This window comes from Fistularia commersonii, chromosome 14 (genome assembly GCF_037954325.1).
Source record: "Fistularia commersonii isolate RoL2024-O1a breed Wild chromosome 14, RoL_Fcom_v1.0, whole genome shotgun sequence".
NCBI classification, from domain to species: Eukaryota; Metazoa; Chordata; class Actinopteri; order Syngnathiformes; family Fistulariidae; genus Fistularia; species Fistularia commersonii.
Genome location: NC_141297.1, coordinates 16,270,710 through 16,342,798, shown reverse-complemented (window position 1 = coordinate 16,342,798; position 72,089 = coordinate 16,270,710). Strand labels below are relative to the sequence as shown.

Sequence of the window (72,089 nt, the reverse complement as noted above, 5' to 3'; positions counted from 1 at the left end):
GGTGTGTGTCCAGGGCCATGACCTCATCCTGCTGGGCACCCACTAGGATACATGGCTCTTCATTGATGCCAAAGACGCACGAGAGCCATCGAGTGTTGAGGGTGTGAGGAGTCACCTAATCTGAGATGATACCATTAAAGGGGGAACGGCTGTCAATTTATGTTTGGTCCCACTCCGACAGACTGGCCATGGCGTCTTATTGTGTGGAGAATCTCATTAACTACCTTTTTCACCCCAATTTCATCGCTGTTGTGCCATCATGAAACTTTGTGGACATGTGGATCTATTTCAGCAGGAAAATGATTTTAACAGCAATGAAGAGGTTGTCAGAAAACTTACAAAAAGAGATGTCCTATAATACTAATGAATATACAAAATGCCCAAGAAGATGTGTTGAATTTAGAAGAATTCCCCAAAGTCAGAGAGCAAATTATTTGGAGTAGGAGAAAGAAAGGTAAATATTAGTGTCTGTTAACACAAAAATCTTGATAAAAAGCTAAAAACTGTAACAGAATTCACAAAAACATTCAACTAAACTTGTTTCAAATCTATGCAGATGAGCGAGTATGAAAAAGAAATGAGTTTATATTATAAAAAATGTGGGAAATACCAGAAATTTATGAACACATTAAAATATTAAATGTGGGTGTATTTATAAATATGTTTATATATATATGGAAGGCATGCCTCAAGAGATCATAACTGAAACTGCCTGTCTTGAGCTAAAATTGTCTTCTCTTCTCTGCAGGAGTGACTTAGTCCTCAAATGAGTTGTTCTAATACTCCACTACTCACATCCCAATATAATGTTAATTTCCCCAGATGAGACTGAGCTCAAGTACAAGAGCCTAGTTATTGTGAGTAGGACGTGTGCAGGCGCATGTGCATGTTTTTTATTTTGTCTTTGTTTGGTAATCTATCGGTAGTGTCGGATCAAATGTTCACAAATATCAGAGGTCCCAGCTTGTCGCCGTTTGCTGATCTGACAGCTGCGATCAGAGCGCACGTCGCATCACCGAGTCTGGAGAAAGACATCTCACAAAGTCGGATGGCTGTTTTGTCGTCGCTCCCAGGTGATTTTCCAGCTGCGCGTCTCGCCTAAGAGCTGCATGGCACGTTCCTCTCTGTATCCTGCTCCTCTTTTCTCTGTCATCCTCTCAACATTGTAACTGAAGATTAATGGAAGCACAAGCGTCGAGTGAATAGTAAATGGCTCAGATTATTCAGCACCGATGTGTAATTCCTGATATTTGTTCCAGTCTGCTGTTTGCGCCTTAAAGTGCATGTCCTTTGGGTTTTTACCTTCTTGCATGCTGCCGTATCTACATCTAGTCACTGGCATACCCTCCTATCGCCATCATTCTCGCACATGATCGCGGAATCAAAAGTTGTCAACATGATCAGCTTTACATTTTTCAAGATTAATTTTTCATCCATGTTTGCATGATCACTACTTTTCAGGTTTTTTGGAAAACACTTATCCAATCAGTGACATGCAGTGAGGTACATGGCTGGTGAGGCAATGACGTCATCACAGTCAGATTTACAAACATGAACCCTACAGAGTAGCTTATTCACAATTTTATTGGCAGCAGTCGACGTGTTTTGTTTAAAATATCATATCAGGATTCTTTGCATATACAAACTGTAGCATAGAAAAAAGCACATGTAAAAATTTCGTTTTAATCTCTTACCTTTACTTAGAAATTATGTCCATGCGCTGCTCCTTCTGAAGCATAGATAACTTGCTTGAAGAAGTCTTCCGTTTCTGTTTTAAAAGTCTCTCTGTCTCAATGGAAATCGCCGTCAGTGAAGACAGTCGTCCTTGATCGGTCCTGTTCCGAATGTATGTTTTGAGTCTTTTCTGTGCTGAGAATGAGCGCTTCGCCGATGCTGTCGTAGCCGGAACGGTGACCACCGGCCGGAGCAACTTTGTTGCCTCAGCAACAGTTTGAATGAGATCCTTCTGGGCCAAAAAGTTGAGAAGCTGCCCAGGAGATTTACATTCATTGCTCACCGTTTGCGAGCTATACAGCCTGATGAGATTGGCAAAAAAAAATAGCTGGATGGCTGCGCTTGACTTGCTAACTGGTTACTGTAGCTTGCTATTGCTAATTCTATTATTCTGTAGCCGAGTAGCAAGAAGGATCCCTGGGATCAGCGGTGCCCCCTACCATGAGGCACTGTCACTGCGTGCCTCACCTAATGTCTCTTCGCAGTCGTTTTATGATTACGAGAAACACGTTACAGTTGACGAAAAACATTAGACACATCAGCTAAACTATGGAAATTCAGTTCATATATAAATGTTTTTTTTAATATCCAACATCCAACATCCAAAGAGACAGCACTATGGTCTTAGTGCATGGTATGCCAGCACAGTTAGCACAATCATTGCGCAATCCATAGTGGGATCAGCTGGTTGCCGCGTCACTGCATGTCTCTTCTTCATATTTGAATGGTAAATGTGATTTTTTTTTTTTGTGATTTTGATAAAAAAATAACTAGAAATGGTGGAGCTATGTGGAAAATAACTTTATAGTGCAAATTACTGAATAAATATAACCATTTAATTTATTTTTTCATTTTGCATTTTTTTCTTTCCATGATGACAGGTGAGGTCCAGCCTCCCCTACCTCTACTGACTGCACGTCACTGAATCCAGCCAATCAGAGACTTAAAATCTAATGACAGACGGTCAATTCGCAACGCAAATACTCGGCTGTTTTTGGGAGACCATGATGCTTTGGGCCATTAATTTTTGATACTGCAGCTTTTTTTTAATAAAGTGGCACAACACATCACGACATCACGATAATAGCCGGAGACACATCATTTTCACACAGACACACAAACACATAGTGAGATGAGGGGAGTCAACAGTTCCAGGAAAAGAGTCCACAAACATAACACCTGTTTGTTTTTGCTTCGTGTCAAATGTAAAAATAGCATTTTCTAAAAAGAAGACAAAGAAAAACAAAGAAAAATGTAAATGATGAATTCCAACCCTGTAGATTCTGTTGTTGAATGACAATATTCAAGAACATTTAGATCTATGTTTGTTTTAATACATAAAATATATTGTCAATATATTGACTTCTCCACAAGAAGATGGATTTGAACATTGTACTTGGTAGTGAAAGACAGAATTTTTTTTATTGATGTTCCCAATAAAGCATAAAGCCAAGTCAAGGCAGGTTTACGCCAAGTTTAATAAAGCTCTTTTGTCCTATGGTTACTTATTATCCGTGGTAAACTTCATGATTTTAAGCAGTATTTATTCATTATCATTTATATTTTAATTATGGGAGAATAAAATAATCAGTCAATTATGAATATAGATTAGATTAGCACATATTAACATAACCAGATTATAATAAAAACATCAGTTATGTGTCTTTTATCACTTTTTAAAATTCAATTATATCAAAAAGTATCTTATAAGGCCTTACTATGATCTTATTTCCAATTAACTTAGAGCATGGACCTCCATTGAATGTCTTTAACACAGTTTAAAATGTGATTAAAAGGAACAAAACCCATTCTGACCCACCTACGAATACTGCATCTGGTGGACCCGTACCCTTGTTTTCACCCCCCCCCCCCCCACCCTTTTCTTGCTGATTGAAGTATCCTGTGCAACACAGTACAGGAATCAATAACTGAATTACACTCCACTTTCAGCTTCCTTTCCTGCCAGCCGGCCCCAAAACCAGCTGCCCGGGATAATAGGCCTGTATGCAGGGAGGGGGGGGTGAAGGGGTTGGGCAAAGCAGGGGGGACAAAGAGGCTTTAAGGTACTGTGACACTTGATCGCTGCGCATCATGCAGGAAGAGGTGCTTGTGAGTCACCACTGAGAAACCCTTTGGCCCCGGTGTGGTCATTTCTTTCAATTCCCCACCAAGGTGGCCACCGTGCCGCAGAGCCTGCGCAACGGCCATCTCGCCCACGTCAATGAAGTGTTGATTGCGTCGTAATGTCACTAGCTATCCGGTGGCACTTTGTCAAGGCAAACTCTTATCTTGACGCAAGCGTCACAGCAGCAGCCGATCCCAGTTCGGTGATACACTTCAACAAGTTCATCACCAATTACTGAAGACGGAAATTTACTCAACACGCGTTTTGACCCGAGAGTTGGCCGTGTGACTCGCCACCGCCTAAACCGGCACTGTTAATGTGATAGAGTTTAATGAGATCTCGTCCTGGTGGCTAAATGTGGAGCTGGAAAGCTGAGAGCAGGAGGAACACACCCCTGTACGACAGCGGGGGAAACAGTGGGGTTTTTACCAGAAACTGAGAGCGAGTTCAACATTCCAGAGTCCTGAAAGACGCCGACACTAGTTTCTTCTGGCAGACTGCTGATCTGTGTGACTGCTAGAGTTGCTGTGAAAAACACCGGCTACTATGGTTGCCTTGTTTGCTTGTCAATCATCTTCTCCTTCGGGTCACCTGCACTGTGAAGCTTCAGGTCAAATCCACTCTGATTTTCTGTGATGGCCTCCTCATGCAAGAGTTTTATTTTTCTCAATGGCTACCTTTACCTTTTGTGTGTATTTCCACCTTAAGAAAAAAAAAAACGTTTGAGTGAATTCGCTGAAGAGTGACTCATCACTTTGCATTTGTATGATTTTTCTTCACAATGGATATCAACCAAAATGATCATGACAAACCTTGTGGGGATCTTTAACAGGTTTTAGAGCAAATTATTCCTTTTGTTGTCCGGTCTAGTTCTAGAAGTAAACGTATCATCATATTCCCCAAAATAAAGGGCTTATTTTAACCGATTGGCAAGCAGATAATTTATTGCCCTAAAAACACTTCGATTGCTGGCAAAGAAATAAAGGAAACATGAAAAGCAAAGGCATATAGACTCAATTGTATTTTCTAAAGAGTGAAAGTACGCGAATCAGATATCACTGATATACAGATAAATCGATTTCCAATCACTCCAGTTTCAGCCCATTTGTTCTTGTCTCAATAGCAAATCATTCTAACGATGGACAGGTCATGTTGGTATTTCAAAGACAGATAATAAGATTAATTGCAAAATAATGTGTGAGAAATTTGCCAGATATTTCTGACAATGCAAGCAATTCCAGCAAATAAACAAATAAATAAATAAGCAGATAAATAAATAAATAGATAGATAGATAGATAGATAGATAGATAGATAGATAGATAGATACATACATACATACATACATACATACATACATACATACATACATACATAAATGTTTCCTGGCACAGAAACGATTGTGCAATTACATTTCTCACAAGCAGATTTCAAATTGTTAACAAGCTCAACGAATCAGAGCTATGTAGAATTGTTCAGCATGTATTTTTCTTTGTTCCATTGCATTGAGAATAAAAATCATTGAAAGCGTGATTACGAATATTCAAACTTCACAAAGAAATACCGACCAACAACTCAAGGGTAACTGAAATGGCCTTGTGTGATTATTTTTTTTGAACATTATGATTTGTGATTAATCACTATTTCCCACAGAGTATAGCCCAGCTGTATAGGAAATGTCTGAAAAATGCCTTTGGCATATTAGTAAAATGTCACTTTCAAACTTAAAATGAAATCTAAATGGAAATTACATTTTTTTTTTACAAGACCGTGCCAAAATAATCAGTTTCTCTTACTAACCTGTACTGTATATGTTTGAGTAAAATGAACATTTTTGTTTTATTCTATAAATTACAGATAACATAACTCCATAATGTTAAATACTCAAACATATATCTATAAAATATAGAAACATGAAGAAAAATGAAAAATGATAATTTTGAAGTGGTCTCTCACTTTTTTCGGGAGCTAGAAATTTAAGAAATCATATAAAGCGTCAGGGAATTTACACAAAGACAGCAAGAAGTAACACTGAATACAAACGATATAAAAAAACCAGGAAGCCTTGAGAAACTTTTCTCAATTTCAGTGAGTTCAAGTCACAAATATGATGGTCCCATTATTTTCTTTTTGTATGCATCAAACTTGTCTGCATTTAAGGCCGATGTGATAAACACGGGTGTTTAACAGATTATTGTGACACTCAAAGGGCCCTGCTGGCCCTGACTGTCCTTTGTCTTTCTGCTCAATCTCACACTTTCACTCACATTTAAATATCAGGAAATTAAAAAATGTGCTGAGACAAAGCATCATCTCAACAGAGAGACCCTGAATCCTTGGCCTAATGTCGCCAGGATCTCATCAGTCATTACTTTGTGTTGGTGTCGGTGCCATTTTTCTCCATTTGGCAGCAGCCCGGTTGTGTTTGTGCCTCACTCTTAGCGGGGGTGTGATGTCACATGGCGGCACCGCGCACTGCTGAGATGATGAGGCATCTGCTTCAGAGCCTGGTTTAACTGAGAAACATCCAAGACAAACCTGAACAAACTGGATCATAGTCAAGAGGAAAGCACCTTTAACTAGGAAAGGTTTCACAAGCTTGGATAGATTTAAATGATGAACCTTATGTTTCAGAGTAAGTTTTGAGATTTATGTAGTCTTTATAAGTATATATGGTATGAATAAACATGGATGACTCTTTCCAGAAAACGACAGTACAGCAAAAAGGAAGACACAACCAGCCCATAAAATTAGCAGAGAATTTTGAGTGCCGTATAACGGAGACAGATTAAATTTATAACTTAGCCAGTATGGAGATTAGTATTGTAAAAATGGGAAAAAAGCTAATTGGCAAAAGTAGATAAATAAATAAAAAGAAACAAGTAAATAAATAATCTCCAAAGAATGTTTTAGAAGGATTTAGCAAAACAACTCCTTTAAAAAGAACGAAAAACAGCAACAACAAAACCAAATTGCAAGGAAATTAGTGAGGAATTCTTAAAAAGCATAAGGCTACTGAAGATAATTCCATTTATGTGCCCTTATGTGTGCGCCCCTCCCCCATCCCTTCCCACAGTGGGAAAAAATACGGAAAAATTTAGGAATTATCGTGGTGGATATCTTCATCCCTCTCCAGTCACCAGCTGTTGCATGGAGGGTTTTGATCGTGCACACGCTTTTTTTTGTTTGGTCTCGTCACTCACGCCATTCAACTGTCCCTTCCCCCAACTCACTTATGAGATGTAAAGGCCCCTGCGCCTGACATTTCTGAAATGCACAAACTGCTGATGATGTTCTTGTGATCTCCCGAGCTACAGATGCAGAGGAATCGTCCATCAGCCCGCAGCGGCTCCTCACGCGGCTCGTTATTGAGCTGTTGTTGAATACATGCATTTGATATGAAGAGGCAAGTGCAATCCTGCCCCCCCTCCTCGCTCATCACACTTTCACTTTGCTTTTCACTCTGTTACCTGTAAACTGTGTGCCAAATATTATACAACCAATTACAGCTCAAGTAGGGCCATGTCCAGCGGTCACTTCGAATGGGCCTGCTTATTTCCAAACATTCGTCTTCAGAAAAATAAAAAACCTGATCGCTTGGTTAGGGTATCTCTACAAGGCTATTCAAAAATATTAATGGATAAACAAAACAGTGCTCCCTAATACTAGTCATCAGGTGGTGCATTGAGTGTAACTAATTTACTAATAGTTCAATTATTATTAAGGAAAGGCTAAAGCTAACACCTAATTATATTGGAGCTGGTTGACCGGCCTTTTTCCTACTTGATCAGACATTAAATGTACAAGCCCAAATTCCACAAGTCAAACAACAAAGAAATCCCACTCTGGAACAAAAGAATCAATATATATGTCAATACAAGAAAATGGGAAAATATGATTAAATACACTCAGAGATATATTATTTTATTTTATAAATGTACTTGTAAAATCTGATGCTTTGAGTTGATAGATAAGGTACCATGAACAATCCTGACACGAAATTTATTTCAGAGTTCTGGGTGTTTGATAGAGGCTGGTAATCCATGGATTTTCCTGTTTTTCACGTCAAAGGAATATATTTTTTTGCCTCATGATTGATTTGTTGTATGAGTAAATGATTGGGTTGCAGCATCTGCTTAGTCAAACCTCAGCTTTTGATCAGGTTTGCTATTGAGTGTAAGTCAGGTAGTTTGACGTCTGCCTGCAGCCTGAAACACAGGCTTCCATCTATCAGTGCAGATGACTGAGGAAGATGAGAGCAGGTGTTTGATGTTTTCATCTTTGGTCTGTGTGACAGATACAGAGTGCGAATACCGGCCTCCAGCACATGCGTCGATTTCTTTTTCCACTAATTCCTCTCAAACAGAGCCGTTTTCCTGTCTTTTCTCCCGTTCTCGTGATCTCGTACAAACACTGGTAAGCTTCTTGTGTTTGCTTTAGATACATGCACACACAAGATTGTGACAAGATGTCAATTTAGTGTGTTGGCAGTGCACTATAATTAGGTTTCTCATTTATTCTATCACATATCTGCATTTGCACTGTTCATCTGCATGTTGGAGACTGTTAACAAGTGCTTTGAGCGCAGTAATATGTATTTGTTGCTCCCAAGGATTTTCATGTTTGTGTGTAGATGCACGGTGGCACATGTGTAATATTGCGATTCCTCGGTTTGTCCATGCAACGTATATTTGTGTGTGTGTGTGTGTGTGTGTGTGTGTGAATGTTTATGTGTATGTGTATGTTATGTCCAAGCTTCCAGTGTGTGCTCCTTAGTGTGTGTTGTACAGTAGCGCATGTACATTGCCATCGGTGTTTGATAGTTGATGGTTCAGAGGAAGACGCAGTGGTGTTTCTCTCAGTCCTGCCACCCCTATTAACACTTCCATTAATGTTGGATCAGAGATGGGAAGTGTCGCCCTGCAGATGCTTTAGTTTTGATTAGCGTCTCTATTCCTCCTTCAGCTAGGAAAAAAGACACAACTCTCATCACACACTGGAAAAAAACTGGTTTTCACCAGCACGGTTTGCAGCAAGCAGAAGTGAGATGTTTTTCCGGAACAAACCTAACAGAGGTGGAAAAGGTCGTTAACCACGGTGTGACTTTGAACACAGGACATTGTCAAAATAATTTTGATGCAACTTTTCACTTGGTTTTATGATAATACTTCAGCTGTATCCATAAATCCCCTCGGCACTGTCATAGTTGTACACTGAGATTTATAAACGTATAATTTATCATTGATGGGAGCCACACACTGCTAAAAATGAAATGCGCAAAAGGCTAAATAAAATCCAGACAGGGTTTTACTAGTACCTTTACTGTTTTCAATACAGATACTTCCTTCAGGCCTCAAATAGAAAAATTCAGTGTGCTGGCATAACCTTGCTGGTACTGTTTACATATGCCCCTGTTAATTATAGATACAGACACCTCTGTTCAATGCCAAAAAGAAAAGTCTGCATTGTGGCAGAACCTCGCCTGGACTAAAAATTAAAATGCACTGTTTCAGCAGGTTCTTGCTAACACTGTCATTGTTATGCATAATTTAAAAATATGGTTAAAAAAAACTGATAACTGTAATAGTGAATATGGACTGGCCTGCACAGAAACACACTCCATGTGTCCTCGGATATGATTAAATTAGGACCTCAAGATTACCACTGACCTCTGACCTCTAATGTCAAAGCCAACATGTTACTCATACATTTTCATTGTTCAGCAGGCAAGGATGTCCAGTAGCAGAAATCACCCAAGATTTGGATCAGACACACTATTTCTCCCAGATACTTGCATTTGCAAAATACACCTACATTTCAGAGGATCGCTCTATACATGTAACTCTCTCACACAGTTCTGAAAATACACTACCACTCAACTTGGGGCCTAAGACTCCCACCACACTAACCCAGTGTTGGATTCCATAGGGTTTCATTTTTGGCCCGCTCTTGAAGAGTATACAACCTGTATACAACCAGTTTGTCAAATCATAATCATAGTCACCAAAACAAAGTTGAAAATAAGCACACAGTGATAATAGAAATCGTGCACTTATACCCATATCACTTACAGACTACCCGGATCGAGCTAAACAATGAAAGATGAAAAGCAAAGACTGGTGGAGTGTGTTTCGCTGAAATTGTCCACCAACACTGGAATGCTGATCCCCATTCAAGAAACAGGGACCATTCGAAGTGATATAAAATGTAGATTGGAGGTGCCTGGGTGTGTGAGGTGCCTTAGGCACGCGCAGGTTCAAAGATGTTGGGGGTTTCTGGTCTTGAGCAGGACCAAATTCCTTCAAACGGCACTTGGGATGTTTTTTGAATGGCGTCCAGCGTTGGTGGACTATCTCAGCAAAATACTGTAAATCCCGCCAGTCTTGGCTATTCAACGCAGCATTACATGTCAGGGTTTTTGAGAGTTAGAAAGTTAGAAACGTGTTTTTCTCGTTGGAAAGTCAGCCTGTCTGCGCTTCAGACTTGTCACAGGAATATGCCCCTGGAGTCTCTTGTCACTAAATCAACTTCACCTACCTTGAATCAAGATGGAGGGATTTTTCCTCTTTGTTTGAACTCTTTCTTTCAGAAGGCGCGTCATTTTTTTTCAATTTTGATGCTCCCCTCCCCCCCGCCATCGAAAACTTTTCTCTTTTTTTTTATCTTGGCCCAGACATCATGAAGACAGAGGGTTTCAAGAGGAAGTGGGAGGACAGAAGAGAAGAAAAGATTATGTGAGGAAAATGCCGGCAATGAAGAAAAAGCTGAAGGGCGTGGGGGTGGGAGAAGGGTAGAGGGGGTAGGAAAAAAACAAGTATATATCTCTCATTGGCATGCAGGCATTCCAGCCCCTTAAACTTTCAATCTCTGCAGTTGCGATCCCCGTGCACACACTTGACAGACGAGAGACAACCCGCGCTGAATACAAAGTGGCACCGCATGTTCACGTTATGGCCACATGTATGCGGGGGCGCGCACATGCACGCGCGCAAATCACTTGCCACTTACGTACAATCACACACTTACGCGCCCATACATCCTGATTCCATTACCGAGGCGCTTGTCGCTCACAAACACATATATTAACATTCATGCTCACACACACATCCCCTCTCTGATAATCACCTGAATGCACAAACATACATGCGTTCACACATAAACAGATGCAAATTCCCTGTCCAATCTCACAAAGGCCTATGGATATCATAAATATAAAGTAATCAAAGACGATGCAAAAAGCATGCATTCTTAAAGACATGTAGAAATGCACATATTTAAGCCCATCTTGCATTGAGGGGACTCACGCAGTGCTATTGACACGTCACTGAACTGGATGTTCAAACACGTCCGCACAAACACAACGCTAAATGATTTGTTTCCTCCCTCCTCTGATGCCTATGAATAATACACCGCTCTCAAGGGAACTTTTTGCTTGACATAAATAAGAATTTAGATGGAAAACTGCATTATTAATCTGCAGCTTCTGGCTCGGCTTTTCCCGTAAAGAATTTATACAGCTGGAAGTCTGGAGCCCCACTGGAGTCGAGGGCTCAGAGGTATATAGTAGGTTTCTGAGATCGCGGAGGAATACTTCACCTGGGGATTTCCACTGTAACGTATTGTTTGAAACTTTTATTTGAACCGCCTTTTACTCTCACGGCTCTGTAAGTTACTTTGAAATGTTTATATTAGTGTAGATAACAAGGATGCAAAGGGAAACGCTTGAAAGAGTTTGGAGTAGTTGGTTGACAATGGTTTACAATGAAAGATAGATAAATATTTTTAATGATGATCAGCGACAGTAACAAAAAGTGAAGTTGCCAATTTCAATACTGGTTTACACAAAAAAAAAAATTCTAAATTTCAACGGAAGCACACTTTGATGGCACGTTTCCTGTTGTCTATTTACAACTTGATTAAGTTGACTGTGTTTATACACTAATCTCCATTCAGAAAGACACGCTGAATTACAAACAGCTATGATAAAGAGAAAATAATAACAATTTGAAATTTGTGGCGGGCTTTGTGGCAGGCTATGTGTGCGTGCGTTTGTGTGCGTGTGTGTGTGTGTGTGTGTGTGTGTGTGTATGTATGTTTTCTTGTAAGAAATAGTAACTGAATGAAATAGGTCACAAGGTCGACTTGCGAGGGATAAAAGATGGTGAAAGCGCCATGGAGGGAAAGTATTCAAGTTAAATATGGTGGAGAGGACATTCTTCATGGAAAGACGATGAACTACCACAACCACAGATCAGGACAAAAGGTTAATTTCTAATGTGATTTCAACATTTCCCAATTCAAAGTTCTATTCCTTTCAATAATAACACAAGATCTAATCAGCCTTTTGAATTTTTTTTCTGCAAGATTTGCAATTTATTTTGGAAGAAAGACCTTTGCTGTCACATTTTGTTATACATAGAGTACAACACCACTGCATTTAACCCATCATGGCTGACCCATGAGCAAGAGTAGCCACTGAGCAGTGCCAGTGGTACAGAGTCTTGCTTAAGAACACTTCAAGAGGCTAGGATGAGCACGGAATCAAACCAGGAATATTCAGTTCCAAGGACGACCACTCTATCCCCATTAGCCATGGCTCCCTTTAAACAAAGGAATTGAATTTTACATATGTAATGAGGATGGCCTGGAAAAAAAACATATCTGAAACTAATATCAATGATTTAAAGTGTTTGTGGCCCCTTACTCGCACCGGTGCTGACATCTCATTTGATTTTATCTGCTATAAATCATGTTCTCTGTGTAAGAGACCAGAAAGGAGAAATGTTAATTTCATGTGACATTGTTTTATGATTAGTTTCCGTATAACCAAGCTGAAGTGATATGTCTTTGAAGGTCAAAACACAAGATTCTCACTAAACAATAGATCGTTATCGACGAGGACATCCCGTTTCAAATGCAAAATGGAAAAACACACAAAAAAGATTTTGATCCATGTGGGAAAATTAGGATAAAATATGATGAATTCCAAACACAGCAACTTTAAAAGACACAACAATATTTTACAAGAGCCGGCACTTTCAGAATACAGTACATTGCATAGAAATGATACACATACACACATGCACACAAGCAACATTTCAATAGATTTTACTATCTCAGATATGTCATCAATTGTTTGTGACATATCTAGATTTTATTTTACAACCCAAATCTCCCCAGGCGCTTTGTCGGTGTGTTATACATCCGCAAACGTGCAGTTGTGTGAATGTATGTTTCATGATGAAGGGACCTGTTTATTTTCCACATATTTTTATCTGCCATATTACGCGGATGCTTGTTGTGTGTCCATGTAATTTCCTCTAGTGGGACAATAAAGTCTATCCTGACCTTGACCTTTGACCCCGGATCAAGTTCGGTGAAACATTGTTTGTTTTTTTGCCTCATTTCTGCCCTGTGTGCTGCAGACCAACCCCCCCTGTGGGGGCTGGTCTGCAGCACGCAGTCATCCCCATAGCTCCAACTCTGACTCAGATGCTGACTCCTCCTGGAAACACTCCGCTCTTTGAGTTGCTCCTCTCCATGCCTCCTCCTTCTTCCTTTTGTTTCCCGCCCGTGATTTAGATGAAAATTGTCCTCTCCAGGTGAAGCACATTTCTGCATGGCCTTGGCCTCGGGGCCTCCATAAAGGACATGTCAGAGCGGCAAGCCATCTCTATTTATATGCCTCACGTGAGAGCTGCCCCGCTTTACGACTAACAATCCCATTCAACCATAAAACTATACAGCCTTCATGTGTGCAGAAACACATATGCGCTCAAACACAGCGCACAAGGAGACACACGAGGACATGTGACTCATCTGACAAACAATGGACAGGAGGAGCTCGCTGTGCCAACAAGATGGAAACAGAAAGAACAGAAAATCCACGTATCTTAATGTAGCGCATGTGTTGAGCACTTTGTGCTCTTCATGGTTTCCATCATTGTTTGGACGTACAAAGGCCTGCTTCCAGGAGTGGACGAAAACACGAAAACATCACATTAACTGGGTCTGTTTTTGTCATGTGACCAAGCTTGTTCCAATCATGAGATGATGCTCCTGCACAGAGAAACCTCACGCTGGACACAACCAGTGAAACAATGCTCGAGAAAACAGGTTTCTTCACATGAAAGCCCTGAGGCACTGCTCTTTCTCTGAAAAACGTGCATTTAAATCGCATTTTACATACAATTTGGTATTTAAAGGTGAGAAGAGCAATAACGGATCAATCTATCACATAAACATTGACAAAAAATATAATGAAAAAGTGTCAAAAAGAGAAAATGAGTTTTTTCAAGATATGTAACATTTTGAAAGGAACAGTTAGAGATTTTCTAGTGCATTTTGTTTTTCATGTCAATCTCAATAGACAAGAGTAGCTTTTGTTTTTTTCCAAATAAACCGGGATGGGATTGCATATCCTCTCATATCTTTTTGGATTTCCTTTCCTCATGGGTTCAATGCCATCTGTTTCTCAGTTATCCTAAATTGTCTTTTGACTTAATGTTTGAGATGAAGATCAGCCCCGTGTTGGATTTTAAACTACTCTTGATTTTTATTTTCAACTCAATAAAAAAAGGAGAAAAAAAAGGGATTTGCCCGACATCAGTCCTACATCTTTTTTACTTGTCAGATGGGATTTCTGCTGCGATTGAGGTAAATTAAACTCTGAAAAAAAAAACTGCTGGCAACCCATCTTATATTGATGACTTACAAGCCATCTGTAATAACGCTGTAGTGTCCCACACTACTGCTCTCCAAAGCCTTGTTAGACACTATTCCAGTTCAAGAAATCACATATTGCATCATAGAGAGCATACATAGAAAGGCAATTATATCCTTTCAAAGTATCCCTTTCCTTTTGGAGAAATGTCAGATTATACCAAAATGCCAGGAAGGGTATTTTTGTTCTTGTATCAAATGACCTGGGAAACTACCACACTAAGACAACACTGTCACATGACAAGTTTGTTTTCAGGGGAATCTGCGTTGAGCTTTGAACAGATAAATGGCACTGGCAGCCATGAGGGGCTGCAGGTCTCACTCGGACCAGGTGGATCAATAAGACAGCAAAAAGACAGCAGGTTTTCGGACAGGATCCAGCAGGAAAAGTGGAAGGACTTTTGACGGGTGGTGCCTGAAGATAGAGCGACACAGACAGTTGTGTGTGTCTTATGAAGAGAGACAAAGGCCTCAGCAGGTGCTCCCTCACCGCCTTTGTCTTTCCTGCTCTCCGCTGCTTATTTGTACAACTCCTGGGGAAGTCCCCTCTCATTTAGCCCTCGGAGAAAACAAAGAGCAGACGTACAAAGACGGAGTGGCTCCGACATCCTCGCAGTGAACAAAGCTGATCTGCGCCTGATGAGGGATGGGATGGAGGGCAGGTGGTTCATGGACGGGAGGACAGCGGGCCAACTTTTTTTTTTTTTTGGCGTAGTTGGACAGAAGTGCAAAGTTATAACTATAACCTAGAACCTGCACACAATTGTACAAGCTACAGGCCCTGTGTGTGTTTCTTTTGTATTGAACTTTGTACGTTTTACCTTCAGCTGCATATTCCACTCTGTCCAGCTCCATTTTGTTTGTTGGTGAAATCAGCGGTGGGCCAAGATAAATACCTAACAATTATCACCTCGCCAAAGACATCAAATCTCCGCCAACCTCAGTTTGATTTTATTCACACTTCAATTGAAAAGTGAATCGTTTTGCTGGAAATCAACAGTGGTGTTACATGCTCACCTGCCACCTTTTGATTGGCTGTTGGCAATGCAGAGTTCAGGAATTTTTAAAGTTGTGCATAACAACTTCAAGAATAAAATCCTGAATGAGCAGTCTGACTAGCTGCGGCCGGTGTGGCTGGGTTTTATTTACACACCAACTATTGTTACATTTCAATTATTTTTCAGTTCGCTTCCATAGCAGCTCGTATTTGAGCCTACACTCTGGACTCTTGAGTCCAAGAAATGTTGACCGTCTTTTGCGGAACATAAGGCATTATGAGGCACCATATCAATGAATGGATCTATTTTCATACATAAGGTGCACGATAAAACATATTGTATATAAAGCGAAACAAAACAGTCACTTTAGTCGAACTTTCATCTCGCTTTGTTCGCTCGGAAACTGTTTGGTCTTCTTGACTTGGTGCAGTTTATCTACTTGCTCCCTCCACTTCCATACCATTGATTCATTCATGTTGAATTCTTTCGCCGCTGCTCTATTCTCGTGATCTACTGCATGATTGATAGCCTTGACTTTGAATTCTGCGCCATAAGCATGTCTCTTAACAGGTGCCATTTTGGGGGGTGCTCATACACACAAATGTATAGTTATATTCTGTAGTAGCGCGTTATGTACTGCTATTACATAGCGGCAGAGGTAAGTGTACAACGTACTGTACTGATTGCTTTATCGCCGCCAGCAATAGCAGACACCTGAAGTTAGTGTGAGCTTGGAGCAACATTGTATTCCATCATTACATAATTAGTTACCTGACGTTATCTGACATTGCGACCCAAATCAACCAAGGACCGACTTTAATACACCGTCCCCGTGTCAGGTGGGAACGATCCGACAATCAATCGAGCGGAGCGGCTTTGTCACTTTCCAGTCGCACGAAAACATTTTGACAGATGTTTGAGCGCAGTGTACTGAATAAAACTGGTGTGAGGTCTGTAAGCACACAAGAATTCATAATAAGGTGCGCGGATGATTTTTGAGCAAATTTAAGGATTTTAAGTGCGCCTTATAGTGGGAAAATACGGTATCTTAATTATAAACAGTTTATATAATGACAATGCCAGAATTTTGGTCTCTCATAGCTTTTTTAAAGATATTGTGGCACTGGGCTCAATTTTCAGATTAAACAATGTTAAAAATGTGACCATCTGTGCATTTATCATGGGCTAGTGATGATCTTGGAATCTCCATGTAAGAAAGTTAAATGAATAAATGAAGAAAATACTTTTTATGTGAAGAATGAACAATGTGGTCTTTTGTGGGGTCTCTAATTGGCTGCACCCTCTCCAAGAGCATGTGATTAATCATGTGATCGCTTCAGATTGTTGCTACTTTACTTTACTGTAGCAGACTTTCAGCAAACAGATTTGACCCTGGCCCTGACGCTTACAGATTCCTATCTCTTACTGCAGCAGGAAGCCACTGCTGTTTTCATCAGCGGTGTGTATATGTGTGTTTGTGTGTGTGGGGGGGGGGATGAGAGAGAGGGAGAGAGAAAGAACGAGAGATCACAGATCACACATGGTCCAGGAGACACATTTATCTGATTTTATCTACTGCATCAGGAAATACAACACATAGGACAGTATGATGCAGTAACCACATATTATCATGTGGTAATGACTACTGAACACCCTGGTAATAATGTAGTTATGGCATTTAGAGTTCTGCTTGGTGTCTGAGAGTTCTGCTTGGGGATTAATGTGATCATGACCACAAAGTTCCTTTTTGGTAGACACACACAGACACACACACACACACATTTGTATGTATGTATGTACAGTTTATATGTACGTATACATATATGTGTGTGTGACATATCATACATGTGTTATATGAGTCCTTGATACTCATGTAACAGTTAAGTGATGACGTCTGAGCCCTTGTGAATAACTAGGCTGTACTTGTGTCATATTGTAAAATTACTACTTTTAATAGTGTAATAAGGAAATTGTCATTACAACAGTAGTAACAACAGTAGTAACAACAAATATCTTCAGAGTAACATGCAATTAAAATGACTACTTACAACTCATTGAATAATATTATATGCCAGTTTTTTTAATTGTATATTACGGTGGTTATAACCACTTTCCACTCAGGAATATATGAAAAGTGACCCATCTTATATTGCTTAATAATGTGGAATTGACTACACACTACTCATCTAAAAATGTCCAATGAAAACTCATGTACTCATGTAACACTCTGGTCATGAATGACCACTTACTACCCATGTATTGCAACACTGATGACTACTTAGATATCAATGTAGTGTGAGTACATGTGTAGTAAAATGGTAATGATGACTTAGTGATAGAGTAAAACTGTACTAATAAGAACTGAATTTTTATTGAATAATTAAATAATAGCTACCATGCTTGAGTATATATATATATATAAATGTTTATGATGTGATTCTATTGATGCATCATTTCCAGTTTATGTGTAGAATTCAAGATTGTCAAAGAAATAACACCAAACCAAAAGATACGCACATGACAACACAGCTGGAAGGATCATCAGTGCCCCAATCTCCTCCCTGAAAGACATACACACCACCTGCCTCGGCCTTAAAGTGTCCTCGATTGTGAGCAACGCAATCCACCCCTTACACAGCCTGTTCAGTCTCCTGCCTTCAGGGAGAAGGTACCAGAGCCTCCGGGCTCGCTCCATCAGACTCAGCAACAATTCTGAACTCTCTTCCCACCATCCAACTCCCTCCGTTCCGGCCCACCCCAAGATGCTAAACTCTCTCTTTTCATTCTTCAACTCCCCTCCCCTCCTCAACTAGGTATCAACTAGGTTACCCCTGCCCTACTCCCCAAATGCCAAACTCCCCCCACTCTCTTCTGGACTCTGATAATATATTGAAAAACTGAAACTATTGCACCGTATACCATTATGGTACTACCGACTGACTTTTGCACTAAATCTGTAAACACACAAAAACAAACCCCTGCTGCTCCTTCTTCATGCCGTCAAATATTAGTCTGTATCTGAGTGCACTTTATACTTCATTCCGCAAAGTTGAATGTTTATTGTTTAATGTAACAGCCCACTTAGCTGGTAATTTGCACTCTATTATTATTATTATTATTTTGTCAATTTCATGTCACTGTGGGATTGTGAGAAACGTCTTCTCAATTCCTCTGTATGTCCAGTACGTGCGGAGAAATTAACAATAAAGCAGACTTTGACTTTGACTAGCAAGGTTACCGTCTTTTTTCTCAAAATCCTGTTTTGACTGTGGAATTTCGCCAACACGCCTGGCCTAATTACCCAGAATTTGACCACTTGTGATTTAACACGTGGACCAGAATGGTATTTTGGCATTAGTGCGTCATCAATATTGACCAATACACCCAATACTTTGTCAATATTTGGTTTTCCTGCCCTGCATGTGTGTGTGCGTGTGTGCGTGCGCGTGTGTGTGTGTGTGTGTGTGTGTGTGTGTATGTGTGTGATTTTTGTGTGTTAAGAGAGGGCTGTCTGCCAGCTGTGCAATCTGTTCAGTAATCTCAGGTCTGGTCTGTACACAAACTCCACAATCTGCTCTGACAAAACACATATACACACACACACACACACACACACACACACACGCATGCATGCATGCGCACACACATGAACACATGTCCGCACTCATGAGGGCTGTTAATTTACATTATCCACAACTTTAAACTTGTATTCCAGTGAGCCTAAAAAACTTGTTTTACATTTTTAACCGCAAACATGGAAATGGTGACCTTTGTGAAATTAGAAAATGAGTATCTAGAAGTCAAATTTGATACTGAAGTTAAAAGCACTTGGTTTCAATTCTAATTCAGTCCATCAGCGCAGCCTTTAAATGAGCGTTATTTCCTCGTGGCCATTCGCTGTGCGTGCTCTCCCTCCAAAGTATTCGTCAAGAATATTAAAAGAGCTGCTCGCCACGCACTGCTACTCCCCAGCAGCTAACCCCCTGTCTCCTGATTCACAATAACCCTTATCAGCCCAATTTCCCTTCTCTCTTCCCCTGGCCATTTTAACACGGCACCCTGTTTGTTGTTTAAATGGAAGGGAGAGAAAATTGGCCACTTTTGCTGTTCAAAAACTCCTGCAGCTGTCGGTAATCGCCGCTTGTGTTAGTGTGCGTGTGTGTGTGTGTGTGTGTTTGTGTGCGCGCGTGTGTGTGTGCGTGTGCCGGGTAATGTGCAGTTACCACAGTAGGGGTGCGTGGGGTTGGGGGGGAGCAGAGAGAGGGGTCATGGCGTGTGGTGGAGAAAGCACTATTAGGAGAAAATGATAGGCCTGTCCCTGAAACTCCATTACACACCAAACCCTTAAAAGACTGGACCGGCTTTATTACGGGGCTACATGAATCATGCAGCTCTCACACAAGCAACTGGCCGCTCCCTCTTATTCTGTAGCCCCCCCCCACCCCCACCCCACCCTTCTTTTCCCCCAGCACAGCCTTCTGTTTAAACTGGAGGACAGCCAGGAAACTGGGATGGAGTGCGGGAGGGCACAAAGTAAAGATGAGCAGAAGAGGCTTCAGCGTTGCCTGGGGCCGAGCCTGCTTTCCCGGGGTCTGACAAACAAGAGGGGGATAGAGGGGAGGAAGGAGACCAGACATGGGGATGGAAGAGGACACAACAGAGAATAACTGGGGGAGGAGAGGAAACAAGGGGGTAGGAGCCGAGGGAAGGAGAGACTTGTTGGGGCGTGTTGGTCTGGTATGAAAAAAAATGGATGTGTGACTTCTTGACACCTGTCTTTGTGACTGTGAGAACGTGTGTGTATATTCGTGCATAAGTGTGAGTGTGCATGTGTGCATGCGTGCGTAACCTTGCACATGCTTGTACTTCTGCCCAGCTTGCATAAAGACAGTCTGTTAGCAATTCTGGCTTATGAACATTTGTGAAACGTGTGTGATCATGTGTCTTTTTATTAGTCTTTACGCATGGGTGTGCGAGGTTTGTGTTTGTTTGTGCATTTGTGTGTGCGTACATGTGTGAGTGTGTGTGTGTGTGTGTGTGTGTGTGCGTGTGCATGAGTGTGTGTCGTATGTGTCCCAGCATGCTGCCAGAGGGCCAAGGCGGCGAGCCAGACCCAGGGCACAGCATGACACCGCGCCCCGATCTGTGTTGTGACTGCCTCAATTACCCATCAGCCTGACAGAGCGAGAGAGAGAGAGAGAGAACGGGGGGTGGGGGGGGTGGGTGGCTGTAAAGGAGTGACGATGATTACTTACTTTCATCTTTTTTTTATCTCATGCAAACTGATGTTTCCCAAATCTCCAACTTTTTTTTTTTTTTAAATTGTGCACTTGTGTTCTCGCCTGCCTTCTCACAGGCACTTTCCTTTCCATCTTTCATATCTGCCTTCTCCTCATTTTATCTCTTCTGTCAGACTAGGAGTGGAAAACAAGAAGCGGTTGGTTCATCAGCGCTTTTACCCCGACACTTCGGACACCCTTGTCTGTTGAAAATGTAAAGTGTGTAATGAATGTTAAGACTCCTTATGGCAGCAGCAATGATGTCATTAAAACCAAAGTGAAGTCAGTGCCATTGTGTGCATTGCTACGATGTTGTCAGAGATGAGAATATAATATGTGAATTATATGTGAATATAACTAAATTATGGTTACGGTTTACAATCATTCATTATAATCATGATTTAAATTCATTACAATTAAAGTTCAAACAACCTGTTTGACTTCAATGAGTACCCATTTTACTCTCAGTTTGTGGTTTATATAAGTCGATAATGCCAACTGATGGACTCCAACTATTTTCCTCTTCATTCTGAATCTTCTCTCCAAGTGTCTCTGGGCAAAGGACTTTTGGGACCCAGTGACCAAAGTCAGACCTGTTTTTCCATAGTTTGGGACATCGCATCAACCCCTATCTTTTCTTGTTTGTTTTTCTATCCATGTTTCCACTTCATTAAAACATTAGCATGAGCTAATTTTAACCAAAGTGGCTCGCCAGGTGAGGTTAACACGTGTAAAAATACAATGTGAACAAATTCTACATTGTTACATCTTCGTAGAAGAATGTCACACGTCAACTTATTTTTTCCTGCTGAAAAATCATCATTATCAAGATTTTTTTATATATATATTTTTATACATATTTCTCTGTTGTGTGCAGGCAGGTGAGGAATACAATTTTGACTTTCTGGGACTCACACAATGATCAAGCAATGGTTGAAAGGGAAAAGTCAATTATGAACACAAGACAGGTGATGAACAGAAACACTCCAAATGGGAAGGATGGCGAAAACTGACTGTCCACCTGTCAGGTAGACACACCGATCAAAATAAACCATACCATAAAACGTGAAGAAACTTTTCTCCTGTACTGTTTCCTCCAGTGTTTCCTCTCATGTGACCCAAATCAATATGTATCCTGGAGCAGGAAAACAATACCACTGACTCACAAGATTCTCAAATCCATTCCAGGCCTCGCTGTTTTTTGTAACTCGACAATTTCTCCTCCGTCATTTAAATGAGTGATCGGATATTTTTGATTCTCGCACCAATCGGAACGTGAGGATTTTACAATTTCATGATGTAGCACTCAGAGACACTCCAGCTGCCACCTCTTAAAAGGTACATTGTAGAAGGTGGCATAATAAAATGGACTAATGTGCCCATATGCTTCCTTTGCATTTTTTACTTTACCCTTTTATTTTACATTTAAATATGTTTCATATGCGGGCCTTCAAAATTGTAAATATAGATTAAAATCTCTATTATGAGTGAAAATAAAGACATGATGTTGGCCTTGCGAGGTAGAATTTGGACAACCACGCTCAGAACATAAACGTAACCTTATTCCAACTTGAAATACTGTACATCCTGACCGGCGGAATCTCAAGCAGAAGGTCAGAGACAAGAGGAAACATTTCTATCCGACCAGCCATGTTCCAATTCAGCGCGAGCACATTCTTCTTTCACTGTTGAGGGGTCACGCTGACCTCTGTCTGAAAGGAAATGCGCACTCACTCTTGAGAAAAGAGGAGCCAGTTATTATTCAAAGAAGGAAAAGCCACAAGAAAAACAAGCTGTATGTCATCAATGCACTGACCTGGACTGGATTTCTGCCTTCTTTTAATTTCTGCAACAGGTGACGACTTCAACCGGGTGTGTGTTCTCAGCAAATTGGAGCTTGGTGAGGGAACATTTTTGGCAAGACAGTCCACCGCAGAAGGAAATACACAATTTGAATTGACCTTGTGCAAGATGTGACAAAGGGCAGAAGGTTAGATCAGAGCACCTCGCCACTGAGAACTCCAATGAAATTCTGAAAAAAGGCCATGCTTGTTTTTGCAAAGCTATCACTGCTCTTGAAAAAGTGAGACATCATAGCAAAATGGCAGCAGCTACAGGTCTTGTTTGTCAGATAAAAAGATGGACTACATATGTAGAACGCCTTTCTCTGTTGGAAAAAGAAACATTATGTGTTTTCCGATGGTATTACCATGTAGTAAATGTACAGTTTACACTGTTACAAATCAATTCTAACCCCCCATTCTGCCTTTTGATTGAATCCTGTTTAAGCAGAAGGGGGCGGTCTGACCTTAAATCTGGCATTTCATCATTATCGTGACAAGCCCGCCCCTCAGTGACAGGCCGTGTGTCAATCAAACTTCTCTCATTTTGTGTCATTTTGGTGTCTTAAAATAAACAACACAGCTCATTCTTGTAAATCATTGGAGACTTTTTTTTTGCTTTTCTTTTTGTATCAAGATGTAGTGATGAGGGCCTCAATCAAGGGATTTCATGACTTTTTAGTGAAGCGAAGTGGACTGAAGGGTCGGTAAATGACAACATCCACATCAATGTGAGGCAGTCGGACTAAAACAACCACTGAATCAATTCATGTGGAGCATCTTAGGTTTCCCTGGGTTGATATAAGTTATTTTTTGCCCTTTATTCTATCCATAGAGTTAAAAACAAACCTAATAAAAGAGAACAGGAAGAAGGAGGGAATCTACCTGTAGAGTTAGCTCTGTTTTAATCTTACAATCCCAACGTTTTTAGGTGGCTGGGGCTCTTATCCCTCCTCAAACATACCCTCATCGCCATGTGTTCCCTGTGTCATTAATCTCCTGAATATGTAGAACAACACTGGTCAATTCGTATGTGAGAGTAAGTATGAGTGCACGCTATGACATTACAGGGAAAAGATGAAAGATGTCACTGCCAGTGAGCCATGCTGAGTTGGGTTAGTTGGTTACTATGGTAACCATACATACTGTATACGCACTAGCTCTTGACACGTACTCCTCCAGAACCCGACCTTCTTCAGTTCCCCCCTTCACTATCATAACATCACTCAAAGCCGGCCCGTTCGGAGCCCCCTTCCCACCCACATGATGACATTTGCATACAGATGTCTCACTTGTTCTGATAATGTGCGCTAAGAGTGTGTGTGAATATGTGCATATGTGTGTGTGTGTAATCAGCTGACATGGAGTACAAGTACAAGTTAGAGCTTGATGGCAAAAGAACATGCATCCTTTTGAAAAAAAAAATTATGATGAGCGGCTGCTATCGCCAAACATGCACACACACACACACACACACACACACGCACTGACAAACAATAAAGTGAAAGGTCTGGGAGGAGAAAGAAAGGATGAAGATGGCTGACTTGAGAAAATAATCTCAAGTTTTCTGGAACAAGTGTCCTTGGCAGACAAAAGCAAGAAGAGGATTGAGTTGGACTCATCAGGGCCCCGTTCCAAACTGCCCTGCCCCCACCCTCCTCCCTCTTTTACTTTTTCTTCTTCCTCGTGTAGCGTTTTCTTCTCCAGCCTCATGAAACATGCCACCTACACTTTAGGACATCTGCTAAGCTGATTTTCTGGAGCTTAGCAGCACCACAGTGGTATCAAAGAGATTAGGTGAAACAACATCCAACTCTGGCTTTGTGCTGTGTTTCAATAATGCAGCGCTGTGCGACTGTGCGTTTGCCTCCAGTGCACTTCTCTTTGCTTGCGCCCGAGCTTGCAGTGTACGTGCGTGGGTGTGTCTATTATGCTGGGTGTTACAGTGCCATAAAGTCATAGAGCTGGTGTAATACGTTTGGATCTGGAGGGTGAGCGCTTCTCTGCGAGCAAGGATTCAGAAAGCGTAACCGGAGAGCCGCTTCCAAGGACCTTTGTTTCCAAGCCAAACCCATTATCACTGGAGAGAAATCATTTCCAGAAAATAAACTGTGTTTTCCACTGCAAGAAACCTATTGGATGCTCAAGTTGTTTATCTTTTTTCATATTTTATATACCTTCTATTAATGTGTATTTGTTTTCCCCTCTTAATGGATGTGAATTTTCCCTTCTGCATTACATTTGGTAATGAAAGGGTGCTTTATGAAGCGAAGTGTCTATATCTTAGCACATTATGCATGCATGATGCCTAACGCTTAGTAACTATCCACACACATAATTAAGTAGTGAAATGTAATAATGTCATTTATCCCTCTGGGTTCTGGGTTTGAATAATTGCTGCAGAGTCAGCCTACTACGCATTATATTTACAAGTGTGGGTGTGTGCATCATGCTCATGTACTTGTTTGTGTGTGTGTGTGCATGTGTGTGACCATGGGTGCATGCTTGTCCCCCCCATAGTTTGTGTGTGTGTGTGTGTGTGTGTGTGTGTGTGTGTGTGTGTGTGTGTGTGTGTGTGTGTGTTTGTGTGTGTGAGTGAGTCAGATAGAGAGGCAGACAGACAGACAGAGAGATCGAGAAAGGGAGTCTTCATTTTTTTTTTGTTTTATTCCCCCTTTCTTTCCAACAGCTTTCACTTTTTTCTGCTTGCTAACCAGAGAAAAAAGAGAGAAGAGTGGGGGGGGGGGGGCAAAAGAAGAAAAGAGAGCAAGCCAAAGAGCAGTGGGTGCTGTGTCAGTCTGATATTTCCCATAGTGACAGCTGGGCCCAGAAGCTCAGACCCTTTTCTTCTGGCACACAAAGCCCATTAAGTATGCCACTCGCTCAATGGCCCCTGCAGCCTCCAAATTGCTCCAAGCTCCTCCCTAAAGTGTGGCAGCCTTTGTCATTGTAATCAGCCCTTGTTTGTGAAGTGCTGCCTGTATTTACCGCTGCTAAGGGTGCATATTTGCCCAGCCTGCTGCTGCTGCTACGAGTGCAGGAGGTAGAGAAGAGGAGAGGTGGGGGACACAAGGTGGGATTAGAGGCATGGAGGCAGGGATGAAAAGATGGAGGTGGGAGGTTAGAAGGATGGGAGGGTCAAGAGCGGCTGGGGTAGAGGGAAGGAATGGGCCTGCAAAGAATGTGACTCCGCGGCTTTGCTTTGCACAGTGCTGGGGGTTGACCTCAGTGGGAGGGGTGGGGGGATTGAGAGCGTGCATAGTGATGGGATGCTGGTCTGGACAGGACGGGCAAATTACAGGCAGGTTGAGAAGTTTGAGATTCGGGGTGTGTGCGTATCCGACAGGCCGTGAGACATTGAAATGCGTCGGACAGACAGGGATGGGGACGATGTGATGCCTTTTGGCAGATATGACCCCGTTCCATGCTGCAGCACCCCTTCCCCCCACTGAACCTTGTCTCCCCAAGCTCTGGATGGGGTGTGTGTGTGTGTGTGGGGGGGGGCAAGCAGGAAAAGCAGAGGTCGGCCTGGAGATGACGGTCAGCAAAAGTGGCACCCAGACTAAACTTTGTCTGTCTCTTGGCCTTTTCCTTTCACTTCCAGTGTGTTTGCTCAAAATTCATAATCGCACAAAAGAGCGAGGAAGTGTAATAAGTGAGTCATAAGTGGTAGCCCGAGGTGCTTTGCCTGTTAAAAGGCGGCCTTGTGTATTTTTATACCAAACTCAAACAAGAAAAACAGCTTGGATGGATGGAAATGCAAAGATAGAGTTTTTTTTAAGAAATCCCCATGTGGTGGGTGAGCTGTGTCTAATGGGAGCTGACAGATATGGGCATGATCATACTGCATGGATGTTAGAGAACGAGAGAGCGCGGATGGGGGTGTGAAAGTGAGAGAGTAGGGGGATGGTGGTGGCAAAGGTGGTGGGGATTCAACCCAGCAGTGTTATGAACCTGATTGGTTCGAGACCTCAAGCAGAACTCTGATGTGAAATGTCCATCTGTGAGTATTTGTGTGTTTGTATCTTTGTGTGTGTGTGTGAGAGAGAGAGAAAGAGTTAGAGAGAGAAACAGAGAGACGCGTGTCTCTGTGCGTCCCTTCTTTCTTCTTCACATCAAAAGCCCCTCCGTTTCTGAAAATTATACACACTTTTGTACTTCAAACACAAATCTGCACATTTGTTAAAAGAGTTAGAGTAAAAAAATAAATTAAAAAAATAACAACTTTTCCCTTCCAGCAGCACTGTGACCCTCTTGTCTCCCCACCAGCTCGCTGGAAACTTGCCTCCACTGTAGATGCAGGATGATGATAATGAAAAGCGTAGGAGTGAACATTTAAGACTTTGTGAATAATGATGATGATGAAGACAGAGTGAAATTTCCATTAATTAGCTCACATAGGTCATTTTCTCAACAAGGTCTTGTTTTCATCCCTTGAACGTGTGCGTGCGTGTGTGTGTGTGTGTGTGTGTAAGTGTGTATTGGTTTAAACTTTATTGTCACACTCCTGTCTCCAGGACAGCTGGGGGGCATGTCAGAGTTCAGCTGCTTGTTCTACACAGCTCAGAAGAAAGGGAAGGGATGGTGGGGGGTCCGTGCGTTCATTTTTTTGTGTGACTGTGCAGAGTAAGTGCGTGTGAGTGTATGTGTGTGTGTGTGTGTGTGTGTGTGAGTGCATAGCCATATCTGTGTAGTAGAACAGAAGGGTTGGGGTGAATGGTGAAGTTAATAGGCTAATGAGACAGTGAGCTCGGAGGAATACAAGAGGGTGTCTGGCGTCCGCAGATAAAAACTTGGCTGCACCTTCTTTGTCCAAACACACCTAAAACCAGTTTGATAAGATGGGAATCCAACCTGTTTTTGCCGCCTGGCGACAAGCAGATTGGGATCAGACGAGGGGCTCGGAGCGGAAATAGATTTTCTAACACAATTTTCAACCCATAAATAGCACGTTCAAATGGTGATTATTTATTTATTTTTAAAAATAAAACGCATACCTGGATTTAATTTGACGTTAACTCTCGGGCTGCTTTCGGTTTCAGGTGGATTTTATTGCCTGGAATGTGCAGCCAGACAGATAAAAGGGATACATGATGCAAATATCCATGAGAATTTCAGGTTAATTAAAGCAGCAGAAACAATTTAAGTACCGCATGATTATGTTTTAATGCCTCAATTACTTAGGTGTACATTGGTTAGTATAAGATCATTTACTACCTTAAGTTAAAACAAGTGGTACGGCAATCAGAATAACAGCAATCAGTTCTCAGTTATGTAACTTCTTATTATTCTGATCAGATTGTTTGGTTCAGTTCATTTGAATTAAAAAGAGGTAGTTTAGTTATTCATTACATTTCCAGCTGAAGGGAGACTGATCATGAATTTACTGCAGTTTGTAAGAGTTCAGTTGGAAACTCACAGATTACAACGAAAAGTAGCACAGATTTGTTGAAACATGCAGACTGAGGGGAAAACAAACTCACTTTAATTGACTTTATTTGACTTTGCAAGTATTCACTGTTATATTTGATAACCAATGTCTCAGCAAGTTGAGCGTGCATTGGATGTTTCGTCTGGTTTAAAGTTTTAACATGGTTTGTAATAGTTTTATGTATTTGTTTGCAATCTAGTTTAGTTTAGTTTAGTTTAGTTTAGTTTAGTTTAGTTTAGTTTAGTTTAGTTTAGTTTAGTTTAGTTTAGCATAAAGAACTTTTCAAAAAGACACAGTAAGTATAAGCATGCCATCCTAACCACTACCCAGTGTGGAGTTTGTTAATTGTTCAGTTGACTTCTGTAGTCTTGGTTTGTTTTATTATTTAAAGTTCACAAATATATTCCAAACGTGTTGATTTTTGGCAAGTTACAGGAACGTTTACTTTTAGTCAGCAAATGTATTGAATGGTTTGGTGTCAAAATAGAATTTGTAAATTGTTCAGTGCAGTTATTTGACTTTCAGTTCTACATTTGCTGATATACATTTGTTCTGACATATGCATTCACTTCACAAAGCAGAGGGGAGAGCAAATTTATTTCTCTTTAGCTAGTCTAATTGGGTTGACTTTGGTTGATTGTTGATAATCCGCTAATTACTATATTGGTTCACATTGGTTCATTATTGTTCACAACGATTCTGTATTGTTTGTAAGTTTTCCAATCTTTGTGTTTTTACTCCAGTTTAACTGTCTAGTTAAGTTTAGTTCTGTGGTGCAGCAGTTTGGACTCCAAATCCTGGATTAAGTGAAGTTATAATGAAAGGCAATAATCTTCATTTGTTTATTATATGACAAGATGCATTGTTAATGTTTCCCAGCTGCTTAAACTTACAGCCCGGGGTCAGGCGGATGGGGGAGGGCGTTAGGGAACAGTCTGAGGGGAGCTGGCTGGAGTTTAGCTTGACAGAAACGCACACATCCGGTCGTACACCTGCTGGGGGAGAGACGTGATTATTCAAGAATACACAACTTTTCTTAGCAAATACATCAGTCGAATCATGATTTGCAACTTGGAGGAAAACAAAAATGCAATAAGAGTTGGGGGAATTGGGGGAGTGGGTTTATTTAACCCCCCCTGCTCCATCTTGGAGAGATGGGGATGGGGGTAATGGGAGCAAGCAATGGGAGAGCTCATTATCTGGCAGACCATCTGCTATTGGGAGGGAGGAAGTTTGTGTCTGTCCAGACGCAGAGCCACTGAATGGGCCTCCAGTTAGAGAGAAAATGTTCCTCTCACTTCCCTAAATGGGCTCTACATCTGCTGCTGCGCCAACATGTGACCATCGTCACGTGATGGCTGAAGGGCCATGTTCGCAAAAGTTGTAAAAAAAATGAACGGCGGCTTATGAAGGGAATAAAGATAGAATAACACAAAGTCATAAAGTCGGGCCTCCCCCCTCATCTCCCACTGGTGCATCATTATTACATTTGTCACTTATTCCCCCTTTACCCACAATGACTGTAATTCTATATGGAGAGAGATGGAGAGATGGAGAGAGAAAGAATACATATATCACATTTTTTTTTCTCTGTCATCAATATTGTTTGTATCATATATATATGTGTGTGTGTTATTGATATTTTTCATAATGGCCCCTTTGGCGTAGCTTGTCACACTTCGACGTGTGAGTGGTATGAAGCTGCCTCCACCGGGTGTGAGAAGTTGTCGGGCGCAGCAGATGCTCTTTGTTGCAGTTGGGGCTATTGTTGTTGAAAGCTGAGACTGGAAGTGGTGAAGAGAGAGAGAGAGAGAGAGAGAGGGAGGGAAGGAGGGGTGGCTGGGGGTCGGATACGCCTCCTCCATCCCCCTCCTCCCTTTCAGCAGGGAGGGCGCTGCGCCACTGCCATTGGCTCACCGGGGCTGTCAATCAAATGCCCCGCCTCTCTCCCTCCTCACAGAAGTTGGGAGTGGGGAGAGGAAAAAAAAAAAGTTTGCACCAAAGTTTGAAGCGACAGAAGAAAAGTTCTTTCTCTGCGGTTGCCGGTTCGGTGACTGCGTATTCAGGACGGGACTGGATGGCGGCCAAGATGAAGCTGTGTCGTACTTTTCTAGGTTCGTATCGCTAAACTTTTTATTCTTCAGTGTCGCGGCATCTTCCTTACCGGAGGATGCCCGTCTCGCTTTGCTGGTCAAATGAGACGGAAGAGCCGCTGCTCGGACGTCATCCTCCTGCTTTTTTTTTTTTTTTTTTTTTTAGGAAAAACAAACTTTAGGTCTCTTTTTAAGTCTCAAACTTTTCGCGGCTCATTTTGCTTAAAGTCTTCAGACAAAGGGACAGTTGGTCCCCGGGGGGCCCGTGTGGCCCCGGTACCGCGGGGACAAAGCCCGGGTGCGGGCTGATTATAAACTTTGTGTGTGTGTGTGTGTGTGTGTGTGTGTGTGTGTGTGTGTGTGTGTGTGTGTGTTGTCGCGTTAGTACATCGGCTTGTTCCATCTGTCGAGGGACTGCGAGGGCCTCCCCCAGACCCCACCTTAGCGCCCACTCAGCTGCCGCCCCATGTAATATTTATACGCGCCGTCCGTTCCCACAATGTACCACCGTGCGCGTCCCGGTCGCCAGGGGCGCGCACATTCAAGTGCGGCATCCGCGCCATCTGCGTGACGACAGGAGGGAAAGTTTCTTTTTCTCTCCCTCTCTCTTTTTTTTTTCCCTCCCCCAGCTGATTCCCCCGGAGAAGGAATGATACTCCGTGGGTTTACTTGCCGCTTCGATCCGCGGCGGTTGATCGATTTCTTTTTTTGCGTCATGCACTTTGGTTTAATGACATAATAAAGTCCGCTCAACACGCCGTCATCAAAGCAAAACTCCCCCCAAAGAACTTTCAGTAAGTTTGAAAAAGTTCCCCGTTCGGAGATTGCAGTAAAGTTGTGACGTATGACGTCATTGTTTGGTCCAGTAAGTTGAGTTTGAATGACTTTCTAGAACAGTTGGGGAAGATTGAGTCGGTTCATCTTGTTTAAAGTGACTTTTAAAAAAGTCCACATTTAAGTAAAAGGCTTTGGAGCACTGTGTGTATTATTCACGTTGTCACGCACTGTGGGGCTGTACTGTGATCGAACTTTTGTTAGCCGGTGGAGACAACAACCCCGTGGGTTACCTTTCAAAATAAATGCTTCAATGAAGTGACGGGTGTCAGGGTTGGCGTGGGGGGATTCGGGAACCCCCCGCGATGGTAATCCCGAGGCATCCCGACGGAGAGGGACCCACGCGAGACAAAGGCCTTTGTTGCCTTGAGAGTGAAGTTCTCCGGGGCTCTTCGCTGTCCATGGTGCTGAACTCACACTCCGGCGCTGTCTGCGGTCCTGAAGTGCTGCGTGCACGTCAGAGCCTCCGGCCTCTACCCCCTCAAAACACACACACACACATCCGCCCACCCACCCCAACACACACATGACCCCATAGGCCCATCTTCATTCACGGTGACCCTCTGTCAGCCCCCCCCCCCCCCCCACACACACACACACTGAGAGAGAGAGAGACTAACGCACACATTTTTGTTTATTCGCCCCGCACTACACCCCCGTGTCCCCCCACCCCCACCCCCGTCGTGGGGCGAGTCTCTCCTGCGCGCCCGCGGTCTCGGAATCACACTGATGCGCCGTGCGCGGCCTGTGATTGATTTCAGCTCCAATGCATAACAATGGGATTGCACAAAAAGAGCCTGCTGCAAAGAGATAAGAATTTAATAGAATTTCTGAAAGCTGAAGGTTGGGGGTTTTTGAATATTCCCTGCGTGCGCGGCGTGGAGACAGCAGATAAAGGATGGCATTTGTGGCGACTATTCTCAAATGGCTTGTAATGAATGGTTGTCATTTCCACTAATGGTTTCAAACTGGCAAAAAAAAAACACAGAAGAAGTAGACGAAGGAGAGGACGGAGAAGAAGAAGAATCACGACGCGAAACATTTGGCAGAGACTCCAAGTTGCGATGTGATGTTTGCTTCCTGACAGCTGCCATTATTCTCTCAATGAGCTTCGCGAGTAGCAGCATCAGTGAGTGACAGTGATCGCCTTCCTAAACCCGCTGCTGTTCCGCGCTTCTTCTTCTAAACTGATGCCGGGCGCCTCCTCGTCCTCCGCAGAGCGACTATTTTTATTTCTTTTTTGGAGTAACTAACCCCCCTCCCTATCCCCCACCCCACCCGATCTTACACTTCCACATGTACGCGTGCACAAGCCACGCAAACACTCACCCCCCCCCCCCGCATACAACTACTACAATTATTCAGAGTCCTGAGAGAAGAAGAGAGAGGAAAAAAAAATGTCCCCTGAATGAATTATTGGACGGTACCACTCTGCAGGATGCGTGGGGGGGGGCGATACGTAGCGCATTTACGTGGAGAACTTGTCTGCGTGTTAAAATGTAGCAAAACACGAGCGCGTCCATGTGTGCGTTGGCTGCGGCGCGAATATTTGCGTGAGAAGCTGCCGAGATGATTTCGATGATTTCATATATATGTAAACAGAGAGAGATGGGATTTTTTTTTTTGCTGTTCGAAAAGGGGGAGCTATATCGGAGAGGGTGTCAAAAAGAGACGGGGAGGTGTGTGTGTGTGTGTGTGTGTGTGTGTGTGTGTGTGTGTGTGTGTAGTAAGGAAGGAGGGGGGACCTGAAGCCCTGCCCATCTGATGCTGGAGGTTTTACTACAGCTTCCGTGATGTCATGGCAAAGGGCGGAGGGAGGAGATGGGGGGGCGGAGGGGGGGTTACAATGGCTCATGAGGGAAAGGTAAGTCAATATTACGTTTTTTTTTCGCGCTGACAAAGGCAAATGAAGCCATGTTTTTGCTTACAAACAAGTAATATCTTCACGCCTCAATCCGGAGCCGTGCGCCGGTGCTGTGAGCGACAGGCCGCCCGGGCGACCATCCGCCCGCTCCCGTTATTCACCACATCTGGACATTTGTGACCGGAAAGAGGATTCCCCCCTTTTATTTTCTCTTTTCAAAACCCTATTTTACTCGGGATATCTCGTTTCTTTCAAGAGAGAAAAAAGAAAACTTGAAGGCGAGCGGCGGCTGAGCGAGGACGCGCTCTGACAAGGAAATACTGCCAGATTCAGGTAACGAAACGTGAACGGCGATGTTTCGATGTTTACATGTAATTACAGCGCTATTACGAGCGAATTACCGGGCCGAATTTTTCGCCTTCGCCTCGAATGCGATGAGCCGTTTCCCGATCGAATCGCGGATGTCCAACTTCTCTCCAGCTGCGCGATCTTTTCAACACTTTCGCCCGATTCTTAAAGTCTAGATGCCGATTATATTCCCACCGCCGGGTTGGGATTGAGCCCCAAATAGCAGGAATAAAAACAACTATGGCGCTTTTTCCCGTGAAGCTGCGCGCGTCTGTGTCCCCACTTCTCCATCACTTGGCCGCCGCTGGACACTTGACGACCGCGCGTTTCGCCCGTGAAAATACCCCACATTTGGCCCCTCCGTCTGAACTTGGAAGTGTTTATTTTTTCTTTAAACCAATCTGTCCTCTGATTTCACCTTCTGCATATCCGGGATAAGCGTTTACGCGTGCGCGCCCTGGCATTTATTTATTTTCTTGCAGGAGAGATCTCCATCTAAGAGTTGTTATTACGATGCCCTGGGTCTATCTGTGTATGCGTGTGTGTGTGTGTGTGTGTGTGTGTGTGTGTGTGTGTGTGTGTGTGTGTGTGTGTGTGTGTGTGTGTGTGTGTGCATGGACAGATGGATGGAAGGAAGGATGGAGTGTTTGAGAGGGAGGGGGAGGGAGGGGTTGGCCATTTGATCCTCTGCAGTAAAAAACAGAGATGCTCTCTTCAAATGTCAGCAGTCCTCGCTGGTGCGCAGATGAAATCAAAAACAAATAAAAACAAGTCCACGGAACCGTGGAAATCAACCGATTGCCTCCCGTTTGCTTGCGGAATTCTCCCCGTGCGCGGTGATTATCGTGAGCCAGTGCGTTGCGTTACCCCCCTCTCTCCCCCTTTCTCCTTCTCTCTCTCTCTCTCTCTCTCTCTATCTTTCTCTCTCTTTCTATCTCTCTCTCTCTCTGCTCTCCATCCCTCCCTCGTTCCCTGCTCGACGGCCACGTAACGCGCCGTGCACGCGCCCCGCGGTCTGTCAAAGCACCTGCGTCCTAAGATGGAGGAAAGAGATGAGGGATGATGATACAGTTGCCCCACTATTCCCACCCGTCCCACCTACCACCTACTGTTTTTCCCAGAAACTTCATCTGCTCGTTTAAGAGCCAAAGTGTGTCCCTTAGAAATATTTCTGTGTTGGCAAAGAGGCTCTTCCAGAGGTGGAGAAGTTGTTTCTGAGGCGGTCAGAAGGTTTTGAGATTCGTTGCAAGTTCAGCTGGAGAATCATTTTTCAGCGGTGTTGGAAAAACCTTTAAAAAACAATATTAAAGGGTGGTTGATTACAGTGGAAAACCGCAAGGCTCACAGAATCAAAAAAAAAAAGGGGGGGGGGTCTCATCTGTTGACTTTTTCTGGGAAATGTAAGCGGGCCTTCTGAGAAGAGGTTCTGCTACGTAGATCTGCTGGGAGATTGGTGAAAAGTTAATCTCAAGAAACTTCCAAGTCCATGTTGATCCTGACGCTTAGAGCTTTTTATTTCATTTCCTTTTTTTTTTTTCTTTTGCTTCTGCTGAGTTTCCTGGGCTCCGCTCATTCTAAACTTAATGCTCCATCCTCTGGAACTCTATCCAATAATGCAAGGAGCCAGGAAAAGTCTCCTTTACAGCATTGATTCACTCTTGTGCTTTTAAAGCCGAAAGATCGGATCTCTGTTTTCGAAGCAAACCTCATGGGCTGTTTAGTTAATGAATCCTGTGTCCGATTGATTATTTTGATTTGATGCATCGCAAAAGTGCTGAAAACACCTATTGTTGTTGCCATGCCGACTCCTCCTGTGATATGTAGCCTAGTTTCAGGGGATTAGAGAATTAGGTTATTGGTGCTTCGCTCTGCGGTCGGAGACAGCGAGCTGCACAGGCTCATGACGAGAAAGTTGAGTTGGCGGTGTTTTTTGTAGCGGCGGGGGAAGCCTGCGTGAGCGAGGGGAGTGAATGGCCGGCGGTGAGGACAGCAGGTGCCGGAGGAGGGAGCTTAATAAACATGTTGGAGGAGCAGCTGGGGCCAAATTGCGCACTTGTCATTCAAAGCCTATCAGAAATCTAAGAAACACAAGCAGAGGTCAGGCCCGGGTGGGCTTTCAATGGAGACGAGGCATTTTTATATGAAAAGTCTGGAATTAATGAATTTCATGCTTTCTGGTAAATAAAAGGGAAAATCAACACAAATGAAATGTGACTGAATCAAAACCCAATCGCCAGCCCTTCTCCGGCAGGCGCCCCGTGTTTCAGGTGCTCACAGCTTGTGTTGTTTCTCAGACATTGGGGTCGGGCTGGCCCTCGGGGAGCTTTTCCAAAAGATGGTTACCATGACACCACTGCACCCCCACCCCTTTCTCTTGCCCCCAAATCTCACATCTCATAACTGCTCAGCATTTGTCCTGATGTTTTTTTCGCCTTTTAAAGTGTATGATTTGACCTTCAGGCTTCAATGAAGGTGTCAGACCTCAAGTGAATTTGGATTTCTGAGATTTCTTAATCCTCAGGTACAAACAGATCAGCATAACAGTCCGAGTTTGTCCTCTCGTCGAATAAGGCGTATTTGAATACCAATTTATAAAGCAAGAAATACAAAATCACTACCTTGAGCACCAGTCAAAGAAGCCGGTAGTTTTTATTCATATTCTCTTTTACGGCACCGGCCATTTTTGGTTTTTAAATGGTTTGTTTTCTGTTCCCTAATGTAAATGGCGCGCCCAGAAAATTTGTGTACATTTTACAGAAGAGCCATAGAGCGTTGAGCTGATTAGCAAGCAGAACACAGCTACAACAACAACAAAAATAATGTCAATTTACATTCCACGGTACTGATCTGATCCCGGTTTGTGTTATAGCCTTGACAACCAGTTTGTTCATCTGCTCAGGTTTTTTTTTTCCGATCCTCCTTCTTCCGATTTCACATAAAAACCGACGAGTCGTACTCAACTTTTGATTCCAGCCTGCACTCACTCTAATCACACTAAGTTGTTAGCAAATCCCTTTTTGCCGGAGCAGGGAGGGTCCAGCTGCAGCCACACTAATACTGTTACGGGCTGGTATTTAATCTGCCGTGGATTTGGGTCTCCATTGTCCTGCGCGGAGAGTCGCGTGTCATTACAGCCACCCAGACTTTGTTTCCGGGTTAAAAGTGTCCACACCCAGAGCTTCAGGGGCATCGCGGTAAATGCGACCCCCCTGTATTTCTAATTTTGCATTCACGTGTCTCCTGGAAGACTCCCGCCACCACCACCACCACCTCCACTGCTCCTGATTAAGCGAACCTCCCCGCTGAAGAGCTAATTGTCTCGTACTCCTCCAATTTTCACTGTGAAATAATGAGCTGCGAGTCTTTTAGGCGGGAACCTGATCAAAGAAGATGGGAGTGTGTATCCTAGGCAGACAAGGCCCAAATTAGTTTCGGTGTTTTCATCTGCCCGTGATCCAGATGTTGAGAGGCGTTTTTTTTTTTTTTTTTTGGTTGCTTTTTCTCCGCTGGAGATGAAAGTACAGAGGGATCAATTTTTCTCGTTTTTTTTTTTTTTTTTTTTTTTTTTTTTTGTTTTTGTGATTAATTACATCATTTGATAAATCCCGGTCGTCAGCTGCGTCCTCTTCTCTCCTGCATCAGGATGAGTGGCTGAATAAAGTGAGCAGGGACAGGAGGCCTGAGGCTAAGCATCCTAATAGAGAACTGTTATATATTTGGCATTTAGGAACCTGCCCCCCCCTCATCCCTCCCCCTCCCCCCTCACATCACAGGACGAATGCTCACTTTGCTTCACTTTAAAAGGAGGAGGGGTGTGTGTGTGTGTGTGCATACGAGCGCGCGCCCGCTTGGAGACAGAGATAGAGATGCGGACGAACAGTATTGCTGCTGCAATCACTTTTTGGCCGAAGTGCAGAACGAAAGTTGATAAACAAGCGTTTTGCAAAGTGCTGGCTTCGGCGAGGATTGCATGTAACAGACGCAGAGTGGGGATATGGGAGATTGGGGGGCGAGGGCGTGGGGTGGGTTGCGGGGGAGGGGGGCTCTCCGGCAAATCTCATGTCAGATGCCTCACGGAAATATACAGAATACCCTGGGGCAGTACTTGCATACAAGAAATGTGGCACAGTGTCACAAAGGAACTTTTATGTATGTATTTTTCTAAATTCATTTTAATTGTCCTTGAACAATTCATTGTACTTTTTTTTTTTTTTTTTTTTTTTTTGACAAAACCATAATGATTTAGTCTGGGTTTTCGTGAAGTTCTTGATTTTTCAAGCTGACTTTATAAAGCTAGGTAAAGGCTGGCTGATTGATGACAACGTATTTCTCTATACTAACAGCAAATTTAGGCTGCTTTTTCTCCTCTTAACATTTATTGTATTGAGATTTCTGGTGGTGTTCTTTTGTTATAGAATCTGCTTACTTCTTGCTCATTAAGACCGATTTTTTTTAAGCATATTTATTGGCCAAATAGAATCCAGCCAGTTCACCGAGGGCTTCAGGAACCCTCTGCTCTGGAAGCGTAGCTTTTTGTTTCCCCTTCCCAACTGCTTTACAACATTTTTGGTGCAGGACTGAATGTTCAGCAAATGAAATAACAGGTCAGAAAATAGAGAAAGTTATTGTGTTGAGTAAAGGCCAGGGATTTATTCTGATATTCAAGTGTAACATTAGAGCACTTTGTCTCCTCTCCATTACGAGCCATACTTCTGGTGTTATTAAATATTTAAATACTGAACATAGTTCGCCTTGAATCTCATTCTATGCATTTCTGCTCAGAATGTGGCTGCTACAATTTGCATGTTCAATAGAGGCCACTCAGAGAATTGACCTGGACCTTGCTCTATTTGAGTCACATTTCTTTTAAGGTGCTTTTTATGGGATAGGAAGTTACATAAGTACAGGGTAAATTCAGCCACTGTAAACTCAAGGGCGCGTCGTCTTTCACTGCTGCAAAGACACACAGACACACACGGGGACCCACATACGCGCACATACGAAGCAGTGCAGCCAGAAAGACCCTTAGTCTTAAAAGTCGAAAAGTTGACCCCTGGGCTTAATTGGGGAAACAGCCCCCTCACCCCCTACACAGGCACACATGCACGCGTGCACACATGCACACCCACACACACCACAATCAGCAGCCTTTGACTCAAGGGATGGAAAAGGGATTTGGAAAAGATCTTGTTTTTTTGTCCCTTGCGCCGACCAGGACGATGGAGTGAAGAGCTATTACTCTGATGAAAAAAAGGGGGGAGATGTAAAAGGGGGCTTGATTTATGGATGATTCATTATTTACTGACCAACCCCCTCACCCATACACACACACACACACACACACACACAAACACTCATGCTGCCTGAGAAGCTCGATAAAAATGCGCAAATTTGATTGATTCTAATAGCAGACTGACAGGGACCCCAGCTGGGGCACTTAAATGTGTGTGTATGTGTTTGTGTGTGTGTGTGTGTGTGTGTGTGTGTGTGTGTGTGTGTCTGTATGTGCATGCACATTACTTCTGTAGTTAATAATGGAGTGTGTGTGCAGCTCAAGTGGTCCGACCCTCCTATAAAGAAGCCCCTCCTTCCCCTTCTTTTCTTTATCCAAAATGTCCGCTGATGCTGATGCTGATCCTGATGCTGATGCTGATGTTGAAAAATGACCACTCTCTTTTTCTTCCATCTCCCGTTTGCACAAATTGTTAAATCCCCCCCCTTTTACCCCACCCCTTCTCCTTTCCTGTAGAAAATGAGTTTCGGGGCGAGCTGGTGAATCAGCGGTGGACACGAGGCGAGAGGACCAGCAGCCGCTGTCAGGCCTCCCAGAGACTGCAGAGCCGTCGACCAATCATGGTGAGTGACAGCGCCCCGTACCCCCCCCCCCCTTCCAGCCATACCCTCCACACCACCACCACAACTCAACACTACCCCCACCACGAACTCGATTCTGCTTCCTGGGCATTTCCCCAAGTCCTAACTCAGCAGGGAAAGTTTAAAAAAAAAGAGGGTGGATGGGAGGAAGGTGTGTGTGCGTGTGTCATGTGTGTGTGTGTGTGTGTTTTGATATCCACACATAGAAACACAAGTCTGGGCTCTGCCCACCCCTCGCTTCAACCCCGTCTGGTGTGGTGGAGTTAAGCTCAGCGCAGCACAGCTCAGCGTTTCCCGCTGCTGATCTCACTTCACTTCACAGGCTTTTCTCTTGAATAGAAACACAATAAAAACTCAAGGATGTCCTTGAGCTGCTCATACTTTTTCTCCATGATATCCCTTCTTATCTCAGTAGTCTGAGAAAGCTCTCTCTTTCTCTCTCTCTTTCACCCCCCCCCCCCCCCCCCCGTGCCGCTTCTTCCCCTCGCTCCCCCTCGAACTTCTGCCCCCAAAATTGCTCCCATATCCAGGTTGTGTCTCCTCTCTGAGAAACATCTGGTCTCTTGTCTCATGTGACGCTCAACAAAGAGATGGAGAGATTGAGGATAGTCGGGGGAGGTGGGGTGTGGTGGAGGAGGAGGGGCTGCCTTTCCCCCTGGGCCCAGTAAAAGTAGTTTTGCCCCACCTCCCCTCCTCCGATGGCTCAGGTTCATCTGAAGAGATGACATTTATTGATTTGGTTTGATTTCTCCCACTGATGGAGGTGGAGGGAAAGGGAGTCGCCACACTGCACTCCCCCCATCTCACCATTGGTACCTGTCCTGGGTTCTTACATAGAATTTTCCAGACATGGAAAATGAGAAAAATCAGTCGTATCAATTGTATCAATGTATATCAATTTCCGAAACAGATGCTATTATGTTTTGACTTGCATGATCACAAAAAAGATACAAAGGCTATTTTTTCCCTCCAAAACAAATTCTTTTGTTTATTCATTGTTCCTGTCAAAAACAAGAAAATTGAGAATCTACATGAAATAAGTAGTGCAGATTTTGCACATTGCCAAAAAGTTTCCAAAAATTACTCGATGATGATTTAAGCATCACAAAAGCTTTGTATATATTTTTTAAGTATAGGGCCTAGCGATCGATCAAAAAGCTATTAAAACAATGAGCAGCTAAATTGTATCAAGGCTTTGAGGTCCTTAAAAGCCATAATTTTTATCATGTACACTTATGTTATAATTGTGTCCTAATAAGGTAATAACTTTCAGTGCCAGTTGCATGTAACCACTTAGCCCTTGAATTAACAGTTCATTTGTTGGCAACCTTACACTAAGTAGTTATATGTAAGCAGACTAAAAGAGTTATTATGTGTGCACAAGTTATCATGTTGTGCACACAGGAAAACAACTTGTTTGTGCAAGATGATGATACTATAACTATAAGGCATAGACATGTTTATTGAGGATGATAACTAGAACCATCACCTTCAAGAACTGAAGGGGTTTTGTAGGATTGTCATGGTAAATTATCTAGAAAGTGCTATTTGGAGACCAAAAAGGCTTTAACCATCTTATTAGTATCAGATGAGCACCAGTCCTGGGAGGAAGAAACTTCTCTCGATGAAGAAACCAGACTCCTCCTCTTCACTCCCAGTGCTTTTCATTACCAGCGTGAAACAGATCCAACATGGAGGCCACGCAGCTCGGTCAGGCCGCCATACAGGCCTCTAATTGGCAGCTGCGGGTCACTGTTGTCTCTGTCACCAGTCGCGAGCCTTCCCCCACCTCAGCCTCGCCCCACCCCCATCCTCCCTTGTAAACCTGCAAATGAATGAAAGAATTTATGTGCGTAGGGGGGACGGAGGATGACCTTCTCTGTGAAGTCATCGCCCCCGGCTGCTCATTTACATGGAGCTGTCGGAATGCAGAGTGGCGGTCGGACATGTAAAGACGGTGCAATTGATCATGTACAACACAGCCTGTAGGTGTGTGCCGCATCCTCATCTCTTCCTATCCCCACGACAAGCACATTTCACACCGGTTAGACCAGTGCTCGACGTCGGCCCGGATTTCCGCATCCTGGCGATGCACGCTTACATGATGAGTCTAATTAAAAGCCAACGTGTGTGAGGAGAAGTTTCTGGAAAGTGTGAAACAGGCTGTGAGAGCAGGCCCTGCCTCGCAGCATCTGGATGCGCTCGCTGTGACTTTGTGTGCATGCACATTTAATGAGTCAGAGTTGAGGAAGAGGAAAAAAAAAAGAGGGAGAGGAAAAAAGAGAACTCGTGCGCTCACCGATTTAAATGTGCGTAACTATGGTTACGCACACATGAAAGCAACAGGGGCCCTTTTGAGGACGAATTTTGATTCATCCGACAACTATCAGCTTAAGGAGGATGAAAAAGCAGAAGTAACAGTATATTATGTTTTCATGAGGGAGGAGTGTGCACTCTATTCCCATTGACACGTGCACACTCACACACACGGATAGACACGCATACACTCATAGTCAACTGATCTCCTTCTATCCCTAGTTCTACCGCAAACATTTTCACCTGCCATCTACATTTTCTCTGCCGTCAGCTTGGAGCCGCTGCTGTGATTTGTATTTTACACAGCAAGGAAATGACAAACAGAAACAATGCCATGTCTCTCTTTGTTGTCGTGTCGCTGCAGTGACAGCCTTTCCCCCTTTTTCACAATGCTGAGACATGGCAATTTGCACTACCGTGAAAAGTAATCAGAAGAAATTAAAATATGAAACCATCAGGTTACTGACTAAGCGAATATTTGAAAATGGTAATCAAGTAAATTCCATCAGCTTTTCAACTGGGAACCTAATTTTATGGTTATGATTTGTATAAAGAAATGTGATGTTTTAACATGTCACTGTAGTGCTTTGGAATAGCTTGAATGACATTGTGTTTAAGATGATTGTTGCAATATTATAATATTAATTATATTTATTGCTCACACGATTGGTTTGTCAATTCGCCTCCCTTAGGGGTCAGATCTTATATATACATATATATATATCTATATATAAATACATCTAGATATATCTATATATAGCTATATATGCAGAACTTATCTTAAGTCAAAGCTTTAAATAACCCAGAATTTGAATGCTTTGAATCTTTATTGTAATTATCACATGTGCAGTGCAATTTAACTTTTAATTGACATTAATCTATAAGGAATGATATTACCCAATGTGAAGAACAACGAAAAATGAACAACAAAATAAAAATAATATGGCAGCAATAGGTCTAAGTTCAGTAAATGTATGAGGTGTAGAGAACTGAGAATGTTACATGAGTACTCAGGGTCAGAAGAGGCTAAAAGGGGTCCTAAAGTCAGCAATCTAAGTCGCCCTAGCAGGGTGTCTTTCTAAATGATGTGCTTAGCGACAGACATAGTGCAACTTCTCTCCTCTCCTCTCCTCTCCTCTCCTCTCCTCTCCTCTCCTCTCCTCTCCTCTCCTCTCCTCTCCTCTCCTCTCCTCTCCTCTCCTCTCCTCTCCTCTCCTCTCCTCTCCTCTCCTCTCCTCTCCTTTTGGGCACCACACAAAGGTGGTGCTTGTTGATCAACTTCTCCATCTCCATGTCCACAAGAGGAGATGGGGTTGGTGGGGGATGGGGTAGAGAGGGGGTCTTGAAGCTGCACCTGTACTCTCGGACAGATACTCAGCTTAATGAATGCCAAAAAGAAAAGCCTTTATCAAAAACAACAACAGCATCTTCCTCTCATCCCTCCTTCTTTTCATACACGGTCTATTAACAGGAAAGGTCTGCTGCCAAATAGTGAGCAGGAGAGGGAGGGAGGGGGGAGCGGGGAAACAAGGACCCCCGTGTTTGAAACCCACTGTGGTGCTGCCAACTTTAATACAGAGAAGCAACAAAGCAGTTAAGTGGCTGGGCGAAGATGGGAGGGTGTGTGTGTGTGTGTGTGTGCGTGCGTGCGTGTGTTGAAAGAGAGGGGAGAACTGGGATTTAAAAAAAAAAAGTCCAGTAATCAAAGCTAATGGTGCCATTGTAGCTAAAAAGCATCAGATAGCTTTAGCCAGCAGCGAGGAAGTGCTGAGGGGGCGTGGCCTGCGGTCAATGTGTGTATGTTCGTGTGTGCTTTTTAGAGCTGCTTTGTGTGCTGTTCACTCCTGGCCCGGCTTTTTACAACACAAAGGAGCAGGTGTTAACTCTGGTCTGACACACACACACGCGCGCACACACAAATAACTCCTTTCCTTAAAAGGGTTATTACAGGGGCTTTATTCTGTGCGTTTCTGCTTTATTATTATATCCAACAAAGTTATGATTTTGCATCGCTCTGCTTACAGAGGCTGTGGCCCCTGCCGGACGGCACCCGCCGCCTCGCTGCACTGTACAATCACTCGTAGCACTCAGGTGCAGGAAATTACAGGGGGCTGATGGGAAGTGTGTGTTTGTGTGTGTGTGTGTGTGTGTGTTTGTGTGTGTGTGCATGCGTGTGCATAGGCGGGGGAGGGTGGCTTTTAAGTAGCAGCAATAGACCCCTGTATTTTGTGTGTTTTAGTTAGCATGGCATCACTAGACCAAACCTACATTCTGCTCGAGTTTTGAGTATCCGTCACCAAAGACCACAGACCAAAAATGAACGTTGAAAGTACAATCTAGAATCAGGATCAATCACAGTGAAAGAACAAACAATACAGGAACCGGTCAGAAAGATCTTGCCTGACAAGCAACGGGAGTAATAAAAGGCAAGATCTATGCCTGGAACGTAAACATATGTTATGCTGCCACCCAGTGATGTCAGAAGTCCTTTTCTCGCCTCCGTAAAAGACTTAAGTTGGATCATATAAAGTAAATAAACACTCCAGGTCATTGATTCACATCAGCAATGGCAGCCATCTTGTTTATACATCAAGTTTGTACAAAATCGCCACAAGGAATGCTGATCCTCACGAGCTACGCATCATGGCTGTGACTGACACAGCAAGTTTTCGCCATCTGAAATAAGAACTAAACAGGTTGTTGGATGGCCGTTTGTTTGTCTGCGCTCGTTGGAGTGTCCACACAGATTGACAGTGCCAGATGAAACAGAGATCATCTGATTTTGTTTGGTTGCCCGGAGAGATTTTTATCTGGAGCATTGTGAGTAAATGTACCTGTTTCTGAGTGACATCCTCTCCTCTCCTGCCCTTAGATGAGTGTAGAGGGTGATGACAAGCGAACTCGCACGCGGTCCAAGGGAATCAGAGGTGAGTATTTCAGTGCATCATGTTGTTTTCTGCTTCACACTCACACACACACACACACACACACACACACACACACACACACACAGCGACATACAGTACGTCGAAGCTCTAATGCACAGTATGCAGCTTGTGTCTGAATGTAGTTGTTGTGCATGTATGAACATTGAAATATTCATACACTTGTTTGTGTGTGTGTGTGTGTGTGTGTGTGTGTGTGTGTGTGTGTGTGTGTGTGTGTGTGTGTGTTCGTGTGTATATGTGTGTGTTTGATGTGTTGAAATGTGGCGTCAGCGCTCTGGTTCACAGGAAGGCGTCCAGTCATTCCAACTGCATGATGAAAGACTGAGAAACAGACACACAGCCTGATGTGTGTGTGTGTGTGTGAGAGAGACTGTTTGTGCTCTTGTCTGTATTTCTGAAACGTGATGAATGATTTCAGAGATGGAGCAAATTCTCCAGGATCATATTGTTTTCTCATTTGCTCCAAATGAAAATGGGATATTTCCCCTTCATTCTATGACTCCTCTTCCAATCGATGCCTGCACCATGTTGACTGCATTTTGTATGTGCGTGTGTGTGTGCGCGCGCGCATGTGTGCATGTGTGCGTGTGTGTGTGAGCGTGTTATGTGAGCGGACTTTGATTTATGTTTTGAAGGCAATTACTATGAGTTGACCCTGAAAGAACTGCTGTTTTCTACTGATGACGGCACTTTTGCTTTTTAATTTCATTTCCTCCAATTATGAAAACCAAAGTGCAACAATGAATCACGTTTTATCGCTGATGCCTGCATATAATTGTCACTTTTCTGAGTCGCACTACACAGTTTGGCTGATTTAGGTTTTTCTTCTTTCTGTGTATGTGTGTTTTTGTGTGTGTGTGTGTGTGTGTGTGTGTGTGTGTGTGTGTGTGTGTGTGTGTGTGTGTGTGTGTGTGTGTATATGTGTAGGGACGTGTGTGAATGAGCTTGGTTTATTCAAATGTTATGCTATTTATTTTATGCACTTCTCTTTGTGTGTTTGCATGTAAATGTGAGAGCGGAGGATGAGGGGAGTTAGGTGTGTGTTTTCCCTCCCAATGGTGCAGTCAGCTGTGTGTTGAGGAAGCCCCATGGGATTATAAGCGTTTGTGATTTATTGATCAGAGTTTCTTTTAGCTGTGAAGCTTTCTGAACACTCGTTCACCTTTGTTCTCTTTTCTCCCCCCACCCCCTCCACTCCTTCAGTTCCTATTGAGCTCATAGGACAAGAGTTAAGGTAAGGAAACCCCTTCATCTCCCTGCCAAACCCTTTCATAAAGTTCCTTTATGTGCACTGCAAACCTGTCCCAACTCTTGCACGTAGACTTTCAGCTTTCACTGCGCCTTAAGATGATTTTGTGTGTATATATATATATATATTTATATATATATATAAATTACCTCTTATCATCACTCCTCAATCCACGGTCAGCGCCTCAGAGTGGCTGCTATTGATTTCTCATGGCTGTTTCTATTTCCTGCTTTGAGAGCATACAGCACAAGCGCTCAAAGGGGGCGTATAGCCTTTTTGCAATCTGATCAACAGTCTACGGCGAAGGGGAGAAAGGCTTATTATTTTGTTTCGGCTTCTTTCTTTTCTCTCATCGGTGTCACGACTTGTGGAGACAATTGCCCCCCTCTCTTCCCGCTAAATTATTCGCTCATCCTCTCTCATTTTGTCACCTCCGAGTATTGATCTGTGCTCACAGCTCTCCAAAATAAAAAAGACGGGAAGGGGAGGCCAGAGAGTGTCTCATTTAAATTTCAAATGCAGCATTTTTTTTTGTTCCACAAGTGAAATTAATAGTAAAGATAATTGGAGTAATAAAGGGCAATTGCTGGGGGGAAGTTAATGAGAATTGAAATGAGCCGTCCTGAGGGGTCACAGCAAGCTGAATCAGGGGAGCAGGATGGGGGGGGGCGTAGTTGATGATGATGGTGACTGGTGAGCAGAGCAGAGCAGAGCAGGGGAAATTACAGCAGGTTCTGGTTGATGCTTATCGCTCATAGTAACAGGATATAGGCCAGGGTTGATGTACGACACACAATATTATGTCCCGCCCGGCTTAATGCCACCTGCATTCATGCATTATGGGCTGGTGTGGGGGATGTGGGATGGGGCATGGCAACATGCGTGTGCATGTGCATCTGTGTGTGCTCAGTCTGCATGGCTTTGTCCTTTTTTTCTCCTTTGATTTGCTCTTAGAAATCATTGCTTCTTTTTGAGGACTAAAATGCACTGTTTCTTAATCATATCTCTAACCTCCATCCATCCCATCCAGCTGCCCCACCCCTGGATGCAATGGCTCTGGCCATATCAGTGGGAGATACTCACGACACAGAAGGTAGGGCAGATTATAAACCCACCCTCTGTCTGTCTGTCTTTCTTTCCTCCTTGTCCTCTTTGCCCTCCAGCACCACATCCACTTGAAAAATTGTCAGCTATTAGCATTTTAAAGTCACCCTTCTATACTCCTTTTTTCTGGGCTGGGCTATCGTAATAAATATGGATTAAGAATTCAAAATTGTAATTTTACCGGTAATGTTGAGGTATGGGCGGTTTTCTGGTAAAAAATGGGCTTTTACTTAAAAAAAAATCAAATATTGGAAAAAAAATCTTTGTTATTTATATCTTGCTACTTTGCTCATCCCTTACTATAACAAATTATATTAGACCGATGGCATTATGTTAAGGGTAAATTTGCAATAAATTATCTTTATTGAAAAAATTATCCGTATAAATTTTGGAAATTTAATAAATTTAATGAACCAGCCTTACAATGAAGTCATTGGATTTGGTTCAACTGACATAATGAAAATCATAAATTAAATGATGAACCTGCTGTTCCCGGTCATCCGCACATTCACAATGGAAATAAAACACAGTTATGGAGAAGTATAGAATGACCACTAATACTACTAATATTTTTGCTATGATCATCTTTCTACATAATACATATACAAAATTTGGGAGGATGATATCACTCAGATGTCATACAGGCTCCATCCAAAAGAAGGTTCACTGAAAAACATCTGGGTTTCACTTTTCTTCTCAATAGCAATATACAGATCTAAAAGTTGCAAAATTATCATCATTATAACAAGGTTTTAGACCATTCTAAAATGATTTCCTTTGTTGCTTCAAAGCACGCAGAAAGGCTGTTGTATAATTCTTAGTGTCCCATGCAAAAAAAAGTATTAACCAAAAAAAGAAAAAAATGTAACTCCAGAGATCAATCTCACTGTGTAAATTTTAGGATTTGGATTAAAGACTACACTCTCAGTGGAAAAAGGAGCACATTAATAGCCAGTAGCCAGAGCTCCTGAAGCTGAATGAGTTCAGCAGCGCATCTGAAAGTGCTTTCTTCAGGTTGAGTGGCTGCCAGCAGCCCCCCATCCCCGACACACACACACACACACACACACACACACACACACAAGCACAAGCACACAAACAGACACACACACACACCATCTCCTCTGCTCCTTGTCAGTGTCGCTCGCCCTCAGAGACCCTTGACAGACTCGGGGCAGCTCAGTGGCTCGTGACTCCTCTTTATTTAGGAGCAGATATTAGCTATCTGTTTACATGTGTACTTGTACACAAGGCAATTTCAGATGCACTTTGTTTATAGATCATCCCCCAGCGCTCCCCCAACCCCCCACCAGCGACTCCCAGGTGAGAGTAAAAGGGAGTTTATTGGATTTCACCCTCCGCTGCCTCGCCGCAGCCACTCTCCCTTTACAGTATGTTCATTAAATGTTCTAGCCAATTGGTTGGTTGTGACGTGTCAGTGACCATGGCGCCCCCTTCAGGTCACACCCACCTTCACATCAGAACACACCCTCCATCAGGCTGCTTCTCATGGACACAATGGGGTGCACGTTTTGCACCCTGGAGTTTGTTTCTGATTCTCTCTTCTCCCTCTTCCCACCAGTGTCCTCGGCTGCCCCATTGCCAGAAAGCGCCGCCTAGAGGAAGCAGAGGCAGAGCAGGGACAGGAAGCTGGGCGGCCACCATCCAAGAGGAAGTCCCACCCCCTGAAGCTGGCGCTGGACGAAGGCTTCAGCTCCGAGAGTGACGCCAGCAGTGAAGTGGAGGGAGATGCAGAAAAGGATGGAGAGAATGGAAGCCAGACCCAGGAGGATGATGATGACGATGAGGAGGAGGAGGAGGAGGAGGAGGAGGCAAGTTTAGAGGAGGCAACAGAGCACCTGGTGCAAGAAAGACACACAAATGGACAACAAGAGGTCGCACTGAGTCGACAAAAGAAGGAGGAGGAGAAGAGGGAAGAAGAAGAGAATGCCTTTGCCGCTGATGAAGGTACAGTTTCTCCCTGTTGGTAGAATCTCTCAGTAGCGGCAGGATTCTAATGGATCCTTCTCATTTGTGAAGAATTGCTTAGAGTTGAGAAATCAGAAATGAAAAAAGTTCCCTCTGGGTGTCTATTTGTGACTCACTGTTGTTTAATTTCATGGCTGCTGGAGGTGAAGGCTGCACACAGGTTACCAAAGGAACGCACACACACACACACACACACACACACACACACACACACACACACACACACACACACTCACACACACACTCATAAGCACACACAAAAAACAGAAAAAGTCAAGTATTCATACTGTATGCGTCAATATTGGATGAAATGCAGTGTAATGATCCTTGATGAACACTTGGGGCACTGCAACTTCATGTTCCTGTTTTATTATCAAAGTGTCAACTGTTATTTTTTCATATTTCAATGCTAAACATTTTTCCTATTTTCAAAGAGTATTTTCATTTCACTGTATTGCGCATACATCTGGCTAAATATCCTCCTAGAATCATCAGATTAAGTTTATCTAATTTCTGCACATTTATTGCTCAAATTTATGTAATTTTACTGGTTTGTCAAATTTAAAGGTCATATATTTTGCAGATTAGCAGATTAGCAAATGTTCTTTTTGAGGCCAGAGCCACATTTTCATTTCTGATCTAGATTTTGAATTAAATCTAGCTAATCCTCAGATCATTTGTGGTACAGTGTAATTGATTTGCCTTTTAGGTATCGAAAATGGAATGTTTAGAATTATTAGCTGTGCATTCCTCTTTATCCCCATCTTACAGGACATTCCTGTGGAAGATTTCACTTTTATTTTGAAGGTCTGGAGATCTCCATTACGTTGTGCCCCTGGGCTTGTATGGATAATCTGGCCCAGTCAATAACAGAACCCTATGGCTATTAATAGGCACCGTGTGCACTAGCTGATACTTCCCATCTTTACATGTTATCGTTTATGCCCCGATTAGCAACTTGAATGCGACACTTAGATCCTAATCAATCAGCCGGTGATTAGAATTGAACAATTTGTCAGTGTCGTCGGTCATGGCGGTCCAGTCAAACACACAGGAACTGATGCTAGGATGCTTATCTAAAGATATAGCATATACAGGACTAAATGTTCATGGTGAAAACCTCACACACACTCCCAAATTTGTGTGCAGGTTTATTCATGAAAAACAAAATATTACTAGCAACACAGTTTATTAGACAGTTGCCCTTATAACCTTGGATAAAAAGTGTTTGAATAAAGCTAAAGCTTATGGCAATTTTAGTCGACAGGAAGTCGAAGCTTCCTTTGTCCCGCATGCCAGATAAAACTGAATATTCGGCTTTTCTTTTTTTAAGAGGGATTTTATTTACACAGACTGTTCGGTGACCTCAAGCAGTGCGTTTTCGTATAGAGTAAAGGTGGAACGACCGCAGCTTTACACAGCTCTTTTTATGAAAGAGAAGCTGTGTAACATCAGAATCAGCAGCACTGGTGTGAGGACCGCTGCATCTTTCCGAAGAAGTAAAACTCAGTTGTTTGACGGCTTACGTGAATGAATTGAAGGACTTCATTTCCGTCTGCAGTTTGTTTTCACAAATCTCCCTTTTGCGACTCGTGAATCAAAAGTGGAAGAACATGTTTAACTCGCTGTGACTCATTTCTTCTGAGCCGATTTGACCTCTTCCTGTCTTTCCACAGAGGAGTGTGTGATCATCGAACCTGAGGGGGTTGCTGTGCCTGCGGCAGAGGAGGCAAGCCCCTCACCTTGCAACGCCGAGGAAGTGGCGAACTCTCTCCTCTACCTCAGCCGAGAGTCCAGCACGCTGACTTTGTCCATCCAGCAGCCTGTTGACGTGGAGACTGAGGAGATGGTCCCGGTGACAGTGGAACTGGGTGAAAAAGTAAAGGACAAACAGGAAGCCGAGACAAACGAAGGAGAAGAGCATGGAGAGGAGGAGCAACACCGAGTTGAAGAAGAGTTGTGTGTTCTACACAAAGGGGCAGTTGACGCGGAGGATGAGGAAGGACAGTGTGAGGACAGGAGCCACCAGCAGAGCCCCTTTGAGGACCCCCACCGCCAGCAGACCACAGATGAAGAGGAGGAAGAGGAGGAGGTGACAGTGCCAGCACAGCACAGGCAGGACGAGGAAGAGGAGGAAGAAGAAGATGAAGAGGACGAGGAGGAAGAGGAGAACCACATCCTGCCTGTTTCTAATGTGCCAAGCGCTATCCGAACTATCACCAGCACCGCAGCAGCTCAGGGATCACACATAGTGGTTAAAAACCACCAGGACGGTCCTCTGGAGGACTACAGCCCCCACAGTCCCCTGGAGACCTATAGCGCCAGGATAGACAGTCCCATCCACAAATATGACTCTCACAAATCAAGCGCACTTCAGAACTACAAGGCCAGCCCTCCCTTGAACTACATCTCCCACAGGACCAGCCCGCTGGAGGACTATTTCCCCAGGGCGGCCAACAGCTACAAAACCCACAAAGCCTCATCCTCCGCCTCGCCCGACATCATCGAAGTGCACTCCGACAAGTCGGACGACAAGGACTTCGACGATGCCGACGGGGACGACGAGCGCGACGACGAAGACAGCCTCTCACAGCGCTCCGCAGTCACGGACGAGTCGGAGATGTTCGACATGACTCGGGGGAACCTGGGCCTGCTTGAGCAGGCCATTGCTCTGAAGGCAGAGCAGGTGAAGCCCACCGGGCACAGAGAGCTGCTCCGAGCCCCCGACATCCACCACCAGAGGTACTTCACTATGGAGGACAGGCCCAAACACCTGGACATCATACGCAAAAGTTACTTCGGCAAAGGTAGGGTGGAGTTAGTGTTGGCGCTTGTCTAATTTTGGAAAAGAGAAATTCAAGCACACGGACACACTATGGACACACGCCCACCTACACACAAGGGCCGACACATACAGGGATGCATGATAAATGTATCTCTTACAGGTGAACGAAAGTCACAAGTTAATGTATTTTTAAGGTTGAAAACCAGTGTCAGGCTCACATGAACGTTTAATTTTGTCCTCGTCCACGGAGATGTGTGTCAATTTTGTCATTTAACGTACAGCATGAAAACACCGTAAGTCACAGCGCGGTGGTTTTGTTTGCGCAGTTTGTTTTGCAAACACACGGGGGCCAATTTTAAAATGCTTTTCCCTGAATAAAATGGAAAGGTAGTGGCGGAAAGATCAAGAAAAAGCAGCAGATACATATGAAAGATAAAAGGAATCCCCAATGATTTCCAGCCCAAATTGCTCAACCTGTCAGTCAGTAGCATTAACGAAGCTGATACTGTCTGTAGTTGATTGGTGGGTGCTGAATCTGTAATCGTTTGTTTACCTCTGGAGTGTACAAATAAACAAGAGCGTGGATTTTCTCCTACCCTCCCGTTGTGATGAGGATGAAGTGGTTGCAGCTGAATAGACTTGCTCTCGAAGAGCGGAGGGAGGGTTGGGGGGGGGACGTACTAGTGGGTGACGGCGTGTCGGAGGGAGGGAGAAGGCCGAGCCCAGGTTGTTTGTTTATGTGCGTGCGTACTACAGCCTTGTATTTGCCGTCTGGCTCGCTGGCCCCTCAGTAGTGTGATTACATGCCTGCTAGTCCCAGCCCCCCCAATCTCCACCCCCAGCCCCGCCCCCACCCCCCTGCAGTGACGCTCTCGTCCTGCTCAGTGCTAATTAGGAGATGCGTGTCTTGTTAACATTCAATTTGAAGGTCAATAGAGCATCGCACCGCCGTCTTGCCCCTTTCCTCCACCTCCCCCGGTCTCAGACTCAGCTGGCCGACGTCCAGGATGTTAACGCGCGTAGAATCAGGTCAGCTGTTCATTTTTCAGGTGTTTTGTCCGAGATACAGAGGAGATGTCGAGGGGGGGGGGGGAGCTGGTGGAAGTGATCAAACGGCGCAGGATAAGTAGGTCATTTTTGATGTGGCTCAACCTTGAAAAAGCTGTAATATTTAATACATTTGACCATCTGTGAAAGTGTTTACAGAAACACAAATCACAGACGCGGATTCAGGGAGAGGAGAGACGGGGATGGGTCTTCTGTACTCTCTTCTGAAATATGTCTAGATTTCATGCTCAGCCAAGCAGGCTATCTGATGATATTAACCGCTGGTTTTTGTCCTCCTTCTTCATCCCTCTCTCTGGCTCCTGCGTCCAGAGAGCAATAGGCCCGAGAAGAGGGAGATCAAGTGTCCCACCCCGGGGTGTGACGGGACGGGTCACGTGACCGGACTGTACCCCCACCACCGCAGCCTGTCAGGATGCCCTCACAAGGACAGGATCCCCCCTGAGAGTGAGTGTATTCGAGGGAACGGTCTGACGCCGGAAGTCGAACTCTCTCATCGCTCTCATGTAAACAGAAAAAAAAAAAAAAAATCAGAGTTGAACCTGATGCAGGCCGGCGGTTCATCACTCAGTCATTTAATTCTGATGTATCTCACCAGACTCAAGTGCAATACATTCACATGCCTACTCAGAGGTCTACTATACTATGCAAAATATACTGTAACGCATTACACTTAATGCAAGCTTTATTTTAGCGTTTGATATGATGCAATTATACAAAAGGATAATTCCTACTAATAAAAAAGGGAGTACTCTCCTCCCTTACTAAGTGGTCTGATTCTATAAAGAGAGGCAACACACAAATCTAAAAATGTGACTTTCCAGTACAGTTTCTCAGGTTGTAAAGTTGTTTTAAGTTTGAAGCTCAAGTTGACAGACATTTGTTAACACACAATGCTCCATACTGATCCAAAAAACTTCATATAAAATAGTATTATTGTTCATTGTATTGTGAAATATTTTCAGGGCAGTGGGACTTACAGTTCCTCCAAAAGTCACATGACTCTGTATCTGGCCCCTTCATCCAACCAAGATTCATGTAGCAACAGTAGAGGGATTATTGCAGCACTTGGATACACAGTCTGTGTGTTTTCATCATTCTGACTTGAAGAGTCACTGTTCTGATCCAAACTCCCTGGGGTGTCAAAGGGTCTTCACATTGCAGACTCTCCCCTCTCAGTAGCCCACAGCTGGTACACTTCCTGCTCTCTTCCAGAGCTTAAAAAATATGGAGATTTTATTTTTTCGGAGATAGAGTTTTTCTCCTTTCTTTCCCCCCAATGATGCTCGTTTCGCACACACATCGTAGACCATTGTGCTGTAACCATGACAACAGGTCTATTAAATGTAGTTCACTTCTCTGCGATTCTGATTAAAGTTCATTTCCTATTCCCACGGGTATTTACACAGAGGGACTGTCTTAATATATTCAGTAGGGGATGGCGGACATAAGCTCCTTGTCTTTCTGTTCCTTTCACCAGGTAGGATTATAAACCATTAACTAGCATGGATTTAAATGTTTTTCTTATTTATGATCATGCAACACAACCCACTCGGTCAGAGAACACACACACAGCTGCTTCATAATCCATTTTTTTATCCTCAGGCCAGATTGACAAGTCTGATGTTTTTAGTTTCTTTTTTCATTAAAAGAAACAGATTTATTAAACTCAGTTTATTAGAATCCGGATTTCTTCCGAACATTCAGATAATTTCCTCTTCTTTTGCATGTTTTTTTTGGAACAATTCAATAATGATTTTTTTAAAGGAAATGTCCATAGTTTTATCAATAAATTATGATAATACATTTATATTTGAATAGGATTCAAACAAATGGAATGGCTGCGCTCCTCATATTAATGGGTTTTATGGCATCCCCTACAGGAAAACTGGGGTCTTTATTCTTTATTCGTCGTTTGCGAGTACCATTAAAAATAAGTTGATTATTGGCTTTTATAGATAATCCGTTTATTGCAGATATTTTAATCTTACCGTTGTTGTAATAATGAGTGTTTCTGTATTTCCTCCTCAGTTCTTGCCATGCACGAGAACGTGCTCAAGTGTCCCACCCCAGGCTGCACTGGCCAGGGGCACGTTAACAGCAACCGCAACACACACCGCAGGTTTGTATTTCCTTGCCCCAACAACCACCTTTTATCTGTTCTGTCTCAACAATTAATCATTATTATTATCATTATAAATATACCATGACTTTGACATGAAAATCTCCTATAATCATTTAAATGATATGTTTAAAGACAAAAGTTAAAGTTGTACGAAAACCTCCAAACAGCTAATAGATTAGCGTAAATAAAGCAAATAAAGTTGTTGCTTAAAATAAATTGTAACAAACAACAGCAACAACATCGATTCACTTTCCCTAAAAAGTGAGCTTAAATTGTATTAAACGCATCTGCTAGAAAATCTGACCTGAAATCTTGCAAGAACTAAGCAGATACGAGATAAAAACAATTTGCTATTGTTTTTTGATTAAAGATTAATTATTTTCCCCTAATTATTCTTTTATTTTCTTGAATTTGGTAAAGGTTGTTGTCAGCAGTCATATTTCTGTGCATGCTTCCTTGCGTGGCAATACATATGGTTGCATGTGTGTGTTGTTGTTGTCATGTCAGTGTGCAGTCTATGTTGCTTGAAACAGGGTGTGTATTTTTCCTTTGCAATTCATGAATGTTGGACAGCAGAGGCGCCACTCCCGCATTCGATTTACAAGGTCAGCATCCCACCCTGCTGTAATATTCACCCTCCCCCGCCTCCCCTTTTCTTCCCCAGTCTGTCTGGATGCCCTATTGCTGCCGCCGAGAAACTCTCCAAAAGCCACGACAAGCAGCATTTGGCTCAACCGGGTGGCGAGCTCCTCAAAGGAAGCCCCAACGACAGAGTGCTGAGGTGGGCTACAGAATGCAGTCGGAGGTTATCAGACCAGACAAAGATATGGCCCAGTGCATTACTTAGTAATAAGCTTAAATAATTAAAATGTTGCGTAAGATGGAATCATCCAGTGACCTTGTTCTCCCATCATCAGCCATTACAGACCTGAGAGTCTGTAACAGATCCCCTTAAACCGAGTTGCTTTGACTGGAACCCCTCAGTGCTGCTGCCTGGATCATATGTCAGGATTTACCTTAGCAAGCAAATATAAACGTGTCCTGGAAAACCTTGAAAACCATTTTCTGGTCAGGCAGAAACAAATTTTAGAATTACAAATCAAAAAGTGTTGAAACGGCTGTGTTTACCTGAAAAAGACTTAAATGAAGTTAAAAGTGCACAACAATATCACGTGAATTAAATTGAGGTAACTTCTGCATAGAGGGGAAAAAACAAACACATTCGATATTTGATATGTACGGATCTCAAATTGAGCTCGTAATCATTTGGCAAAAAGACAACAAATTACTTTAATATTAGAGAAATCATTTGTATTAGTTATAAGCCACCAATAACAAGAACATCAGAAATATGTTCAAGTTAGTATTTCAGCTCCTGAGCAATTTTTTTCTTGTAAGATGAAAACCTAGCAAGGTTTTTTTCTGAATTAGTTGTCAATAAAACTGAACCAGTCATTTAATAGGAATGTAAAAAGATATATTCCCTGGCCCCTATTATGATTTTCAGAATATTTACAGAAAAATGAATTCATTCATTCATTAGCCATAACCCCTATCCTGCACTCAGGGTCGCAGGCAGGGGTGGAAGCCTATCCTAGCTGTCATTGGGTAAGAGGCGGGGTTCACCTCGGGCTGGTCGGCAGTCATTCACACACGGAGACATACAAATAAACCACACACACAGGGCAGTTTGAGGGTCTTGAATGAACCAACTGCATGTTTTCTGACTGTGGTCGGAAAACAGAGAACTTGGACGAAACCCATGCGGAGAACATGCAAATTCCACACAGAACAGCCCCCGTTGGAATTCAGCCAGGGTCCTTTCTTGGCCTATGGAAAAATTCTCCTGCATTTCTTCATGATGTTATCTACAGTTTAATATGATATTGAGATCATATAAGAAAACTATTGGGGATTAGGTTCATTTTTAATTGGCTTGCTTGCCTAACACACATATGCAGTTATGTCACTTTTAGGGCTCACTAGATCCAGTTAGCAGGACCTGACACACACACGTGTGCATGATAAGTGTTTGAAATTGCAGACGTGACGTGAAACTCCCACGTGCTGTTTCTTTTCTCGACAGCAAGGGAACGGGGTTCTGGCAGGGTTCTGCCGAGACTGGCCTTCCGACCTCGGAGAGTGCTGGGCAGGAATACAATCATTCCTCTTACCCCCCCGAACATAGACATCTCCTCATCTGCCCCCGCTGGCCAGGAACCCCAATCGTGTCCACAAGAATGATAATTAACATCAGACAAGCTCTTCCTTACTGCTATTTTAATTAATAATGCAGCTGATAAGCTAATCATGTGCATTATAGGGGCGGGTGGGGTTGTGGGATGGTAGAGAAAATAATTGCTTTTCTCTAGGAAAAAGCTCATCAGCGGCCGAACAAAGCATAGAGGATTAAACCATAATAAGATTTGTCTTGTTTGCACATCTGGAGATCGTTAAAGCGAGCTCACGCCGGTCGCGTCGGGTTGGAATCCAGTGACTAAAGAGAGGGGAGATCCTCTGTGATCACTGTGGGCTTTGTGTTCTGGTTGCTTTTCCTGCTGCAGAAGGGATGGTGCGGCTCAGTAATAAGCATACCGTTCTGATCGGGTGCTGTGACCTCTGACCCCCCAGGACTCCCCAGACAGTGGCTTGAGACTGACACTTTTTATTTTCCTAGTCGCGCAAAATTAGGAACTGGGCTTGTTTCCAGTAAAGGATTCTATCTTTGATTTCATTTCAAAATATTCAATCACAGGGAAAAACAGCTCATTGATCAGGTTTTTTTCACAATATTCTGTTCAAATTTGCCAATTTCTGGGCCCCATTCATGTAGTTTTTCAACTTTGTTGTGGACATCTGGTGAAGTCCTTGGAGAACCTCACTGATCTTTGTCAAATTTGTCACAAAGATCAAATAAGTTGTTTCCCCTATGGGGGATCAATAAAGTAATGTTTCTTGGGACCTTTTTTTTCAAGATATTTTAACCTTTGACCAAACTGTTGCAGATTATATTGATTTTGTCACTTTTTTAATTAACTTATGCCAGTTGATTTTAGGCAATTAGGTGCAGATATTTCATTCACTTGTAGATTTAATATTAATATATGTACTATTTGATTTACAAATTTGAATTGATTTGTCATTTATTGCAAATTTCTTTTTGGCTAATTAATTAAATCAAAGTTAGTTGCAAACCTTGTTTGCTAAGTTTTGAAAAACTTCTAAACGATTTCCTCAGAATTTACGGTTTATTTCATTGTTACTTTGAAAAAAAAAAAAAAAAACCTTTATACCTGTTGCTATTTCTTCCCGGTATTCTTCCGTCCAGGGGCCTCATTAATTCTCGATCCCTTGATCACTTCCCGGTTTCGATGCGGAGAACGGGCCGGTCAAAAGGGGTGTGGCGGCCTCAGCGATAAGAAAAGAACAGAGGAGGAGAGTGACCCCCCCCCCCCCCCCCCCCATACACACACACACACACACACACACACTCATGCGTTCTCCAGCCTCCCCTCTCTGGTCTGTTAGTGGATTTACGCCAACAGGTCTGACAAAAGCTGGGCTCTCCAGGAAAACGAGAGGCTTAAGGCTCATAAATTCATGCTGTACAACATGCAAATGTGCCCTCAGCTGATAAGAGAGCTTTTAATCCTGCTGCTCTCCTGCTAAGTACCGGTCCCCTATCTTTACTCCCCCCCCCCCCCCCCCCCACTTGCCCCACCTCCGACAGTCTACTTTCCCTCCCTTTATTTCCTGTTGATTGTGACTCTTTTTATTGCATCTGTCCTCGTTAATCCACGTCTCTGCTCTCGGACCCCCCACCCCGCCTCCCCCTCCTCTTTCATCCCATAGGCCCATGTGCTTTGTGAAGCAGCTGGAGGTGCCCCAGTATGGCAGCTACCGGCCAAACATGGCCCCCACCACGCCCCGCGCCAACCTGGCCAAGGAGCTGGAGAAGTACTCCAAGGTGTCCTTCGACTACGCCAGCTTCGACGCGCAGGTGTTCGGGAAGCGCATGCTTGCTCCAAAGATGCCCACCAGCGAAACCTCACCCAAAGCCTTCAAAAGTAAGCAAACATGTGTGTGTGTGTGTGTGTGTCTGTGTATGTAGATATGATAGGATAGGTCTGGTTACTTTATGCTGTGAGGGTACTATCACAATATTTTTGATCTTTCATTACTAATTTGATGTTAATCAAAGAATAAACATTACCAACTTTAGGCCAGTGACAGTACTGTGTTGTTACAGCCAAGCCCTCCTTCCCGAAGTCCGCATCGCCAAACCTGAGTCTCCATGGTTACGGGAAGACCTCCTCCATGGCGTACGACTACACCCACGATGCCGAGGCTGCTCACATGGCCGCCACCGCCATCCTCAACCTGTCCACGCGGTGCTGGGAGAAGCCCGAGAACCTCAGCACTAAACACAAGTTACACAATGAGGTACACCGTCATACAGCAGAGCACACGACCGGATACTCACAATCACTGAGAAGAACACAACAAAGAAATCCCATACACACCATAGTACCCACTGTGTACACAGAACACAAGAGACATCTAAATGATGTGCTTAGACACAGATGCAATACACCTCCTCTCCTCTCCTTTTCTTCTCCTCTCCTTTTCTTCTCCTCTCCTCTCCTCCTCCCAGCTCCCTCCAGCTGGGTGGTGTTGAGGTACACTTGCATCATTCTCCCTCTCGTCCTCCTTTCATCCTTTCATCCCACACACTTTTCATGTTATTGAATTTGGCTGCTGGTGTCCTCCATTACTTTTCCACCAGGTAGCCTTTTTTCATTATCAGCTGGACGGGTCTCCCACTCCCTCTCCTTCTCCTCACATTTCTTTTTGTCCTTTCATCCTCCTCTCCTGTCTGCACACTACACCACCTCCTCCTCTCTGTGCACAGGAGGTGTAATTGAAGCACCGCTTTCCCCCATATTGTGATTCTCAAAAGCCCTTTAACCTCACAGAGGAGAGGAAGTGACGGCTTCATCATTTCTCGATTGTTGGGAGATAAAAAGCGCAGATTAGTACGTCTGGCAGCGGAAGGTGTTGTTTAGCGAGGCGCTGATCCAGGAGCAGGGAGTTAAGCTGCGTTCGGCGCCCAGGTCCACCGGGACTGATCTGGAATCAGAGCCGGAGCCCGGTTGAAATCCAATATTGAAACACTGGACCACTGAGCTCATCAGCCAGAGACATTTCTGGGAAACGTTCCCGTTCTCTCTCCCCCTCTAACCCTTTGATTTTCCTGGCTCCTGCCCAGTCCGTATGAGCGCCATTTTAGATGAATGCCGGAAAACATGGCTCATCCCCCTACATCCCCCACCCCCACAACTGTTCACCTGCCAGCACAATTATTGAGCAAAGATGAAGCAGTGGCTCGTCATCACATAGCATTGCTAACGTGCTAAAGCCGTGGAGGTGTCAACCTTTGAAAAAGTGCACATGCTACTTGTAGAGCTCGCTAGGAGGCTTGAATGGGGGTTTGGTCAGTATTCTGTTTATCTGTCTTGAAAAAGACTGCAGTTTTTTCTCATTTATTTGAAATTTCAGTTGTTCATATCGCAGTGTTACTTTTTTATATTACGGTGCATTCACCATTCCTTTTTTAAAAGCTAGGAATCATGAGAAAATCAACCTCAGTTGGTTTAGTCCAACATATACTGACACAATCATACTAAATATGGGGAAATATAATCAAGCGTTTCAGTAAAACAACAGCATGGATGCATGGAAACAACGTTTTTTCCTTATTGGATGTGAAGATATTGGTTAAGGTGTATGTCATCAATTTCCTCAAATAAACCTCAGATTAATTTGGGGATATTTGCTTGACAATTGTAAAGGTTTATATTTCCACAGAATTTTTCCATGGATAGTATGTTTGATGGAATGAAGACGGTACATGGAGCAACTCCTTCTATATCAGTGAATCCAGAATATATGTCACTGTTGTACACACTGTTGTTATTGTGTCGAATCTTCTGAGCACAATTATATCATCACCTCACATCACCTCAGGAAATGGACATTGAAGTGGACGAGAACGGCACTCTGGACCTGAGCATGAAGAAGCCCATCAAACGTGAGGGCAGTCTCTCAGGCACCAGTCCGGGCGTTCGATCCCCAGACCCCTCGTCCTCGTCCTCCTCCTCTCTGCATCACGGAGGGAGCAGCGGCGTGACGTCGCCGAACCTGCACACCTACAAGCAGGAAGAGTGGGAGGGGCCTCTGGATTACACCAAACCCAACCGCCAACGGGAGGAGGAGCTGGACGAGGTCAGTGCTCCGAGCGTTTTCCCATGATGTCACTGTAATCGCAGAGGAAGTATTGCAGCACAGACAAAGCAGCCTTAAGCTTCTTGAGCCACAAAAACATAAAAATTTTCTGTCCTCGCTTCACTTCCTGTCGCCTCCCTCTATTATTCATTGATGTGAGTTGCTGCACACTTAGAACATGGCAGCCGAGGTGGTGTGTCAGGTACGTTGCACCATCCCAGCGTTGGCATATGCTAATTTCTACGCCTTTGAACTTTTTCAAAGAAATGTAAAGGGCCTTGAATGTTAATTTTTTTATGAGGATACTCTTCATTTGGAAACATCACTTGTCTACAGAAGAATAAAGGAACTGGGGGGACGGGGGGGGGGGGCGATGGCAGCAGTGTGCGGAGCTTTACAAAGTTTCTCGAGAGAAATCCTAATGTCTCACAAAGTCACTGAGGAAAGAATCGAACAATCGGGGTCATTAACCGATCGTACTGTCACCCTCAGATGGAGCACACCGGCCACTCCTTCGTCTCGTCCGACCCCGAAGACAACGACATGATGCAGGACTGTCTGGAGGATAGGAAGTACCCGGGGGAGGTCACGACCCCCAGCTTCAAGGTCAAATTTCAGCCCAAAGACAGCAAGAAGGAGCTGCTCTCGTAAGTTAAAGGCTTTGAATTCAGCATGAGGATGTTCTTTTAACAACATCATATCAGAATTGCCCGTAAATGTTAAAGACTACCCTAATGCCATGACAAAGAGGTTATTTTAAACCCTTTACCTTAGTCTTGGTTTCTAAAAATGCTGAAAATGATCATATTCCATTTTTTCTCCACTCATCACAAAATCCCAAATTTCCCAAAGTGTAAATGATATAAAGTTGTGTGTGTCTCAAACAGCGCAGTTTTACACAGACATGCTCAATAGTTGCAGGGGCATATGATAATATTTTTAATAACTTCAGGCAATATCAAATATAGCCAGAATGTGTAGTTTTAAGATTAATTAATGCTCTTAGTGTCTTCATAACCAGCTAAGTTCCCCTAAACTAGCCCTCCTCTGAGGGCTTTAGTGAATAATAATTGCTGCATTTGTTGGCAACAACAGGGGTGGGAAATTCAATTCTTCTCATTTTCGGCACATATTGATCAACATATTGATCAAATGAATATATCTGATGTCAGTGATGACGTTGGTGTACTACTATTTGCTGACGTATTTTTTTCCAACCCCCCTTTTCACATTCTCACTGCATCCCCCCGTCCTCTCCCAGGTGTCCCACACCTGGCTGTGATGGCAGCGGCCACATCACTGGAAACTATGCATCCCATCGCAGGTATTAACTAGACACACACACACACGCACACACACACACGCACACACACACACGCGCACACACACACACACACATACATACAGTTTATTTGTACATTCTGGCACAAGCTCTGTATGTACACATATTTAGGTACTGTAAATATGTATATGGAGAGACCGATGGCTCAGTCCAAATGGCTGTTGATCTAATTCTGCTTAAAATCTCATGATTTCATCCTGACATGCCAGAGGCTATAAAGTACAGCGAGCCCAGGCAGCAAAGACAGGCATTGACTTTGATATGGATCAGTAATTTACTTCGTTCTGTCCGTCCTCTTTTCCTAAATGACCTTGGTTTGCCTTGCAATCTTGATTTCCCTTCACTCACCTCTTTCTCCCCTTGCTTCCTTCCTCCTTCTCCTCCGTCTCATTCTCTTTCTCTCTCTCTTTCTCTCCCTCTCTCGTTCTTCCTCGATCCAACTGGTCTCCTTCAGTCTGTCTGGGTGTCCTCTCGCTGATAAGAGCCTCCGGTCCCTCATGGCGGCCCACACCCCTGAACTCAAGTATGTCTGCTCTACACCTTCGCTGTCTTTCCACCGTCACTCTAATGCAACTGCTACTGACAACGCTTTATTCTGCCTGGCAGTCACTTATCTTTTACCGCCACCGCCGCTGCCACTGCTGCTGCTACTGCTGCGTCTGTCATAGTGTTTTTAATTTCTGCATCTGTGCTTGATTTCACCTCAGTCAGCTTGAGGGAGAAAATCCTATACATAGGGAGGAAAATTAAAAGGGAAAATCTTTTGTTGTTCTGCGATAGGATTTGATTATTTGTATTATGCCTAAAACTAAAAGACCTTTGTGCGTAATGGAACTGAAAAAGTACTGCAATATCAAGTCAGTAACCTGAATACACTGCTGCACTGAAAAGATCCTTTGACCTGATTGATCTTCAAATGACTTCCAATTCCCTAAAAGTGAAAAAACAAGTAAACTTCTGGACATATTAAAACTTGCTTGAAAATGAATGACATTGGACTTTAAATATATATATATACATATATAAATACATATGTATGAAATAAGCCAAAGTCAAAGCCAAAGTAATCTGTATATAATAAAATAAATGAAAAGTTGAGGATAAGGTAAAAAATATTCTACAAAGTGCCTTAAAAATAGAAAATGTCTTCAGTACCTGTTAAAACAGACCTGAAACTATCAAGAAATGACATTAATAACATTAATAAACGTTATTTAATAAGAAAAAACATTTTACAAAACCACTGAAATGCATAATTAAATAGAAGTACAGAGGAATCAAACTGGGATTCTGTCCTGCAGACAGTGTCGCTGTTGCTGCAGACACACCAGTGATGAAATATTAAAGATGAATCAAATGCACGTTCAGTGAGCAGTTTATTTCCCTCACCTGCATCACTGACACGAAGGCGCTCAAGTGTTTTCTAACTCCGAATTAAATATTTCCCAGATGCCCCACGCCAGGCTGTGACGGCTCGGGTCACATCACCGGAAACTATGCCTCGCACAGAAGGTAACACACGCGCGGATGCACACACAAACACACAATCACGCACACAGAACACACACACACACACACTCACACACACACACACACACGCGCGCACACACACACACACACACACACACACGCACAAACACATACACACATACACACAGTCAGCCAGAGAGGCCCAGTGACAGTTCATGGTAGAATTAGACAGGGAAGCACATCCTCATACATTTCAACACCTTTCCATCATCTTATTTACGGCCATTATTAGGCGTTTGAGTTGGTTTGTGATTTGGTTGAATAGCCTCTATGAAAACATTCTTCCTTCTATTGTTCTCTCCCTTTATCAAGCGATCTCTTTTTTAAGCCTATGTTATCAACTCCATACTTTCTGTTTTCAGTCTCTCTGGGTGCCCGCGTGCCAAGAAAAGTGGAATTAAAACTCCTACCAAGGACAACCAGGAGGACTCCGAGCTTTTAAAGTTCGTACCGCTCAGAAAGCCATAATGTCTGCTTTTAGCAAGACTTTACGGTAAAAGTAAAATACAATTAAAGGAGAGAGAGAGAGCGACAGAGACAGCGAGAGATAGAGAAAGAGATAGAGAAAGAGAGGAAAGTCACTGTGAATCATATGCAGAGGTAGTGACCTGCCCCCCCTTCCCCCAGTGGAATCAAACGATCAGGCCCACTTAGACTCCATTAGCTCCAGATACTGATGCTGAATGTGGCTGATACTAGAGGGTCCTAGAGTCAGTACATGACAAATACATGGGCTTCATATTGCATTTGCACACAAAACTGTAATTTCAAAAGCATGTAGTAACTCTTCTATCCAGTATTGCCATGAATCAGGTGATTTGGCCCAGCACAGAAAGTTTTTAGCAGAAGCCTCATTCTATTTGAGAATCCTCATCTAACCTTTGACCTCTCAATCCCCTTGCTTCTCCGTGCTCCTCCCCTTCATTACTGCAGGTGTCCAGTGCCAGGATGCGACAGCCTGGGTCACATCAGCGGGAAGTATGCAACCCACCGCAGCGCCTACGGCTGTCCACTGGCAGCGCGCAGGCAGAAGGAAGGGCTCTTGAACGGCACCCCCTTCAACTGGAAGGCTTTCAAGACTGAAGGGCCCACCTGCCCCACCCCCGGTTGCGATGGGTCCGGACACGCAAATGGAAGTTTCCTCACACACCGCAGGTACAAACTAAAATGTTTTCAGATCAACGGTTTCCAGCGTGAGGTTGAAAACAGCAACAACTACTGTACTGCTATGGGAAAGTATTTTAGTTAACCTCAATGACTAAATCATCAGTTAGCATTGCCTGAAATTTTGCGTGAAACGACCAGCACATCAGATAGTCGTTAACTGTAACGATCAGTAATAAGCACTTCCTGGATGTCACAGCCTCTCAGGATGCCCCAGAGCCTTGTACGCCAAGAAGAAGGCCAAGTTCCCCACTGAAGACTACCTGACCACCAAGTTCAGGGCCGGTGATGGTAAGAGAGTACAGAAGACTAAGTGTGTGTTCATCTGATTACAGAGGTCTGATTTTATACAGTCTGTCAAGTTGTGCGAAAGTCTGACTCTGTAGAGTTTACAAGTCTGACTGTGTTAAAGTCATAAAACGCACAAAGTCGGATTGTATGAAAACATTCTTTTATAGATGTCTGGTTGTAGTCGAATTGTATCTAAGTCAATTTTTACAGTAGTTTTCATCATATAGAAGTCAAAAATTGATTTAAGTCTGATTATAGAACTCATATTGTATAGATGTCATATTGTACCACAATCAAATTGTGTGCAAGTGGGTCTGTTGTTTTACATTAGCTACAACTCTGTGATACAGTATGGTGATTAATCACTGACTCATGGTCAAATTCTGGTAACTGTTGGGATGATGGGATGGGATGATGTCATCATTTCTGACCAGTTTCATGGCATCTTGTCACCACAGTAACCAATATAGGTTGCAATAATGACCATAAAAGAACTTGTCACTGGTGATGCTGAGTCAGTGTCAATCACTCATCGCACACCATCCAAAATACTGTTAACACTGAACATATTAACAATTCTGGGTTAATTTTACAACACATACTCGATACATGCCAGTGTTTGTGCTAAAGTGGCTGTGGTTCCGTTGTGACTGCACATTCTTTCCCTCAGTTTTGGACAACGACGAGGATATCAAGCAGCTTAACAAAGAGATTAATGACCTCAATGAATCCAACAATGAGATGGAGGCTGACATGGTCAACCTGCAGACTCAGGTGTGTTTATGGTCGTTATTAACATGTAGTAGCTCCTCTCGAAATAAGGCTTACAAAGAAGAAAAAAACATGGGCTGAATGTTTCCATCACACTACTTCTCTACCCTGTTTAAGATCTCAGGCCCGACCCGAGAAATACTACTAGCCTGGTTGACACTCTATTTTCAACTCTCTCTATTTCCCTAAAACACCTGGCACTGCAGTTTTTCCAACAAGAGAAAACAACACTTTAAGGGACTATTTTTAGCTACAGATTAGCACACAATGGGTGTTCTGCAGAAGGTGTGTGTGCAAGTGAGACCAGTCGCTGTGTGTTCACAGTCTGGCTCACTGTATTTTATCAGTCTTTCCTCAATGTCTGGGTTCACATATGAGTGTTTTAAATAGGGCTTGTCGAATTTAAAGACTCGCGTCATTGTTGGAATACCTCTTTTTCTTTTATTAATTCGACTTTTTGTCAGCTGCCGATAAAAAACAAACTCTCACTTGCACTAAAAGCAGAAACCCAGCATCTGTCCTCCGGTTGTCACGTCCACTCATTGGATTGCTCATGTCGCGTTGAAGGAAGTTCACTGAAAAATGAAATTGATCTGCACCCGTCATGCTGATAGAACATCAGGTGCAACTTGAGAGAAAAATACAATTTCAGGTTTCTTGTAAAAGAAGACCTGATTTGAGGGAACAAATAATCCTGACAGTGTTTTATTTGGTTCCCTGAAAGACATTATGAGGTCTTGTGGTTAAAAACTGGACTGGACACACAAGCTGATGATCCTGGGGAGAACTCCCTTGGAGTACTGAGATACAAAATGTGATTACTTCCACCAAGACTGATTGAGGCAGCTTATTGGTTAGTCATTTATGTTGGTGCAAACGCTACAATCATAATAAATTAAAATTGTCTGTTTATTGTGCTAGATTAAATAAAGCCCATTTTATGCAATGAATGCATTAAAAAATAAAACAGACAGGAAGAGTCCCGGCAGAATTTTACAAATAGCCAAACTATAGATATGCAACTACGGTGTCAGCCCATGGACCAAAAATAGACTTTACCCCGTCAACTTATCTGATGAAAAAAAAAAAACATGAATCCCAATCTGTAAAATGACCAGTTATTCTATCCTGCTTTGAGTCATTTGGTCAGGTAGAATTTAGAACATTCATGCACTCACTGACTACACATCCCATAAAGCTGTCCTTTATTTGTACTCACACCCAGTACTGCGTTGCAGATCTCGTCCATGGAGAAGAACCTGAAGAGCATCGAGCATGAGAACAAGATGATTGAGGAGCAAAATGAAGCTCTGTTCATGGAGCTCTCAGGTCTGAGCCGTGCCCTGATCCGCAGCCTGGCCAACATACGCCTGCCGCACATGGTGAGTCCTCACGCACGCACACACACACACACACACACTTGGAATGGCTTGAATCACACTCTATGGGCTTCTTACTTGAAAGGACGGACAAAGCAGTCGCATACAATTTTTAACCACAGGTTAAATAGTAGTTAAGATGGTGTTACAAATCGTGTAGAAGGATATATACGGTGTTATGTTTGGTACTTGGCATGTCTCTTTTAACACGACATGTATGTCTGGTTGCATGAATGTATGGTTATATGGATCATAAGTTTTTACTGCCAATTTTTTTATCTATTCGCAACTCTATATGAATAAGAGGGGGTTGTTATGGTGGTCTACGTAATCTAAGTAAATGCTCCCTACTTCCTATTCATCACCACAACACAGTTTGGTTGTTGTTTTGGTGCAGGTGCGGAGATAGTAGCTTTTCTGTTGCACACTTGCATCAAGTGATTCAGGTTCCAATTGACACCAATGAGGATTGTAAACAAGCCAAACTAGTTAACGAAAATAGGGACGGATCCTGACTGTGATTTCTGACTCATTTCTGACTCAGATTTCTTTCTAGAAATGTCCTCATACATAAACTGGACCAGTTGTTTTCAACTGAGTTCACGTCTAAGTCTTGCGGGGTGGAATGAAGGTGTGGCTCTCAGGTGCTGAGCTGGTTCCGAGAGGGTTATTGGCTGCCGTTTTCTAGGAAGATCGTGTTGAGGCTTTAGATTGATCTGATTTATTAGTCATATAAAGTGTGTGTGACTCTGTGTCCAGGAAGTACCAATAGCTGCATGGATTGTTCTTGGAATGACAGACCTTAATTATTCTCTACACTAGTGCAGAGCTAACTGGCCTCCAGGGGGCATCACAAACTCAGGAAAAAAGAAGCATCTTCCATATTATTGTATTAAAACCAGTTATTACTATAAACTCTTAAAATGAAAAAACTTACATTGATTCAAGTGTAAAGCAATGCTCAATTAATAATGATAAAATGATTTTACCAAATAAGCCTCTCCTCGACTTTGGGTTGTCGGTACTCAGGAATCTTAAGGGCATTTATATTGTATTTCATATTCTTTATATTTAAAGACAATGGATAAAACAATGCTATTTCCTTTTGTGAGCGTATATAAATCAGCGATGGAGGAGGGTGTCAAATAAAATCTCACCCAGGGTGCAACATTGGATTGGGCTAGCTAGTGATCCCAATAACAAAGCTTTCCAATACGCTTCCTGCATCATTTTTTTCTGTAACATCCTCAACATTTGTCCATGATTGAGTAGCTTGGCCTTATTTTGCTACACGTGCGCCACCCTGATGTTAATGAGCACACACCGTGTGGCATTAGGCGTTTTAAAATATAAGACTCAAGCTAGCTGCTCGAGATTATTCTCATATATCATTTTTGTGGCTTTTTTGGTGCTTACTCAAGCTGAATAGAATTTGGATGTGCTAACAGTCAAGGCTGGCGGTCTGGACGAAGTTGCGTTGGCTAAGGGCTTGAAGCGATTGTCACTAGCAGTCATGTATTTGGGGGCAGCCCTGACCAGAAGCCATGATTGAACGTGTGAGTTGGAGGTGAAGCTTCTGGCTTGCCTGCTCATCTCAGCTGAGACCAGTTGTCGTTTGCATCACAGCAGGAGCCAATCACCGAGCAGAACTTCGACAGCTACGTGAGCACCCTGACCGACATGTACACCAACAAGGACTGCTTCCAGAGTCCTGAGAACAAGGCACTGCTGGAGAGCATCAACAAAGCTGTGAAGGGCATCAAAGTCTGAGAACACACGCACACGCACACGCACATGCACACGCACACGCACACGCACACGCACACACCACACATTCTCTCTCTCTCTGTCACACATATGTACACACGCACACATTCGCAGATAAACATTCACACACACACAAGACAGAAGCTGTCCCGAAGCGCACGAGTGTTGGAGAGATGTTGAAATACTCTACAATATATTGAAATATGGTTCACAAAAAAGGGAATTCAGGTTATTTAAATAAACAGCAACTTTAAAAAAAACAACCCAGGGAGCACTCTGTTCGACGAAGAAGTGACGCGGACCAAAATCCACACCATGCTGCTGCTGCTGGGATTTAGGAGGAACCCTGCAGCCGGAATGGATGGAGAAGAAGAATAATGCTACTATAAACTGTCTCTGGGGGGGTTGAGTGTGTTGTAAGTTGACCTGGTGTCTCTTTACGTCCTGAACTGTGTTTGGAGAAGAAGTTCCGCTGTAACCCTTTTCTCTCTGATCTTCAATCGTGGAACTCCGGATTGAAGAAAGAGGGAGACGAGACTCCCGCCGTAGCATTCACCGCAACGAGCACGCGTGTCTGTGTGCGCGAGCTGCGCAGCAATATGAGGCACGCGCCGAACTGAGCACGTGTGCGAGTTCACAGAGGTGATGGAGAAACCCTCCCAGCAGAGAGACTGATCCAGGAACAGTGACATTTCTTCATTTTGTCATGGGGTATTTTTTAAAAAGCAAATTTTTTTTTTGGTTTATTTGTTTTGTCTGTTTTTTTATTCTTTTAAAAAAAACTAGTGATAGCGTGCACACACTTCAAATTCAGTTTAGTCATATCAATAGTATTTATCGACATAGGAATTGCACTTCATTTCAAAGAATAGTTTTGTGGTACAATAATTATTGTTATATATGAATTATTTAAATTTGTGAACTTTTAAATTGTAACTTATTGCCATTTATGTTATTGAGGTTTATTTATTTGAAGCAATCTATTTATTGACTTTGTTTTGTAACAGAAAAGATGTGCATCTTTACTGAGTATCATTGATTCGCAGACGTGGATATTTTAAGAATATATAGATGAGTGACAAGGCATATTTTCTTTGGAGTACTTTTTAAAACTTTTTAAGTGCAGATGTTTTATAACTGATGTCTTTTTGATAATTTTACAATTGCTCTTATTTTCCGTCCCTCTTTCTTTGTTTTGTTTTTTCTGTTACTGGTACATTCAGAAACCCACTACTGAAAAAAAAGAAAGTATGTATTTATTATTTATTTAATATGAAAGAAATTGACTACTATGGCTGTATATTTATTTTGTTATTTATGTGCGTGATGTTGAGTCTGATTAGTCTTAAAGATCCACTGCTAATATCTAAATAAAGAAAGAAAATCAATACAAATACTGTTTGATTACTTAGGCTAAGACCAGCAGCTGATTGTAAAAAAGAAAGTATATGAAAAAAAAGGACCCAACAAAAGCAATTTATCTGCGCTCTGTGTTGTTTGAGCCATCACGTGTTTGCTTTTGTCAGGTGACAAAAACCAAGGAAACTGCGTGGGCGGGGGGGTTTAAAAAAAGATAACGTTACCTCTCCCGAGTGCTTTGTAGCAGCCGACACGGCTCATCTGAAACCTCTGCAATGTACCACACCGGGGCTTTTAGATCCTCTTTGACTTACTTTTTATTTTCATCAGTTGAATGGTACATACATTGAGCTCTATCCCAACAGTGCTTTTAGCCTGGATGTAAGGGTCTAAAACTCACACACACACACACACACGCACAGACACATACACATACACACCCACACCCACACACATACACACACACACACACACACACACACACACACACACACACACACAAAGACATACTATAGTCGGATGGCCTCCTATGACAAACTTCTATCAGACAAGCATACACACCCTTGTAGCCTTACTCTAGATTTTAATTTTTTTGACGCACAAAGTGCCACTAAAAGAAGAAGAAAAAAAAAACAGTCTTTATTTCCTGATTCTTCGCATTTCTGCAATGTAACGTAAAGCCTGTCCCGGATAGGCCGTGGCGTCCGGCGAGCGGCGATTGTTTCAGATGCCTTTATTTCTCTGCCAAGATGGCCATAAGTACACTATATATACATTCTGTATAAATAGATTTTAAAGATGCTATATATATGAATATAAACATACATATATTTTTCCAGTGTAATTGTTGACTTGCTCTTCTTCTCTCGCATCACCTTATCATAGGATCCCTCGCTGTCTAGAGGAGATGTGATCAATAGGAGGCAGTTACACGTTATGAAATGTCAGTAAGACCTGCTCTACTGTGGCTTTAAACAAAACCCCGTCAGTCAAGTTGACGATACAGTACGATTACTCTTTCCTTTTATTGTCTGTCCTTGATCCGGGAACAATTGCTGTATGTTGTGCTTCTGAATCTGAGAAACGGCTTTGAAACTAGATGGTCAGCTCTTTATTCCTAAGTGTCATGTGACTTAATGTACAGTTACAATAAAACAGACGAAAGAAAAAAAAAGACAAAAAAGTGTGTGTGCGGGAGGGACTCTGAATAATGTTCTGCACATAGTGTTTTGGCTATGTTGTGCAGTTTATTGTATTGTTCATGGTCGGAGGTTGCGCGCCACGAGTGCGTCCTCCTTAATGTCGAAGTGAGCGATTAGGAGAAGTTAGCGAAGCCTGCCTCTGATCTGTTGCAGCTGCTGTGGTGTTCAGTACAATGCCGTGTGTGACTCTGATGTCGAAGGCATGTTGTAAATGTGCTTTTAGCCAATGTAGAATGAAACTCCTTTGTGCACTTTCTGAATAACTGTTGAAAATGCC

At 43.1% G+C, this 72,089-nt stretch overlaps 1 protein-coding gene across 2 annotated transcripts; it reads left to right on the top strand.

Annotated features, from left to right (window-relative positions):
- Window positions 1-32,873: 32,873 nt before the first annotated feature.
- Window positions 32,874-70,645, top strand: myt1b (myelin transcription factor 1b). 2 transcript variants are annotated; one of them, XM_086158989.1, is made up of 24 exons: window positions 32,874-32,919; window positions 33,176-33,252; window positions 39,017-39,123; window positions 44,330-44,384; window positions 45,609-45,639; window positions 46,685-46,747; window positions 48,341-48,726; window positions 50,424-51,554; window positions 52,910-53,044; window positions 54,629-54,719; window positions 55,387-55,503; window positions 58,575-58,789; window positions 58,972-59,165; window positions 60,750-61,007; window positions 61,500-61,654; window positions 62,269-62,331; window positions 62,804-62,872; window positions 63,799-63,861; window positions 64,242-64,322; window positions 64,813-65,034; window positions 65,243-65,334; window positions 66,005-66,108; window positions 67,344-67,487; window positions 69,111-70,645. In XM_086158989.1, exons 3-24 carry the CDS (start codon window positions 39,121-39,123, stop codon window positions 69,252-69,254), a joined length of 3,816 nt encoding a protein of 1,271 aa, XP_086015115.1. In that variant the 5' UTR covers window positions 32,874-32,919; window positions 33,176-33,252; window positions 39,017-39,120; the 3' UTR covers window positions 69,255-70,645. The 2 variants fall into 2 exon arrangements, with proteins under 2 accessions (XP_086015115.1, XP_086015117.1); XM_086158991.1 differs by lacking the exons at window positions 32,874-32,919; window positions 64,242-64,322 and having other exon boundaries at window positions 32,928-33,252.
- Window positions 70,646-72,089: the final 1,444 nt, after the last annotated feature.

Coding starts and splice junctions, on each gene's coding strand:
- myt1b (XM_086158989.1), top strand. Junction 45,640..46,684: donor CTCATAGGACAAGAGTTAAG/GTAAGGAAACCC, acceptor CATCCCATCCAG/CTGCCCCACCCCTGGATGCA. Junction 66,109..67,343: donor TGGTCAACCTGCAGACTCAG/GTGTGTTTATGG, acceptor ACTGCGTTGCAG/ATCTCGTCCATGGAGAAGAA.